At 36.5% G+C, this 72,089-nt stretch overlaps 1 long non-coding RNA gene across 1 annotated transcript; it reads left to right on the plus strand.

The window, feature by feature from the left end:
* Window positions 1-30,744: 30,744 nt before the first annotated feature.
* LOC140517842 (uncharacterized) lies at window positions 30,745-52,154 on the plus strand. The gene is made up of 2 exons (XR_011971757.1): window positions 30,745-30,895; window positions 51,934-52,154. It is a non-coding gene; the product is annotated as an uncharacterized lncRNA (long non-coding RNA).
* The last annotated feature ends 19,935 nt before the right edge of the window (window positions 52,155-72,089 follow it).

Raw genomic sequence — 72,089 nt, forward strand, 5'->3', positions numbered from 1 at the left:
GGGAGGGGAGAGAGGAGAGAGGAAAAGCAGAGCCTTGTTGTCCTGTCCGCTCCGCTCCCCTCCGCCCAAGAGAACTTTCAGGCTTTCCTGATCCTACTTAAACTCTCCAGCAGCATAGTTTGCATCTGAATACCGTGCTGTTAGATAACAATAGTGTGCCCAGATCCGGGACAATCTCGAGGGCGGGGAGAGCTCTCTCCCATCATGTTTCTCACGGGAAGAGGCGGAAATACACGAGATAGCTCGGTTCACCTCGATTCCCAGTCGTTTCCTGGGGGGTCTCGTGAGAACTCTAAGATTTAGAAGTTCCCACCTTTACCCGCCCGAGACTGTCCACATGGAGTTGAGCTTCCAACCCCAGCAGGGTGCTTGTGCTCAAGCCCCACTCTAAAACATTGTTTTATGTGCTCATTTTGTGTGATTCCCATAATATTCTTGTAGAGTTCTGTTGACAACACTTGCCTAAGACATTGTTTTATGTGCTTATTTTCTGTTATCCCTCTTAAAGTTTTGTTATTACCAATTGCCCCACCGACCCAGGTAATGAATATGAAAGATCTTGGGGCCAAAGGTAATAGTAATTTAAATAGAAAGATCTTTCTCATTCATTAATAGGCCCATATGATCTGCTTAACTCACCTGGAAGCCTAAGTCACATGTGGTGGGAGGACCTTTCTGAATAGGTGGAACAGGAAGGGTAGAGGAAAACCAAGAGGAAGTGAGTGTAATCATGGCAGAGGAGAAAAGACGCAGGCAGGCAGTCAGGCAAGTGAGGCAAGGCTCAGACTAGTGAGTGTTTGCTTGTGAGAAGGCCCTGGCTAAGGGGCTTGGGAATGGCTTTACTCCCTGAAGTGATCTTGTTTATTAACTTCTTGGTCACCATGACAGATTTACTTTCTGGTTCTGGGATTTGTCTTTCTGGTGTCTAAGTAAATGTTTTTCTTCTGCCTTCTGTATAGATAGTGTTTTATATTTTGTGATTGAGAACTGTGTTGGTATATTCATAGTCCCACCAGTGCTGTGAATATTGCCTTGGCAATACAATTTCCTGTGAAGTACTCCCAAGCAATTTCTTGTTAATCAACCAATAAGCTTTGATTATGAGCCTGCTAAGTGCTAGGGATAGAAATACAAAGAATAAAGCAGCACTTAATCTCAAAGAGTTTACATTCAGATGAGGGAAAACAACAGGAACATGTAGAGCTCTATGCAGAATAAATATCAAAAGAATAAAGAAAAGTAATTAAATGAAGATAGATAGGAAGACAAGACGCTAGCATTCGGGGGTAGACATCAGGAAGAGTTCATGCAGAAGGTGGTTCTTGACCTCTCTCTTGAATTGATAGGACTCAGTGAGGCACAGGTTAAGAAGGAGCGAATACTAGGAAGTGGTTATGGATGATATAAAAGCACAAAGCAAATGGAGAAATTTGGAATCATGTGAATAAGTTCACTTACCTTAGCAGGATACTTTCCAGGGATATAAACATTGACGAGGCTGATGCATGCATTGCCAGAGTTAGTTCAGTGTTTGAGAGACTCTGAAGGAAAGTGTGAGAGGAGGTCTTAGACTGATTATCAACCTGCAGGTCTCCAGAGCTGTAGTGCTGACCTTATTGTTGTGTGCTTGTGAAACCTGAACAGGGCACCAGAGTCATTCCAGGAAACTGAATTTCTTCCTTTTGAATTGTCTTAGGAATAGTCTGAAGATCACCTGGCAGAATAAAGGACTGGACATTGCAGTCCCTTCTTGAACTAAATTGCCCAGCATTCAAACTCTACTGTAGAGAGAACAACTCTGATGGGCTGGCTACGTTGTTTAAATGCCAAACGTTTTCCTAGGTTACTAGGCAGATTCCATTTAATTACAGAGCATCATAGAATCTGAAACTGGAAAGGACTTTGGGAGGGGAAAAAGTGATAGAATATGTAGGAAAACTGAGACCCAGAGACATGAAATGGCTTGCTCATTTTGGTCAATCCTCATCTAATTTAACTGCAAACATTTACATATTGTCACTCATGGTTATTATTATTATTAATATCATCATCATCACCAGGACCACCATCATTGTTAAGAGCCACAAGTTATTTATTTGTCTGCTAGCTTGCTGATAGATTTTTCTTTTGTTACAAGACCTCCCTCTAATGTCAAAAATGGGGAAGAACAATTTCTAAACTCATATATTTTGTTGAATGAAAATTTATGAAACTAAAATATAATAAGGAAAAATATTCTGCTATCAGTTAAATAACCATCAGAAGAAGATAAAATAATCACATGAAACTTGGTGAAATAAAAATTTCATAACTGCCCTGATATTCTAGAATCAGAGGGTAAAATAGAAATGGAAAGAATTCATCTATCACCTCCTAAAAGACACCCCCACAAGAGAAATTCCTAGGAATACTGTAGCCAAATTCCAGAATTCCCAAGTCAAGGAAGAAATATTACAAGGAGCCAGAAAGAAACAATTAAAGTATTGTGGAAATACAATCAGGATAACACAGGATTTAGCAGCTTATGAACTAAGGGACTGAAGGGCTTTGAATATGATATTCCAGAGGTCAAAGGAGAAAGGATTAAAACCAAGAATCACCTACCCAACAAAACTGAATATAATACTTCAGGGCAAAAATGCAATTTCAATGAAATAGAGAACTTCCAAGAACTTCTTGTCTTGTTGAAAAGACAAGAGCTGAATAGAAAATTTGACTTTCAAATACAAGAATCAAGAGAAACATGAAAAGATAAACAGAAAGGAGAAGCCATGAGGGACTTATTAAAGTTGGACTGTTTACATCCCCACATGGAAAGATGTTATTTGTAACTCATGAGACCTTTTTCAGTATTAGGGTAGTTAGAGGGAATATATGTATATATATATATATATAGAGAGAGAGATATAGATATAGATATATAGATATAGATATATATATGTAGATGTGTATGAGTATGTATGTGTATATTATATATGTGTAGGTATGTATATGTACACTTGTGTATGTGTGTATGTATACATACATGTATGTATATGTATTTATACATATATACACATACACACAAACATAGATGGAGGGCATAGAGTGAGCTGAATATGAAGGGAGAATACCAAAAAAATAAAATTTACTGTTGAATGGAATATACTAGGAGTAAGAGAAAGGGAAAGGTAGAATGCAATTCATCTCACATAAAGGAGGCAAGAAAGAGCTATCACAATGGAGAGGAAGGGGAGGAGATGAAAGGGAATAAGTGAGCCTTACTCTCATGGGATTGGAGAGAATAGCACATTCAATTAGATATGGAAATCTATTTTACCCTGCAGGAAGGCAAGGGAGAAGGGGATAGGAAAGGGAAGATAATACAATGGACGGAAAATTGGGGAAAGGGATAATCAGAAGCAAATATTATTGTGGGAAGACAGGTCAAGAAGAAAATGGAATAAATGGAAGACAGGATAGAACAGAGGGAAATGTGGTTAGTCTTTCCCAACATAACTATTATGGAAGTGTTTTGCTTGGCTATACATATATGACCTATATTGAATTGCTTGCTTTCTTGATGAAGGTGGGTGGGGAGGGAGGAAGGGAGGGAACATGAAACTCAAAGCTTTAATAATGAATGTTAAAAATTGTTTTTGAATGAAACTGGGAAATAAAATGTACAGATAATGGGGTATAGAAATATATTTTTTCCCTACAGGAAAATAGAGGGGAAGGGATATAGAAGAAGGGAGAAGTAATAGAAGGGAGGGTAGAGTGGAGGAAGTGGTGGATGGGGTGTACGCTGTCCTGAGGTGAGGGGTGGGGAGAGACGGGGAGAAAATTTTGAATTCAAATTCTTGTGGAAGTGAATGTTGAAAACTAATAAATAAATTTTATATATATATATATATATATATATTTAAAAAACTTCAGACCTCAAAATATATTTCCATAAAGTTATCAGTTTTCAAGATTTTAGGCCTATTAAAGCTTAATAAAATTACATTGACCAATATTGGTATTAGAAAACAGATAATCAATAATCCTTTCAGACACATAGAGTAGCAAAAAAGCAGAGTAGAAACTGTATTATCAGATTAGGTTGCAGTTATGGTTGATGTACCTTAAATGGTTTTGTTTCTTACAAATCAATCTAAAATGCAACCCTCTGACCTGAGTTACCCCAGAATCTTAGAAAGCTCAGTGCTCTGTTATTGCTGCTGCTGCTGTTGTTCATTCATCAGTCATGTCCAACGCTAATTGATCCCATGGATTTTGCGCATTGATTTTTCTTGACAAAGATACTGGAGTATTTTGCCATTTTTTTCTCCAGTGTGTCCTCATTTGACAGATGAGGAACTAAGGCAAACAAGAGATAAGTGACTTGCCCAGGGTCACATAGCTCCTAAGTGTCTGATCTGAACTCAATTTGCACTCAGATCTACCTCCCAGCACTCTAGGCACAGGCAACAGTTAGTAATACAAACAAGAGATATGAACCCAGTGAAGACATATTAAAATGAAGTAAGATTCCACCACCTATGAGTGCAAAAGTGTGAGGAAGTTGATCCTAACAAAAGTTTCAATTCAGGAATGGCTGAAAATATGACTAAACAGAAAATGACAATAAAGAAATGTTATGGAACCAGGTATGTCTAAGGCATAAGGAATAATATAATAAGACCATCGTGTCCTTAGATAAGAGAGAGAGAGAGAGAGAGAGAGAGAGAGAGAGAGAGAGAGAGAGAGAGAGAGAGAGAGAGAGAGAGAGAGAGAGAGAAGCAGAAGGAAGGAAGTAAAAGATGGAAGAAAGAAAAAAAGAAAGAAAGGAAGGAGGACTCTCTCTATACTCTGATTTCCTATGATATTGACCTCCTTATTGTTCCTCAAACAGAAAATTCCATCTCTCAGCTCCAGGAATTTTCACATTATACCTCAAGCCCAGAAATCTTCCCCCTCTTCATCTTCCCCCATTTCCTAGCTCTCCTGCCTTCCTTAAAGTCCCACCTAAAAATTCCACCTTCCACATGCATTTTGCTCTAATTTTCTTAATCCTAGCATCTTCTCTCTGATTATTTCTAGTTTATCCTGAATATAGCTTGTTTATACCTGGTTCTTATATTAATCTGACAGACAGACAGAGACAGAGAGACAGAGAGAGAGAAAGAGAGACAGGGAGACAGAGACAGAGAGAGACAGAGACAGAAACAGAGAGAGACAGAGAGAGAAGAGAAGAAAGAGAAGAGAAGAGACAAGAAGAGAAGAGAAAAATGTTTCATTTATACACCTAAACAAATGTCACTGAACAGTAGAACTTCTTCGAATCTTAGAGATCACTATTTTGTAGAGAAAGAGAGTCACATAGTAGTAGCAGAACTGGGATTCTAAACCAGTTCTCCTAAGACTAAGAATAGGTAGTATTCCTTCCTCTTTATTAGGCTGCCTCTAAATGAAGAACCATCCAAAAACAATGATTTAGTAAGGACCTCAGAGGGTATTAAGTCTAATTCCTATTTCAAGCATGAATTCCTTCAACAATATTCTTGTCAAGGGGTCATCTATACTTTACTTGAAGATTTCCAGTGGCAGAGCTCACTACCTCAAAGCTAGCCCATTCTTCTTTGGAAAGTTCTAATTGTTAAAAACTTTCTCTATATATCAACTCAAAATATCCCTCCTTGCAGCATCCTAATGCTTCTCATTGACACTAAGTAGAACACCACTTTCTGACGACAACCCTTTAAATATTTGAATTAGCTAGAAAAAAATATCTCCCCTAAAATATCTCTTCTCCAAGCAAACATTCAAATACACAGAATGTTAGCATCAAGGGATAGGGAATAAAATCTGTATGTTATCTGTTCCTGGTGACTTGAATTAATACTGTTTATTCTTCTAGTACAATCCTGGGTTAAATAATAGAATATTTTAGGTTGAATTTTAATTTTTTCTAAATAAACACATGCACATAGTACATCTGATTAACTGGTAACCTTAAAGTTGACTGGTGACTGGCCTTATCCTTAATAGGATGAGAAGTAGAGTTAACAATTTCAGTCTTTTGACCCCCTTTTTGTTTAACTCTTCTCCAAGGGGACATTTTGTTATTGCACTGTAGGCCATCCTGTTTAGAATATGAGCCATAAAATATGTTGTTTAGGTGAGTGAATTCATATTAACTATTTCTACAGTTAGAGGCAGCTATCAAATGTGTCCTAAGTATTGAAACAAAATTAACTCTGCTTTAATTTTCATTGGAAGAAAATAGTTCATTATTAATTGTTTCAGAGTACCTAGTAATGAAAACAAAGGTTATATTGGGGCTAGGATTCAAAGAATCTTAATTCTAGTGATTTTTACTAGTAAGTGAGAAGAAAAGAAGTTGTGAAACACACAGCTTCATCACTTATGGGGAGATGGACATTTAACAGAACATTTTTTCTTTTTCAATAAGAACATAGGCGAAAAACAAAACAAAACAAAACCAAGTCTGCAAGAAACTATTGTACAATATTCCATCTATAAGGGTGTGGAAAATAGGTGGAAAAAATGTCAGAGTACTTGAACTACCACTGCATTATTTTTCTGAGGTGTGTGAGAAAATGTACACCTGATTTTTGATACAATTTTCTCACATAGCCCTTTCCTTCAGCTAGCAACAGATTTTTCTGAATCTGATTGTCTTGGAAACTCATCTGCCATGCCAGAGGTAGTAGAAGACTCATGTCTAGGGTTTCCACAAAGGGAGAGTTCCATCTAGAAAAGATACTCAGTGTGAGAAGTAGTTATCAAGTATAGGATAGCTTTTGCTTTTCTCCACCAGGAAGCTAATGCTTAAAACCAACAAAATTCAAAATTAAGCATTAACAGAGAATTAAAATATGAAATGACACAGCAACTAATTTACTCCCCAGAGGATAAGGATAACTATAGAGCTGATGAACAGGCATTTCACATTCACCTCAGATATGAACTCTCTGAGAAACAAGGTTCAAAATGTTTGGCCTACCAGGTGTAGCTGTTTTGTGCCCTTCAGACATAGAATGCTCCTGGGTATAGTGCCCTGATATATCCATCCCCATAGTATCAGGTATCACTCCTCAATTTATAGTTAAACTCCTTGAGAAGACAGGCCATCTACAACCTCTTTCCCAAATTTCAGACTCAACTAACTACTGGATATCTCACATTGTCTGACCCATAGACATCTCAAACTCAACATGTCCAAAACTCTCTCTCCTAAGGCCAAAGATAAAATTAACACTATGTCACAGTATATTCAATATGATTGCATCATAAAGAATAACCAATAATATACTCTGTAGCAATTATACATACATTTCCAAATCACAAGCAGTACTTAACTACCATTTCAACAATGAAAAGAAATAAAGATACTCTCAAGGATACCACCATCTTTCTACTCATCTGTTCTGCAACCCAGGTGTCACGCTCATTTCCTAACTGTCTCTCACCTACACATCCATGTCCAACCGCATGCCACAACCTGTCAGTTCTATGTCTGAAATATTTCTCCTATATACTCCCTTCTTTCCTCTGGTACAACCACTATCCTAATCAGTCCATCTCCCAATATGTGACATTTTCACAGGTATCCCCTGCCTATAATTCTCTTCTTCTCCATTTCTGTGTCTTGTCTTTCCTGGCTTCCTTCAAGTCTTAGCTAAAATCTCTACTTCTACAGAAAGACTTTCTTAATCTCTCTTTCCTGGTGCCTCTTAATTCTAATACCCTCCCTCTGTTAATTGTTTTCATATATATCTCATTTGTACATAATGGTTGGCATAGTATCTCTTCTTCTAGACCAAAATCCCTGAGGGCAGGGACTGTTGTTTGCCTCTCTTTCTATCAGTGCTTAGTACAGTACCAAACATATATCAGGGTGCTTCACAAATGTTTGTGGACTGAATGACTACCTGAGATGTTGTAGAAATCACTTTCTACTCACCATCATCTACAGGTGGTAAGATGGCTGAAAATTCAAGTGCAGCATGGCTGGAGCCAGTCCAAATGTAGAGAGTCATTTAAACAACCACTAGTCAGCACAGTGGCTACAGCCATGAAGGGGTCAGGGTCTGTTTCCACTCTGAGTGGTGTCTACCTAGTGAAGAAAGGCCAGGGACTTCAATAAAGCATGACTAGGACCAGCCTACGGAGAACCAGACGTTGGGTTAATTACATTTTCTATCAAACTGAAACTCAATTCTCCAACAGTTTTTATTGAATAATGTTTTTGAGGGGGATTTTTTGAATGTTAGACTTTTGTGTACATTTGGTTCTAAATATTAATCATCTAATCTGTTCCTCTCACATCTTCTATTTTCAATTCAAATATCAGAACTTTTTGATAATTATTGCTTTCTTGAATTATTTGAGATCTTTCATTCCCATGTAGAATAATAATTCTACATAATTCTTCATATTTTTTCATTAATTCCTTTGATATTCTTGACATTTGTTCATATTATATAAATTTTGTTAATATTTGGCCACTTTTATAAAATATCCAATTTATATTTGGATTCATATTATGTTAACAACATATTTCAGTCTTTCCCATAGTGTCCTACCTAAGTCATTAACATTGAGCACCACTTCAATTGTTAAGATATGGCTTTATTTTTGCAAAAAAATTTTGTAATGGTATTTGTACGTCCTTTCTGTCTCTTTGCAGATTAATTTCCATATATTTAATTATATTTTATATCTTGCTACTTTGCTAGCTATTTATTGTTCCATGAGGTGTTTTTGTTGATTCTCTTGAGTTTCCCACATAAACCATCTTATCACCCGCAGAGAAATTTTAATCTCTACTTTCCCAGTGTTTATTCATGCAATTTCTTTTTCTTGTTTTATTGCTCTAGTTAGAGGTAACATTTCTAGAGTGATGGCCAATAATCATGGTGAGAGTGGACATCTTTATTTCATCCTTGATCTTTTTGGGGAAATATATAGTACTTTTTAATGATAAGCAAAACTAGCTTTCGTTTCTAGATAAATGCTTTCATCTGCTTTAAGAATCCTTCCATCTTTATACTTTTTAGCATTTTCAATGAGATTATTACAGAGATTTTTCTTTCCTGATGTAATCATATGACTGTTTCCATTATTAATATAATGAGACATAATGGCTGAAAAAGTTGTGGTATATGATGGTGATGGAATTCTACTGTGCTATGAGAAATGATGAGTTTGATGACCTTAGTAAAATGAATAATTTTTTTCAAAGGTAAAGCCTGGAAATGAGAGCTAGGCAAGGTCCTAGTGAGGGGAGGAGAACGATTCATATAGTGTGTATGAATACATAGCTACCACCATGAAAAATGTATCTGAAATCCTGCAATTCTGATTTCCCTGATCTTGAAGCAACCTTAAGAATCCTGCCCTTCTGGTCTCAGTTTCAGAAATATTTGTTTAGAAGTAGTTATGTCTATCTGACCTTTTCTCTCCTCCCCAACCCCTAAGCATTCACTTCCGTTGTAGCCTTGTTAATAGAAAGTGCTATGAGTAATGATTTTATCTCTTAACCTCAGTAATTAAAATCTATGCATCACTGCTATTCTTACATTAATTGGTTCTGGCCAATTATCTCTTTAATGTGTCAGTATTTTGGAGTTTTATTTTCATTGAAAGTGGCAGTGATATATGAACTTCAATTCTAGTGGGAAAGGTGAAGAAAATTAGGCTGTATTTTCCTATTTTTTTTCTAAACACAGGTCCTCTGGTAGAGTGAATTTGGAATAAAGAGAATATGGATTAAAGTCTTTTCTTCATACTTAACACTTGTGTAAAATGGGAAATTTTCTAAAAGTTATGGTTAGATTGAGAGTTCTTGCATAGAAAATGCACTATGTATAGTACAAAGTAAAATGAAAAATAAGTTATTACCTAGAGGCAACACAATACAGTGGAAAGAGAGAGATTTTGACTAAAAGGACCTAGATCCAAATTCCAGATCTCCTACTTGCTCCATAAGTGACTTTAGACAAGGTATTTATCTCTGAGTCAGTTTCCTCATCTAAAAAACAAGGGGGTTAATACAGAGGATATGTGAGGTTCCTTTCAGCTATGTCTATAAATCTGGCCAATGCCAATAGCTGCTTCAATTAATTTAGATTCTAGAATGCTTTGAATTTTTTTAGCCTTATGACCTTATTTGGCTAGTTACATTGGGCTGAAATTCGGCTTCATCATAATCATGTAGTTCTACACAGACAAAGCAAAATGAATGAGGCAAATATTTGTGTCTGTATATTTCAATCAAAAATCCTACTGAGATATAAAAGGATTTGTTTGCATCTCTGATCCAGATAGGTAACCAGAAGTAGCTAGTCAATTTGAATTCACTTTATCTGCTGTGTAGACACAACCTAAAGGTTGGATTGACTTTCACGTTTAAACCTTCAGATGTTGTTTTAAAAATCTTCCTAAGGAAAAGCTGTTAAATGAGAGACTCACAATACTTTAGTTTTAATTCAATTAGCGATCTAGACCAAAATTGAGGCCTCTATTACGATTATTGCTTCAGAGACTGAGGATTAGGTGCAAGTTCTCTTGAGGGAGATATTTGGGCTTGAAACAGAATTATTTCCATATCAGGTGGGGTTCTTTGGCTCCTGCTTGTAAAGAAATCTTAACTTGGTGTTCATGAACCTTTATTTCCATGGCAACAATTGTAGTAAATATGATTTCTATGAAATATTAGAAATGAAGACAGAGAAGGAAATGTTTTGGCTTTTTTTTTTTTTACCATAAACCTCTGGATTAAAATAGTGATGTAGTCTTGTGAAAACAGATGATAATCTGATGGTTTAATGTTAGAGTAAGTTTTGAAACTTTCCTAAAATTTTAATAATTCTGTGCATTCAAGTAAAGGGGAATTTAATGTATTTCTTCCACCTCTGTCACAATATTTGTTATTGGTCATGGTTATCTACCCATGTAGGAGTGACATTCCTACATATTTGTCTGACTAAGTTCAATTTTGTTTTTTTTAAATTGAAGGCTTCCAGATGACAAAAGATAAACTAGATAATTGTATTTATTTTATCGGCATTAATAACTTGCAATTCTTTTTTTGAGCAGGGTAACTAGGTGGCACAATAGATAGGGTACCCAGCCTGAAACCAGGAACACTCATCTTCCTGAGTTCAAATCTGGCCTCAGGCATTTACTAGTTGCCTGACCTTGGGTAAGCCACTTAACCCTGGTGGCCTCAGTTTGCTCATCTGTAAAATCAGTTGGAGAAGGAAATGGCAAACTGCTTCAGTATCTTTGTCAAGTAAATCCCAAATGGGGTCACAAAGAGTCAGACATGACTGAAAACAACAACTTAACAACTTCTTTTGAGAAATCCTTGTTTGTATCTTTTGACCATGTAATTATTGGGGAATGGCTGCTATTCTTATATATTTGCACTAGTTTCCTGTTTAGATTGTCTAGCATCCCTTCTGGGAAATTTCCTCAATTTACATTAGCAGGTTACATCCTCAGGGTGTGTCTGCTACTTTGGATTCTAGGAGTAATCCTATGGTACTCTTAAAATGATAACATGAACCCACACCAATGTCTTCATTAAGCCAGCAAGCAAAATTAGCTCATGACAAAGGTAATTCTTCTGATGGTATGGTAAGGACAGTAGCTACAAAACATTCTTCCCATAAACCTGGGACACATTCTTCTATGCATACACACAAATAGAAACATCTAAGACCTGAGGAGATCTAAGGGTTCCATATATCCATAAAATATTCAAAACAGTAGTATTAAAGGTTTCAAAGAACTGGAAGCAAATTATGTGCTTGTTGATTGAGGAATGGCTAAACAAATTATGATATATTAATGTGATGGAATATTACTACACTGCACAAAAAGATGAACATGAAGAATTCAGAGAAGCTTGGGAAGACTAAGATGAACTGGTACAGAGTGAGGTAAGGAGAAGCAGGAAAACATTATGTACAATGCTACCACAGTTATTTCCCCCACCATATAAAAGTACATTTAAAATAAAATCCAGGAAGAAAAGTCAGATAGAGAGATATCTAATTTGCCTGAGGACAAAAGGTACAAAAATCACAAAATTACAAGTCATTCATGAGTATGGTCTTGCTTTCCTCCCTTAGGCTCCTGGAGATGATTTCTGTGGGCTGGGCCTGTCCCAAAAGGCCAAAGACAGGATGGAAGTCTTCATTTCCTCCTTCCATTTTATTTTGAAATTAGAATTCTCAGCTTAAGTAGAGGCCAGGTTTCTGAGAAAATGAGAGGCCTCAAGAACATTTTTTAAAAATAAAATTTATTTTAGTTTTCAACATTTCCTTTTATAAGATTTTAAATTCCAAATGTTTTTCTCCCTCCCCTCCCCAAGATGACAAGCAATCTGATATAGGCTATACATGTACAATCTTATTAAACATATTTCCACATTAGTCATGTTGTAAAAGAAGAACCAGACCAAAAGGGAAAAACCAAGAGAAAGAAAAACCAAAAAAAAAAGTGAAAATAGTCCACTTCGATCTGCTTTCAGACCCATAGTCCTTTCTCTGGATGTGGATAGCATTTTTCATCATGAGTACTTTGGAATTGTCTTGGATAATGATCCAAGTAATACAATGGTATTCCTGAAAAGAGCTAAAGTCTATCAAAGTTGATCATCACACAATGTTGGTATTACTGTGTGCAATGTTCTGCTCCCTTCACTCAGCATCAGTTCATGTAAGTCTTTCCAGGTTTTTCTGAAATCCACCTTATCATTTCTTATAGTACAATAGCATTTCATTATATTCATATACCACAACTTGTTCAGCCATTCCCCAATTGATGGACATACCCTCAAATTCCAATTCTTGGCCACCACAAAAGGAACTGTTATAAATATTTTTGTACATATGGGTCTTTTTTCCTTTTTTATGATCTCTTTGGGATACAGAGCTAGTAGTGATATTACTGGATCAAAGGGTATGCACAAGTCTAATACTGAGTTATTCTTTATTTAACAAAGGATAAAAGAGGAAAAGAAGAAACCAACAAATTAATCTAGCCTAAAAATTGATAGATGAACAAACATTTACTAAGTACCTACTATGTGCTAAGCACTAGGAGTAATCCTATGGTACTCCTAAAATGGGAATAGAATAGAATAGAAGGGCAAAAGTGAAGAAGTCCCACCTTCAAAGAGCTTACAATTTAGTTAGGAAAGAAAACATATACATATATTTATGTAGTGGGGTTCAAGAAGAGGGGAAAATTGTTTCCCCCTCCCTTAGTTCAGTTGGCAGGTGATGACGTGACAGAGGTGATGAGGCATTAACATGTTAAATGAAGTATGGAGATGCATATATCTTTTGTTTTCCCTTTACAAAGTGTGAATTGTTTCTATAATTGAAGAGGAATGGCAATTATTCCTGGTTGAAGACTGGACACGCTATTATTGTTTGCCAAACTATTACTGGTGACTATTATTATTATAAACGCTAATATCAATAGCTAACATTTATATAGTACCTGCTATGTGCCAGGCACTATGCTAAGTGCTTTACAAATTTTAAGTCATTTGATCTGCACAACAGCCTTGGGAAGTAAGTGCTATTATTATTTCCACTTTACAATTATGGAAATGGGGGTAAACAAAGGTTATATGAGTTACCCAAGATCACATAGCTAGTAAGTATCTAAGGTAGAATTTGAACTCAATTCTTTCTGACTCCAGGCTCAGCATTCTAGCCACTGTATCACATTGAGACCTTATTTTTTTTTTTTTTTGGTTTGGGTTTTTTTTAGTAATTAATTTATTTTTAGTTGTCAACACACTTTTCCACAAGATTTTGAGTTCCAGATTTTCTCCCTATCTCTTCCCTCCCTCACTCCAAGACATCATGCATTCTAATTACCCCTTTGCCCAATCTGCCTTCCCTTCTATCACAACCTTCTCTTTCCCCCCTCCCTTTTTCTCTTGTAGTGCAAGATAGATATCTATATCCCATTGCCTGAATATCTTATTTCCCAGTTGTTATTTTTAACTTTCATTTTTATAACTTTAAGTTCCAACTTCTCTCCCTTCCTCCCTCCCCACCCATCCCATTGAAAAGGCAAGCAATTCAATATGGGTTATATACTTTAGTCATGCAAAACACTTCCATAACAGTTATGTTGTAAAGGACTAATTATATTTCCCTCCATCCTATCCTGTCCCCCATTTATTCTATTCTCTCTTTTGGCCCTGTCCTTCCTCAAAAGTATTTATTTACTTCTTATTACCCCATCCACCTATTTGCCATCTCTTCTGTCATCCTCCCCCTTTATTCCCTTTCCCCTATTTTCCTGTAGGGCAAGATAGATTTTCATACCCACTTGAGTGTGTTATTCCCTGCTTAAATCAAATTCAATGAGAGTAAGTTTCATTCATTCCCTCTTACCTCTCACCTCTTCCCCTCTATTGCAAAAGCTTTTTCTTGCCTCTTTTATGTGAGATAATCTACCCCATTTTATTTATCCCTTTCTCCTTCCAATATATTCCTCTCTCACCCCTTAATTTTATTTTTTAGATATCATCCCTTCATATCTGCCTCACTCTGTGCCAGCCATTCATCTCTCTATCTACCCTAATACTGAAAAAACACTCAAGAATTACAAATATGATCTTTCCATGTAGGAATGTAAACAGTTCAACTTTAGTAAGTCCTTTAAGATTTCTCTTCCCTGTTTACCTTTTCATGCTTCTCTTGATTCTTGTATTTTAAAATTAAATGTTCTATTCAGCTCTGGCCTTTTCATCAAGAATGTTTGAAAGGCCTCTATTTAATTGAATTTCCATTTTGCCCCATTAAGTATTATACTCAGTTTTCCTGGGTAGGTGATTCTTGGTTTTAATCCTAGCTCCTTTGACCTCTGGAATATCATATTCCAAGCTCTCTGATCCCTTAACGTAGAAGCTGCTAAATCTTATATTATCCCAATTGTATTTCCACGGTACTTGAATTGTTTCTTTCTGACTGCTTGCAATATTTTCTTCTTCACCGGGGAACTCTGAAATTTGGTTACAATATTTCTAGGAGTTTTCCCTTTGGGATCTCTTTCAGGAGATGATTGGTTGATTTTTTTCAACATCTATTGTACCCTCTGCTTCTAGAATGTTAGGGCTGTTTTCCTTGACAATTTCTTGATAATTGATGTCTAAGCTCTTTTTTTGATTCTGACTTTTAGGTAGTCTAATAATTTTAAAATTGTCTCCCCTGGATCTATTTTCCAGGTTAGTGTTTTTTTCAATGAGATATTTCACATTGTCTTCTATTTTCATTCTTTGGTTCTGTTTTATAATTTCTTGATTTTTCATAAAGTCATTAGCTTTCATCTGCTCTATTCTAATTTTTTAAGGAATTATTTTCTTCAGTGAGCTTTTGGACCACTTTTTCCATTTGAACAATTCTGCTTTTTAAGGTATTCTTCTCCTCACTGACTTTTTGGACCTCTTTTACCATTTGAGTTAGTACATTTTTAAAGGTGTTATTTTCTTCAGCATTTTTGGGTCTCCTTTAGCAAACAGCTGACTTGTTTATCATAGTTGTCTTGCATCACTCTAATTTCTCTTCCCAATTTTTCCTCTGTTTCTTTTACTTGATTTTCAAAATCCTTTTTGAGCTCTTCCATGGCCTGTGACTGATTCATGTATTTCTTAGTGGCTTTGGATATAGGAGCTTTGACTTTATTGGCTTCTTCTGGTTGTATATTTTGATCTTCCTCGTCACTAAAGTAAGATTCTATAGTCTGATTATTTTTTGTGGTGTTTGCTTATTTCCCCAGCCAATTACTTGACTTTTGAACTCTTTGTCAAGGTAGTTCTCTGCTTCCATTTGTTTTTGAGAGGATGGGGAGTTGTATGGTCCCAAGCTTCAGGGGTTTTGTACAGCTGTTTTCAGAAATACTTCCAGGGACCTGCAAATTTTCAGCTCTTCCAAGGCTGTATGATGAAAGGAGAGGTGTTTACTCCTCTCCTGGTCTGTACTCTGGTCTGTGAGGGACCTCAAGCCCTCTTTTCTGCCTTGGAACTCTGAGGAAGATTCCCTCTCCATTGCTGTTACAAGCTCCACTATGCCAACATTCCTTCTTTCCTGCCCTAGGACCACCACCCAGGACTGCAACCCAGATCCAAGCAGGACAAAGCAAGAGAGATCTTTGCTATCCTGGCCATGGGCTCTGCTGACCCATCTGTCACCCTGGGGCTGGGGCCAGACCATGCTACTCTCTCACACAGGTCCAACAGGCTTTTTCCACTTATCTTCCAAGTTGCCTCAGTATTTTGGGGTTGAGAAATCTGTGATAGCTTCCAGTGATTCAGTTCCCCAAGGCCTACTCATGCTGGTCTACAATGATACAGCCCATGCTGGACTGTGTTCCACTCCCAGCTTGGCATGACATATGCTTCCTGTCAACCTTCCAGGCTGTCTGGGGTGGGAGATTTGCTTCACTCTGTCATTCTATGGGTTCTGCAACTCCAGAATTTGTTTTGAGTCATTTTTACAAGTATTTGGAGGGGTTTGGTAGAGACCTCAAGCAAGTCCCTGCTTTTACTCTGCCATTTTGGCCTACAACTCACTTTTACCTATCACTTCAATTATTTACTACATAATCATGTAGGATCTAACAACATCTTTTCTAATACCATCTTGAATGATTTTAAAAAATCTTTTATTTCTATTTAATTTTTTCATGTCTTCAGATTTTATCTGCCCTGTTAGATTAACTTTTGAGGGCAAGGCTCCACTCACTATTTTTCTGCATACTACTTTCTTCTTAAGATTTGCTTTTATTTATTCTAAAGGTTCATTTTAAAGTTATCTTTTTAATAACTATGAGTTATTTCTCCATAGAAATTATGTTTTATGCAAGGGTAAGGTTCACTGCAACAAGGTAGCTTAGCTCAAACATCTAAAACTTCAAGACACTTCTCTCACCAAAGGTAATAAGAAATCTCCCAGGATCTTCCTTGAGTTTTTACAATCATCTTACTCCTGAATAATGCATAAAATCCAAATTTGATATCAATGATTGTAAATGAATCAAATATTACAGAACTACTATAAATACCTCACATTTCAGTCTTATTTTAGGTCAATTGTTCATTCAGACTCAACACTACTATCTAAGTTTACTGGCTACATTTCTTGCTCAAAGATCAAGCCTCAAACACAATTCACTCTGGAGCTCATACACTGGACAACAAGTCCCCATTCACCTAGCAAAGAATGGATTTAAATACTAAATAGTAATTGTTTCTCTTTTACCCGGGAACCCTGAGGGTCTTCTCCGCCTAGTTTGATTTTTCTTTTCATTAAAGGTGCCATCCCTTGAGCAAGTACTTAAAGAAGACTATTCATTGAATGGGTATATCTCTCTCAAAGTTAGAATGCTATAAGACCATAACCTGAAAGGGCCAGAGTCTCACATTGTATCCTGCGCCATCTCCAGCTGGCCTAAAGAATATCAGGCCACTGGATCCAGATGGCACTGGAGAAGAAAGCGAGGTCGGTGACCTTGCACAGCCCTTCCTCACTCAAATCAAAGTCAGCTGCAAGTCATGTCTTCATCTTGATGTCATGCTCTTTTTTGAGAATGAAGGACAAACACAACAACAACAATCAAGCAGCTGTTTTCTCATCTACTTGCCTGTGAAATAGAAACAGACCATTCAAGATATATATACAACACAAGATTAAGTATTATTAAAAGAGCCTAATGAATCTTATATCCATAATTCCTTGTCTAATCATAATGTATACCACTATCCTTTGTATTAGGAGAGAAAAATATCTGAGGTGAATCCATCACAGATATGTTTCCTGATAAATATGTGCAAAGCAGCCAAGCAGAAACAATGTTTTTTGCTTAATGAAAACATTGGAGGCTAACCTATCCAAACAAAGAGAGTAGAGAAGAATCAGATGGAAGCTTTTAAGCAGAGTAATGCTAAAGAAAAGTGTTATGGAAACCTAGATTTGCTCATGACATATGCTTTCTCTCTTTAACAAACTTCCCCAAATAAACCAAGAAATAATCAGTCCCTGGTCGTTCTAAGCGCAGTTCTATAACATAACTTTGATTTTCACTCAGTAACTTGTTAAAAAGTAAAACGCAAAAAAAAAAAAAATAAATAGCAGAGAGCATGTGCAGGAAATATAACCACTGGCCTTCAAATTGCCTTTCTTTCTTAGCATCCCCAAACTTTCTAGTGGAAATAATTTGCAACAAAAAGCAACAGTGACAACGTAATAGGGAAGGAAGAAAATTATGTCATATTGCACCCACTCCTAGTAAAGGCTTCACAACGAATAAGATAATGTATCTGGAAGCTGAAAGTTTGCATAGTGTGTGGTGAGGTAGTATTACAATTCTGTAAAGTATTTCAAATCAGTAGTCCTTATTTCCTGTGGGTCAAATTATTTTAATGGAGACATCATAATAGCTGTAAAATTGCCAGGTCTGGTTTGAAGCCTGGGACCTGCTCCTTCATTTGAGTAACTTGGCTCTTCAGTTTCTCTTTTACTTGCCTAGGGAGAAAAATAAATGGTTAGCCCCTTAGCAACTGACCAGAAATCACAACCCAAGAAATTAAGATGTATTTTTCTCTCTGGAATTAAAACTAAAATCATTATAGGGTGATTAGCTTCCCTATACTCTCTTTGGAATTACAAGGCAGTGGAAAATTCACACCAGAAACAGAAATGAAACACAAAGGAAAATACTGGGACTAAATTTGGGCTCTGAGCATTATTTCAAGGTTCAAGTTTCCTTGCACTGGCTTGTTAAGCAGAAAAATTGACCTTGGTTTTTTAAAAAAAATTATTTATTTTTGCACTTAAGAGTATTTTATTTTTTTCCAGTTACATGTAAAGACAGTTTTCTACATTCATTTTGTAAGATTTTGAGTTCTAAATTTTTCTCCTTCCTTTCTTTCCCTCATCCTTCCCCAAGACAGAAAGCAATTTGATATAGATTATACATATTCCATCATGTTAAAACATATTTCCACATTAGTCATGTTGTGAAAGAAAGGGAAAAACCATGAGAAAGAAAAAAAAAAGGATGAAAATAGCATACTTCAATCTTCACTCAGACTCCACAGTTCTTTCTCTGGATATGGATAGTATTTTCCATCTCAAGTCTTTTGAAATTGTCTTGGATCACTGTATTGCTGAGAAGAGCTAAGTCTATATAGTTGATCATTGCACAATGTTGCTGTTGCTGTATACAATGTTCTCCTGGTTCTGCTCACCTCACTTAGCATCAGTTCATGTAAGTCTTTCCAGGCTTTTCTGAAATCTGCCTATTCATCATTTTTTATAGCACAATACTAATCCATTACATTCATGTGCCACAGCTTGGTCAGTTATTCCCCAATTGATGGGCATTCCCTCAATTTCCAATTCTTTGCCACCACCAAAGGAACTGTTATAAAGATTTTTATAAATGTGGGAGAAAAGCCGACCTTCTTAAAACAAAGCAATTTCACAATTAAAATGGGTAGGAAAAAGGACAGTTCAAGTCCAAGGGAAAGCTTGACGGTTCAGTGGTAAAGACACTAGCAAACAGGCCATTTAATCTGCATTTCAATATCACTCATCAAGGCCCTGGGCTGCTTTGTCAATATTCCCTGGTTCCACCCTAGCAACAAGGGTTAGAAGCAGGAAACCCTTAAGAGTCTGGTTGACTGAAGACTCCATTGCACTGGCCCCAGTTGACAACTCAAACCAAAAACAATGACCATCATCAAGAGGTAATGAAAGGAAAAATTTTTGGATAGATGCTAGTACAACATAAGCATCTCACAGCACAAAGTGAAAAGAAGGCAATGAAAGAAAGAGGTAATTAAACCATCCTACCATCCTTAACCCATTAAGCACAATTAACAGTGGGGAAATTTGATAAATGTTACTTCATAAAGATGTGAAATAAAATTGTTAGCACAGATTTGGGGGAACAAAAGGTTCAACTCCTAATACCACCAGTAATTTGACTTAAGAGATTCTAAAAACATTTCTCTAGGTTGCAACAGGAAATGGATGAGTGACATTCACAATGTTACGCCAACCAATACACCAGCCCCCCAGCGCAGCACCCTGGAAAGTAATCAATATCTAAGCTAATGCTTAGGCTGCTCATACCAGATAGAGGACCCCAAGACTGAATTGAGACCTTGAACATCCTATTCTCTTACCTTTCTCAGCAAATCCCCTCCCATTCACTGATACAATACATAGACTCATTTGCCAATAGACAGCAAACTTTCTCGTGCATCCCACTCCCCATACTGATACTGAATCCTTCCATTGCTAAACATCAATAACCCCTGCTACCTCTCATTCTCATATCCCTCAACAGTAGCCCTACAATGTTTCATTCAAGATCCACCTCAACCCTATCCTACTGTCAATAAACCATTCAGATATACCTACCCCCTTTACTGTGCCCTCTGGAACTCTGGGTCAGTAATAAACAAAACTCCCTAGATTTAAGACCACTTCTGATTTTACTTTCATTTTCATGCATTCAAGGACACCTGCTTCCCCTTAGCAATTTTTCCACTATTAGCTGCATCTACTGTCATGATTCTCTGGAACTCTTCCCTCCTGAAGGAAGAGTCAGAACACTCCTTGATCCCTATTACCATTTCCAGACTTCTCCCTCTTCCACCATCACTCAACAACCTCTATTTCTTTGAGGATCACAAACCAAATACAGATACCAGAGCAACAGACTCCTATCTCTGTCCTGGGCCCTCTCTTCTCTCTACATTCTCATCCTTGATGATCTTATTAGCTCCAATTTGTTCAGTTATCATATTTGTGAAATCCTAATCTCTCTCCCGATCTCTGGCCATACATAAGCAATTGCTTACTGAGTATTTCAAACAAGATATTCCAAAATTATCTCAAACTCAGCATATCCAAAAAGAAACTAATTATTTTCTCCCCTGAACTTCCTTAATATTACTGATGGTACCACATTCTAACCATCCATGTTTGCAATCTTGGGGTTACCCTTGACTCCTCACTCCCATCTCATACATCCAGTCAGTGGATAAATCTTGTCATTTCTGTCTTTACATGTTTTGAGTATTTATCACTTTCTATCCACTCATATTGCACCAGTTGAGAACCTCATCACATCTCATCCAGACCATTTCAATAGCTCCTTAACTGTTCTCCTTGTTTCAAGTGTCTCCCACTCCAATCCATTCTCCAAAGTTTCAGTGAAATGTCACAAAGATTTGTACTCAGACTCTGCCTATTCAATATTCTATCGATCACCTAGACGCAAACATGGATGACTCATTTACCAAACTTATAGAGGCACAAAGCTATAGGAATAAGATAACATGGTGGATGACATAATCAGAATACCCAAAGTTCTCAAAAGAACAGAGATTTGCAAACTACAGCCTGAGGGCCAAATCCAGTCTGTGGTTGAGACCTAAGAATGGTTTTTACATTTTTAAATAGAATAAAACTTGGTTTGAAAAATGTCAAAATCATTCTTAGCTTGCTGACTATGCTGCCGTCTTTGCTGACCTCTGGACCAAAAGAACGATGAGCTCTGTCTAATGAGAAATTTACTTGGAGGCAAATGTAGAGTCCTACATTTTGGTTACAAAAAATTCAACTGCACAAATGTATGAATGGGCAGATAGACCAAGAAAACAATTCTGATTTCAAAAAAAAAAGAAAGAAAGAAAGAAATGGGATTTCTGTAGATACGAATCAAATGTGACACAGCAGCAAAAAAGCTAATGCAATTTTAGACTTCATCAAGAGGAAATGAGAGCTCAGAGTCAGTAAAACGGGTTCAAACTCTGGTTCTGACACATAACGTGATTGACCCTGGACAGTTAATATGAGCCCCATATTCCTCATTTGTAAATCTAGAATAATAATGCCTGAGCAATGTCACAGGATTGTCCTGAGGATAAAACTACCAAATGTAAGTATAGCACTTTGTACTACCACATCTAATAGGAGTTAGCCACAATGTAGTAATGTTGCTTGTTTAAAATATGTGGCTGAAGGGGTAGATGGGTGGTGTAGTGGATAAAGCACCTTGAGCTCACTAGCTGTGTGACCTTGGGCAAGTCACTTAACCCCATTGCCTCAAAACCCCTTCAAAAACAAAAGGTGTGGCTATGTATTGGTTCAGAAGAACCAACTGCAAGTTTCAGTGACTCCAGGTTGTTAATCAGCTCCTAAAGACCACAAAGTGATAACCGAAGTCATATTTAACTAGTTAAAACATTAATGAAGTTCCCACCATAAGACACTATAAACTCCTTGAGGGAAGGGAATGTTTTCCATTGCTTTGCATTGGCAATTAAGTGATTATTAGATTATAAAAGCACTAAAGTGTCAAATATTTACCTATTAGTTCTATTATCAATAATAATTTTTCATATACATTTATGACTCGTTATACTTTGTGACACTTTTACAAATATGTTAGAAACATTTCAGGGGTATTGAAGGTCCAGTTTTTAGTACAAGCCATTTTGGGGAAATAAAAATGAAATGGGCAAGCAGGAGGCTCAGGTTTCATTTACTTCATAACCATTCTTACTGAAAAAGGGCTTTCTGAGAGAAAAAAAGTACTCTGGGATAGTGTCTTGTAAATATATCGAAAATAAAAATTAATTTTAATTGAAACATAACACAAGTAAAGTCAGTGATATATGTTGATGACAAGCAGAGAAGAAGATGCAGGATTCCAAGCAAAGAGAAACAGAAATTTAACACACGGAAGGAGGGAAATAATCATTTATTAAGTGTCTGCAATGTGTCAGGTTCTGTGCTAAGCATTTTAAAAACATTATTTCATGGTGGTTGCTGTTATTATTCCTATCTCACTGATGAGAAAACTGAGACAGACAGAGGTTAAATAACTTGCCCTGGTGTCTGAGTCCATATCTGACCTCAGACCTACCTGACTCCAAGTCCAGCACACTAACCACTGTGCCACCTAACTACCTGTTTTGACACTAATCATAGGATCAAAGATTTAGAGTCAGGGGAAGCTTAGAAATCACCTAATCCAATCTCTCCATTTTACATATAGATGAGGAAATTGAGGTACAGTGACACTAAATGACTTACCTGTCCAAGTCACAAAAGCATCACTTCAAACTCAGAGTTGGAAGGAGCCTCAGAGACCTTACCAACTATTCATCTTAAAAAACAAACAAATAAAGGGTCCCACATGTACATAAATATCTATAGCAGCACTCTTTGTGGTGGTCAAAAACTAGAAATCAAAGGGATGTTCATCAGTTGGGGAATGGCTGAATACATTATGGTATATGAATGTAATGGAATACTATTGTGCTATAAGAAATGATGAACAGGAAGACTTCAGAGAAGCCTGGAGGGACTTTATATGAACTGATGCTGAGCAAAAGGAGCAGAAGCAGGAGAACTTTGTGCACAGCAACAACCATAGTGTGCAAGAGTTTTTTCTGCTAGACTTGGAACTTCATTGAGATGCAAGGACTTAAAAAAATTCCCAATGGTCTTTTAAGGCAAAATGCCTTCCACATCCAGAGAAAGAACTATGGAATTCAATTGCAGAATGTAGCAGATCATTTGTGTGTGTGTGTGTCTGTGTGTGTGTGTGTGTGTGTGTGTGTGTATTACGTTTTGGTTTGTTATATAATGTCTCCCATTCATTTTAATTCTTCTACACAGTATGACTATAATGAAAATTTATTTAATAGGAATGTATGTGTAGAACCTATATAAAATTGTATGCCATCTCAGGGAGGGAAGAGGGAGGGAAGGGAAAAAAATCTAAGTTATATGGTAGTGATTGTAGAACACTGGAAATACATAAAATTAATTAAAATAAAAACAAACAAATAAAAAGACCGACAGCTCAAATCAGTCTTCCAGCCACACTGCCTTTCATGAAACCAGATAAAAGTTATATTCACTGTTGCTGTACTTGAGAACTTCATTAGGGTTGGGGAATTTACAAAATCCACTGGCCACAGTCAAAATTATGTTTTAACAAGAATCCTTTCTAAAACACAACTGACCCTTGCTTGAAAACCTCCACAATGAGTTAATAACCTCCCACTTTCAACCTAAATCTGGAGTCAGACTCTTATTAGCTAGTCACTTAACCCCTATTTGCCTTAGTTTCCTCATCTGTAAAATGGGAAAAATAATAGTACCCACCTCACAGAACTATGAGGATCAAATGAAATAATATTTATAAAGCACTTGATGTGTACCTGGCCTGTAGTACATGCTCAGAAAATACTTGCACTCTTCCCCACTCTACTTGTGGATAACCTCAATTGTTAGTATCAAGTACTGAAATAAATCATAGCCAAGAGTTGAGGAATAAAGCATCTGTAACTGAAATAAAAGAGTAGCTAAATTGCCTCCCTGGGGGATGTTCCATGAGTTCAGAGCAAAATGGATTTCTCATTTAAGAGACTCACAAAAAGTTCTTTAAAATTTTAGGAAAAGAGGGGGAGGAAGTATCATAAGGGAACAAGGCTTGGTCATGAGACCACAGAAGTCCTTGGCAATTCAGGCAAAGAAGATCATTTCATTCTGTATGTTTTGCCTTTCATGCCATGAATACCAGTGGAAGTGGGCAAAAACATTAGAAGCTGAGATTAATTTTAAGCTAGGTTCCCTTGCAAGGTAAAATCTCTGAGTGTGTGGGTAGATATAGTTCAACTAAACCTAATCAAGAATAAATATTTTAAGAGTAAGAATGGGGGGTGGGGCCAAGATGAGGGAATAGACGAAGGGATCTGTAAAAGCTCTCCTCCCACAGCCTATAAAATACCTGTAAAAATGACTCTAAACAAATTCTACAGCAGCAGAAGCCACAAAACTACAGAGTGAAAGAGATTTCCAGTCCAAGGCAGCCTGGGAGGCTGACAGAAAGGTCTATCACACTGGGATCAGAGCAGAGTGCAACCCATGGAGTTCAGCCCAGACTAGGCCAGGTGGCACCAGCAGGGACAGGACTGGAGAAGGTCTCACAAGGCGGAATCTCCAACAGCAGCTGTGGTTCCCAGATTCCTCAACCAACAAATGCCAGAGACAGCTTCAAAGGTCAGTGAGAAAGGTCTTTCACCTGGGTAAGAAGGGAAGCCCTAGTTCCAGGCAGTGGCAGCATCCATTTTTGTAGCCCTTGGCCTAAAGAGCCTGGGGGAATCAAGCTGCTGATCTGGGTCTCAGCCCTGAGTGGTGGCCCTAGGAGTGAGGAGGAGCACTGGCATGCAGGAGGTAGAGATGGTTGTTGTGGAGAGGGAATTGTACTTGCAGACCCTGGACAGAAAAGCTTGTGGATGCTCCCAGACCAAAGCACAGGCCAGAAGAGGATTCTTCCTTGATTGTGCCACTTTGGAGGAACTGAGAACTTACAGGTCCCTAGAGTATATCTTCCTTTTCACAAAGGACTCAAAAGTCAAGTAACTGGCTGGGAAAATGCCCAAAAAAGGGAAAAAAATAAGACTATAGAAGGTTACTTTCTTGGTGAACAGGTATTTTCTTCCACCCTTTTGAATGAGGAAGAACAATGAATACCATCAGAGGAAGACATAAAAGTCAAGGCTTATACATCCAAAACCTCCAAAATAAATATGCAAAGGTCTCAGGGCAAGGAAGAGCTTAAAAAGAATTTTAAAAATCAAGTAAGACAGGTGGAGGAAAAATTGTGAAGTGAAAGGAGAGTGATGCAAGAAAATCATGAAAAGTGAGTCAACAGCTTGCTAGGAGACCCAAAAAAATACTGAAGAAAATAACACCTGTAAAAATAGACTAACCCAAATGGCAAAAGAGGCCCAAAAAGCCAATGAGGAGAATGCTTTAAAAAGCAGAATTAGCCAAATGGAAAAGGAGGTTCAAAAGCTCACTGAAGAAAATAGTTCTTTAAAAATTAGAATGAAGCAGATGGAAGCTAATGACTTAATGAGAGACAAAGAAATTACAAAACAAAACTAAAATAATGAGAAAATTGAAGATAATGTGAAATATCTTGTTGGAAAAACAACTGACCTGGAAAACAGATCCAGGACAGACAATTTAAAAATTATGGGATTACCTGAAAGTCATGATCAAAAAAAGAGCCTAGACATTACCTTTCATGAAATTATCAAAGAAAACTGCCCTGATATTCTAGAACCAGAGGGTAAAATAAATATTGAAAGAATCCACTGATCACCTCCTGAAAGAGATCCAAAAAGAGAAAGTCCTAGGAAAACTGCAGCCAAATTTCAGAGTTCTTAGGTAAAGGAGAAAATATTGCAAGCAGCTAGAAAGAAACAATTTGAGTATTGTGGAAAAACAACCAGGATAATACAGGATCCAGCAGCTTCCACATTAAGGGATTGAAGGGTTTAGCATATGATATTCCAGAAGTCAGAGGAACTAGGATTAAAACCAAGAATTACCTCCCCTGCAAAACTGAGTATAATATTTCTGGGGGGAAATGGTCATTCAATGAAATAGAGGACTTTCAAGTACTCTCGATGAAAAGATCAGAGATAAATAGAAAATTTGGCTTTCAAACACAAGAATGAAGAGAAGCATGAAAAGGTAAACAAGAAAGAGAAATCATAAGGAACTTACTAACTGTTTACATGCCTACATGGAAAGATAATATATGTAATTCTTGAAACTTTTCTCAGTATTTGGCAGTTGGAGGGATTATACACACACAGGGACACATAGAAGGCACAGGTTGAGTTCAATAGGAAGGGATGATATCTAAAAAAATAAAATTAAGGGGTTAGAGAGGAATATATTGGGAGGAGAAAGGGAGACATGGAATGGGGCAAATTATCGGCAAGAAAAACCTTTTCAATGGAGGAGAAAAATGGGAAGGTGATAAGGAAAAAGTGAAGATTAGTCTCACCACATTTGGCTTAAAGAGGGAATAACATGCATACTCAATTTGGTATGACAATTTCTCTTACACAACAGGAAAGTAGGGGAGAAAGAGAGAAGTTGGGTATGGGGGGAATGATAGAAGGGAGGGCTAATGGGAGGAGGGAGTAATTAGAAGTAAACACTTTAGGGGAAGGTCAAGGTCAAAAGTGAGAATAGAATAAATGGGGGGCAGAATAGGATGGAGGGAAATATAGCTAGTCTTTCACAACATGAGTATTACGGAAGTCTTTTGCAAAACTACACATACATAGCCTATACTGAATTGCTTGCCTTCTCAGTGGGGATAGGTGGGGAGGGAGGAAGGGAGAGAAGTTGGAACTCAAAGTTTTAGGAATGAATGTTGAGAATTGTTTTTGCATGCAAATGGGAAAAAAGAAATATGGGAAATGGGGTATAGACATGTATCTTGCCCTACAAGAAAAGAGAGAAGATGGGGATAAGGAAAGGGTGTGATAGAAGGGAGGGCAGATTGGGGGAAGGGGTCATCAGAATGCAGGGTATTTTGGGGTGGGGTATGGGAAAGATGGGGAGAAAATTTGGAACTCAAAATCTTGTGGAAATGAATGCTGAAAACTAAAAATAAATAAAAATTTTTAAAAAGATTAAGAATGTAAAGACATTGAAATTCTGACATTACTAGGAGTGGCAGTCCATATTACACTTCTTATTAACAACTTTCTGTCATGATACTAACAATTTTCTGTTATTAGGAAGCTTTTTCTTATATCAAGCCTTACTTAGGCTTTCTGTAACTTCTGTCCATTGCTCGTAGCACTGCTTTGTAGGGCCAAGCAGGATGAATTTATCCAGCTGATCACAACCTTTCAAATACTTGAATTCAATTCAACAAGCTTTTACGTGCCCACTAAGAGGAAAGAAAAAAATAGTCCTTTCTCTCACGTCTACTTGAAGACATCAATTCTTCAGCTACCCGATTTGTTCCCTCCACTCCCCTCACCAAGTTTTCAGTCCAAGAAACTGTAATTTCTTCACCCTAACTGGCTACCTTTAATACTGTCCGGTTTGCATTTCTCTCTGCATCTCTAAACACCAAAAGTATCGTTGGGATTAGCTAGGCTATCAGTTCCCTTCTCAGCACACTAAAAGCGGCTTCCTGGGACTGGCTCGATAACTACTATGCAGGACCCGGAATTCAGGCGTGCTCGTGTGCGGTAAATCTAGAAGAGGAAGGGGTGGAAGAGTAGGGGCGAGGAGAAAGAAGACAGAAAGAGGAGGCCGCTGGTGATTGGCTGGAGGGAGCGCGGATTTCAGAACGCATCCTTATGGTGGGAGGAGGAGGGAAAGGACTCTGCAATCTAGTTCAAGCTCACCCTCGATTCTAGCCAATCAAGAGGTGTGGGGGGGGGGGACGACAGTGAAGGGAAGTCGGGGTTGGTTGGGAGGTGGGGGTTGAACTCTTTCTATCGCGTAGGGGTGACAGGTGTGTTTTATTTACCTGCGCACAGGTGCACATGCCTACATCCGGAGGAGTAGTAAAGGAGTAATGCTACATTTTTCCTATCAAAAATAAAATAAAATAAACCAAGTACAGTGGTTCTGCAAACTATAGGACCAGAATCTAGGTTTCCCGAGTTACACACGTGCACACATGCAAACACACACACACACACAAACACACTACAGATCAGGAATTTCCCGTAGGATAAGAAAGCTGGATTTTTAGAGATAGTTATAATAACAGTGTAGGAGTTATCATCATCCCTCTTCTACAAACGGGGAAACTGAGGACTGAGGCTGAAACAGGGGATTGCAGCTTCCCTTCCTTAGAAGGAAGTCCTCCTGAACTCCAAATTGAGCATGTAATAAGTAACACTGTGCACGCAGATTTGGAGTTAGAAGATATGAAGTGGATGTAGATCTACTTGCCACCTGTGTGTATCCTTGGACAAGGTACCAGTCAGGCTTCACTTTCTCAGTATGTAAAATGAGAGAGTGTTAGAGGTGATCGTTAAAGTTCTTTCCAGATATATAAGAAAAATTCTGTGATCTAGGTTCAGAGAAAAAAGTAGAAGGGTTATGAACCTTTTAACTTTTAAGTTTTGTTATAGATTTTTTTAGTGGTAGCTGCTTTAAAAGGTACGTTCCCAAATATGATGTTGAATAAAGCTTATCATTGGTTGTCTCTTACTCTCTATGCCTCACTATGCCTTTTATGTTTCCATACTTAAGATTATCGAATTGGAATGTATTATTTCTAAAGTTATTCCAGCTAAAATTCTGTTATTTTATTGATAATAAGGTGTTGTTGGGCAGCTGGGTGGCACAGTGGAGAGAGCATTGTACCTGGAGTCAGGAAGACCTGAGTTGAAATCAGGTCTAGATACTTAACTATATGTAAGTGGCAAATCACTTAATCCTGGGCAAATCACTTAATCCTGTTTGCCTCAGTTTCCTCATCTGGAGTGGCTCTTTAAACATGAACTCCTCCATCTAGCTTTCATACATTTTCACAACCTGGCCTCAGCCTCCATTTTCATTCCCATTTGTCGGTTCAAATTGGGGAAAAGCCGTAAAATACGGTAATAAGTGAAAAGTCATAAAAACTTGAAAGATGGACGCCTGACCTGCTTACAAATAATAGCTTAGATATTAAATCATAACTTAGACACTGAGTGAAAACTTAAGATACTATGCCTTATGAAAACCAAAACAAGAATATTGTGACCAGGACATAATTAATACGCAAACTTATGTTTAGGCATAACATTTGTTTAACACCCAATCTCATTACTAATCAGAAAACCAAAAATATCCATCAATCTGGTGATGCACTCTCTAGCTCCTCCTTCTTTTATCTGTTTTCTATCATTACCAGGGGGATTTTGGGGCTCTTCAGAGGGGGTCCACAGAACTGTGCTGCTGTAAGTATTCACAATGATCAATTAAATTACTACCTATAATCAATCTTGAGCTCTTTACCTTGTTCCTTTTGTATTAAAAAGAACACCTCACCATTACGGGGAGGTACAGAGTTCCCAAACTGAGGGAATTCCAGACCTTACACCGTTGTAGATTTCTCCTACCACACTCTACAATCCAGTCAAAATGGCCCTCTAGCTGTTCCATACATGTAACATCCCATTTTCCATCTTTGTGCCTGTGGTGTTGGTGAATTGTTGTTCTTCATTCTCAAAGAGGACCAAAATTACATCATTATGTTAGAATCAAGTTGTCCAACTGTGGCTGATCAAACCAATATGAGCTCAGAATGCTCTTTCACAGGTCAGGTACAAATAGTCTATGTGAGCATTTGGGATGGATTCTCTAAATTTGCATATAACTCGCTTCTTTTGAGCTACTTCAATTCTGCTTTGCTCACAGAGCACGGCACCTTCTTTCATAAAGGCATGCATGCTAGGTGTTCCTATGTGGTCCTGTGTCAATATCTTCTGTGTCACTCATGCCATTTTATCTCGTGTCATACATTCAATTCCAAAGTTCTTCAGAGACACCTTGAGTGTCAGAGTATCCTTATATCATTTCTTCTGACTACCAGGTGAGCATTTGCCTTGTGTAAATTCTTTATAAAATAGTCTTTCAGGAAAACATGTTTGACATTTGAACAATGTAGCCAGCCCATCAGAGTTGTTCTCTCTACAGTAGAGTTTGAGTGCTGGACAATTTAGTTTTAGAAAGGACTGCAATGTCCAGTCATTATTCTGCCAGGTGATCTTCAGACTATTCCTAAGACAATTCAAAAGGAAGAGTTTCAGTTTCCTGGAATGACTCTGGTGCCCTGTTCAGGTTTCACAAGCACACAACAATAAGGTCAGCACAACAGCTCTGGAGACCTGCAGGTTGATAATCAGTCTAAGACCTCCTCTCACACTTTCCTTCAGAGTCTCAAACACTGAACTAACTCTGGCAATGCATGCATCAGCCTCGTCAATGTTTATATCCCTGGAAAGTATCCTACTAAGGTAAGTGAACTTATTCACATTATTCCAAATTTCTCCATTTTCTTTGTGCTTTTATACCACCCATAACCACTTCCTAGTATTTGCTCCTTCTTAACCTGTGCCTCACTGAGTCCTATCAATTCAAGAGAGAGGTCAGGAACCACCTTCTGCATGAACTCTTCCTGATGTCTACCCCCAAATGCTAGTGTCTTGTCTTTCTAACTATCTTTATTTAACTACTTTTCTTTATTCTTTTGATATTTATTCTGCATAGAGCTCTACATGTTCCTGTTGTTTTCCCTCATCTGAATGTAAACTCTTTGAGATTAAGTGCTGCTTTATTCTTTGTATTTCTATCCCTAGCACTTAGCAGGCTCCTAATCAAAGCTTATTGGTTGATTAACAAGAAATTGCTTGGGAGTACTTCACAGGAAATTGTATTGCCAAGGCAATATTCACAGCACTGGTGGGACTATGAATATACCAACACAGTTCTCAATCACAAAATATAAAACACTATCTATACAGAAGGCAGAAGAAAAACATTTATTTAGACAGCAGAATGCCAAATCCCAGTACCAGAAAGTAAATCTGTCATGGTGACCAAGAAGTTAATAAACATGATCACCACAGGGAACAAAGTCATTCCCAAGCCTTGCTCCCCTCAGCCAGGCTTTTCTCACAAGTAAACACCCACAAACCTGAGCCTTGCCATGCCTACCTGCATCCTCTCTCCTCTGCCTCCTACCATACTCACTCACTTCCTCTTGGTTCTGCTCCACCTTTCCTGTTCCACCTGTTCAGCAACCTCCTCCCACCATATGTGACTTAGGCTTCCAGGTGATTTAAGCAGATCATATGGGTCTATTAATGAATGAGAAAGATCTTTCCATTTAAATTACTATTACAGAAATTAAAAAAAAAAACAATGACCCTGAAGAAGGTTGAGAAGGGGGAAAAGGATGAATTATTGTGTCTTAAGTTTTGGAGATAAATTCAAGCTATCGATGATGTGGGAGGGATTTGAAGAATACTTCAAACTACAACTATTTGAAGGAAGGGACCGGAGGAGAAGTTTAGAAAAATCTCACTTGAATAAAATCAAATATCCGTGGTTAGGGTATAAAAGGAGGAAGTGGTGCAATGTATTTGTGTCAATGTGCAAAGTTGTGTCCCCAGTAAAAGTTAAATCTTAAATGGATCAGCAATCTAAACAATTTGCATGGTTATTGCAACCTAGGAATAATAAAACCTTAATATGTTTGAAAATAGTAAGGCAAATAAATTTAATAGTCATAATCCTTTATATATATGTTTCTAAAGTGGTTCTACGTGTATCATCTCATGTAAACTTCACATGAGAAGGGAGCTAAATTTTATTAGCCCCATTTTACACATGAAGAAACTGAGATTGTGACAGGTTAGGTGACCTTCTTCAGGGTTTCACAGCTTGTAAGATTCTAAGGCAAGAATTGTACACAGGTCTTCCTGATTCCCAGTGCAGTTCTCTACCCACTATACCACCAGCACTTCATCTGTGAGCTGACCAGGACAGAGTACATTAACACTACCAGGTCCTTAGTTCTGGATATTAAATTTCTCTAAATTCAATCTAAGATTTCATGAGCATTATTGGCTATAGAATCACATGATTGATTCATACTGAACTTGCTGTCCACTAGAACAGCTAAATTGCTATCTAGCCACACTTTCCCTACTTATAGTTATGAAAAAAAATTTAACTCTTCTCTCTCAGAATTGGAAAAGTCTAAGAGAAAGACAAATGAAGTTTAAGAATAGAATATTGGGGAAATAAAAACAAACTGCTTTGATATATGGAAAGAGGCTAATAGAAATATTAAACAATTTATTTTCTTCTCAAACAAACCTAGCATTTTAAACAAAAAACTGGTCATCCTTTAGGGCATATGGAATTTCCAAGTAAATACACAAAAGGAAAAATCATAAAAACTTACTTTATCAATGAAACATAATAAAATAGGAAACATGAAGGGGAAAATATAGTAAACTTAAATGGAAGCTAAATAAGGATTAGTTAAATAATGAATGGTTTAGAAATAAATCATAAAGGCAACAACATAATGACAAAGGATTTTTTACCTGTCAAAATTGATGGATTGCCACTAAAGCTTTTTTTAGGGGCAGATTTATACCTCTGAATGTTTATATTTTTAAAAGTGAAAGAGAAGATTAATTACCTGAATATACAGTTTAACAAATCAGAAAAGCAACAAGTTATCCCAAAACAAGCACAAAAATATTTAAAACTCAAGGTGATCCATAAACACAATTGAAAACAAACAAAAAACCCTGATGAGCACAACACTCGCTGAATTATCCTCCCACATTGCAGTTGCTACTTGATTTTCTACTGTTTTTCCTACATTTTGAGGTGCCAAAGAATTAGGAGAAGTGGGAGTAGAATGGCTCCAGATTAATGTGAAAGAAGCTATAATGTCACAAAACTTAGAGGTCTTTTTTTAAATAGAATAACTCTCTCTGTCTCTCTCTCTCTCTCTCTGTCTCTCTCTCTGTCTCTCTCTCTCTGTCTCTCTCTCTCTGTCTCTCTCTCTCTCTCTCTCTCTCTCTCTCTCTCTCTCTCTCTCTCTCTCTCTCTCTCATGCAATACAGTACAAAAATATTGAATAACAACACCACAAATGATAGTCCTTATTTAAGCAGCCAGTTGTGCAAGCTAAGAAAGGTGACCGCATCCCCTTTATCTTTGGGACTGAAAATGCTTGTGGAGTACTCCTCAACTCTCCTGATTTTGGAATCCACTTGTCTCTTGGACAGGTGTTCTTTCTTAAATTTTGTTTTGTCATGAACCCCTTTGGCAGTCTGGTGGGACCAGTAGAACCCTCTCTTAGAAGAATATTTTTAAATGCATAAAATACAATTCACAGTATTACAAAGGAAACCAATATTTCAATATAGTTATCAAAAGATTTTAAAAGGAACTAACAACCTTGGGTTAAGAATGTCTGCTCTATAACAATAACAAGTAGAATGTAAAAAAGTGCTCGAGGAGTTCAGATTTTAAAGCCTGAAAACAATGGTCCCACTGGAATTTTAACACTGTACCTTTTACTTTCAATCTCTCTCCTGAAAATATGCTTTAATTTAAACTTGAGTGAATAATTCTTCCTGGTCACTGAGAAGGGAAAGTGGAATTGGGACAGAAATGAGTTAAATGAGTTATGAAGTATAAGAGGAAGGTCTTTAAGCCTAGATTGTCGACAGAAACCTGGGAATAGACTAAACCATAGAGATGGAGAGGTTTGTCACAGAGTAAATGAGATCAAGGCTCAAGTTTGAGAATAGCTAAACCTGGCTTGTACATGCACTTCAGCTCAAACTAAATTTTTTGCCTGATGGCTCACCCAGGCATGTCCCTAAGACCACCTGAAGTACTGTCCCCTCTATGGAGAATAGAAGAATGGTAAGTGAAACAAATAAATAAAATAAAAAACTTTTTTTTTTAAAGAACTGATAACTATTATTCAATTTAAACAAAATAGTGAGGGAAGAAGGTGAAAGGAAAAAAACTAAAATGAGAGAAGGGGAAGACCAGAACTGATGAAGGGGAATTAAAATTAAAACCATTAGGAAAAAACTGAACATTTTAAAATGAAGTTTTTAATAAAAATATAAACCCCTAAACTGACAAAGCAAGAAACATATAATCTAAACAACCTAATTTCAAAAGAAAATTTGAGCAAAGCATATCTAAACTGCTACAGAAGAAAGGATCACTACCAGCTGGACTTGTACGTAAATGCTATCAAATATTTAAAGAAGAAATAATTCAGTTCAGGGGAATGCTAGAGTCAGCTCCAAGCAATTGTGAAAGCTTATTGTTAAACTTTTAGTGTGTTTACACCTTGGATATTGGCAAATGCTACAAATCAAGGCTTATTAGTAAATTATTATTGTTATATAGTATTGTATCATAATAGTTTTATACTATATTATACTTGTATATATTATTGTATTATTAATTAAGGATATATTATTTTGTTAATTATCTAGACTTAATAAAGTAATGTAGAAAATATTGATAAGGGAGATTAAATTCAAAAGTGTCTTCTGTGTACATTCCTCCCCAGAGAGCTGGTTGTTAAACATTTACCTTCTCAATCTCATCTGTGGTTTATGAAATGGTTTCAAAGATAGAGAAGGCGATTGTGGTAGGAGCAATGTCCCACCCATACCCTCACCACTCTATAAGTTTAGAATGTTTTTTCCCTAAAATGTATTGAAACAATTCTTGAGACATGATTGACTCAGAGGACTAAAGGCTCAGCCTCAGGTGAGCCTTCAGGTTATTGCCATCACTTCCTGGTTGTACTGAGTATAAACATTCATGAAGGTTACAGGAATGCTTTGATGCATAGCTGGAAGTCTACCTTTGACTACAAGGGGAAACTTCCTTAGCTGAATCACCTCTGGTTGACTTCACCGTTTATCTTTGTTGAATATCCTTTTCCTTTTGTGGCTGAATAAATCACCTTCTCTTAATTGTTGAGTGATTTGAGTGTCTCATTTTGTTCTAGTATTGAATAGACTTGTTTGAAGTGACTTGTTTGAATCAAGCCTAGTCCAAAACAGAACTCAACTCTTTCTATGAAATAAGTATAATCCTGAGGACCAATTCAGGGTAGATAAGGTTAATGAAGAGAATTATAGATAGTAGCACTAATGAATATTGATAACAAGCTATTAAAATAAATTATAGTAATGTCTTAAAGAGATTACTTATTTTGACATGGGTGGATTAATTCAGTAATATAAAAATAGCTAGCTTATTAGTAAATGGTCCAATAATAATGATGATATTAATAATGGAAACAGTGTCATGTGATTATGTCAATAAGAAAAATCTCAGTAAAATTCTCATTTATATTAAAAATACTAAAAAGTTTAAGAATAGATGAATTTTTCTTAAAACTGATAAAAACACTAATACAAAGATGAAAGCTAGTTTTGTTTGTCATGGAAAAATACTAGACATTTTCCCCAGAAGATCAAGACTGAATGAAGCAAAAATGGCCACTCTCATCATAATTATTGGACATCACTCTAGAAATGCTACCTCTAACTATAACAATAAAATAAGAAAAAGAATTTCCATGGATAAATACTGGGAAAGATGATATCGAAATATTTCTGCAGGTGATAGAATGTCTACGTGAAAAAACCCGGAGAATAAACAGCAAGACAAATTGAATAATAAACATGTTAAAAACAGGGTTGATGCTGAAAAGTATCAAGGAAAATTTATTAAAATTCAGAGGAATTGAATGACTTAGTCAGGTGAACTCCATGCTTCTTCAAAAGACAGAGACAGAGACAGAGAGACAGAGAGAGAGAGAGATGGAAGTGAAGGCATTTTTATAAAGTTAGTACAGGACAGATCCTCCCATCAGAGGACAAATTGGTTCGTTCTGTTTTGGGTCACAATCTTTTGACATGTCCACTGGATATCATTAAGAAGTACAGCTGGACTTTTAGGTGGCCCCTTACAGTGACTTCATGTTCTCCTTTCTTGTAGGCTTCCCCTCAGATAGTTCATCAAGCCTGAACACAAGTTTCTGACCTTTAATCTGACCATGCTAGGTTACAACTCCAAGTAACTACCACCACTGAGAGTTTTAACCCTGTGGAAACAGAATTTTTTCCTTCATTTCCCACAAACTCTCCCCTTTTTTTCTTTATAAAAATTTCTGTTTCCACACCTAAATGCAATCAATACTTTCTCACTTTATTTCCCCTATGAATTCTTCCCTTCATCTCTCTCCTGTTTATATGAATATGGGAAGGGAGCAAAGTTGACCAGTGCATTGACAAATTGCAAGGGGGGAAGTCCCCTTGTTTTAAGTACAGATACAGAGTTTCAAAAGAAAAAGATAATCAATGAATTATCCATTTAGAGGTTCTGTCTCATACAACAGTCTGGGGAGGAACATCATCTGATGCAATTTTCTGGTCTGGATGCTCATTCAAGCCATCTTACCACAGCATCTCAGTATCTTCTTCCATTTTATCATCTTGTAGAAACCCAAATGTCCACTTTCCTACAAAATTGACCTCAATACAATTTTGGATTACCATTCCTAAGCCTTATACCCTTATCGTTCAAAACAAAAACTTTGGCCAATTGTTTAAGAAATTCACACTAGAACCCAGTTTTTACATTTGTCCACTATTCATTGCCCCATCAGAAGGATGAGATTTCACTAAGGGATTAATAACAGACTCCAGTACATACATAAATACAATAAGTAATCATTTTAAACATAGTACATATCACGTTGGAAAACAATTCCAACTTCTGGTCATGTGATGCTTCTTTTAAAGCATTTACAAGATGGACCACGAAGCATTCTTCTTTTAACATTAACCAACTGAGACAACAATAATATTAACTAAGTATTCTAACCTCACAAGCCCTTGACCTGATTATTTCCCTACTATTACTAAGATTTAAACAACCCTAACTTATTGTTGTTAGTCTAAAATCCTAAACTTAATAGCTTAATTTTTGAACTTCACTTCAGATGTTCCTCTACCAACAATCTATTTTTTAATAGATCTGGTATTATGCTTACAAAACTTTTGATTATTGGAAATTGCCATTACGAGTAGGGGCATAGCTAGAGCAAGGGAACATTTCCCTAACTTCATGTCAGTTCCAGGAATGAGTAGATTGTCAACTGTTATTTAATAAGCCTTAAAGTCTGCCAAGTGTCAGTGAGGAAATTAAATCAGGAGAATCCTACCTCAGCCAGGTGGAGCCATCATTCTCCTAACTTTCCCATGAGCTCACCCTTTTGCACTTCCTACCAGCACCTCACAGGCTTACTGGCACCATGGATCAGTAGCTCAGACAGCCTATCTTACTATCCACACCTGGAATTAGACTCAGAAGAAGAGTCATTTAATAAATCCATAAAATCTTAAAATAGTAAGCTCTAATAATCAGTTTCAGATATGTCTATAATTTCACGTTGATTGAGGAATATCTTTAAAGCAAGTCTTAACTTGTTTGCATACTTTCTATACTTGTTCTAGTTCCTGATTGAAAAGCAATCCTAAAATCAAATTTACCATCAAAATCATAAGTTATTGCTCTAATAGTTTTACATCTGTTTCACAAGCTTCTAACCAACGTCAGTCTAAAAGAATGAGTTACACACATAATAAATTTGAATACTGATTTCACCTTATGTTCATGAAATGAATTCAGATCAAAACAGAAACATTTAACTTATCCATCAATATAAAATAGTAGCAGAAATTACCCGACTCTAAAAAACTACATTGAAATTCTTTTCCCCTTCCCCAATTGATAAATGGTTAAAGGATATGAACAAGCAATTTTCAGAGGAAGAAATTAAAGATATCTATAATCATATGAAAAAATGCTCTAAATCACTTTTGATTAGAGAGATGCAAATCAAAACAACTCTGAGGTACCACATCACACCAATAAGATTGTCAAACATGACAGAACAGGAAAATGATAAATGTTGGAGAGGATGTGGGAGAGTTGGAACACTAATTCGTTGTTGGTGGAGCTGTGAGCTCATCCAGCCATTCTGGAGAGCAGTTTGGAACTATGCTCAAAGGGCTACAAAAATGAGCATACCCTTTGACCCAGCAATATCACTACTAGGACTGTATCCCCAAGAGATCATAAAAATGGGAAAGGGTCCCACATGTACACAAATATTTATAGCAGCTCTCTTTGTGGTGGCCAAAAACTGGAAGTCAAGGGGATGTCCATCAATTGGGGAATGGCTGAATGAATTATGGTATATGAATGTAATGGAGTACTATTGCGTCCTAAAAATTGATGAACAAGAAGACTTCAGGGAGGCCTGGAAGGACTTATATGATCTGATGCTGAGTGAAAGGAGCAGAACCAGGAGAACTTTGTGCACAGCAAGGACCACAATGTGAGAGAGTTTTTTCTGGTGGACTTGGAACTTCGTAATAACGCAAGAACTTAAAAAAAAAATGTCCAATGGTTTTCTAAGGCAAAATGCCTTCCACACTCAGAGAAAGAACTATGTAATTCATTCACAGAACGTAGCAGATCATATTTGTGTGTGTGTGCACGCACATGTATTATGTTTTGATTTGTTATATGATTTCTTCCATTTATTTTAGTTCTTCTACATAGCATGATTATAGTGAAAACGTATTCAATAGGAAAGTACATATAGATCTATATAGAATTGTATGCCATCTTGGGGAGGGAGGGGGGTGGTGGGGGATAGGTGTAGGGGCGTAAAAATCTAAGTTTTATGGTAGGGATTGTAGAACATTAAAAAAATAAATAAAATTGTAAAAAAGAAAAAAAAAGAAATTCTTTTCCCCAAACTGAAGATGTCTCTAATTTAGTCTCATTAATTATTTCAGTCAATTATTTCAAAACCCAATTGCTCTTAAATCACTTTGAAACCTACAAAGACCTTATTCCAAGTCTGGACCTTTGCCCCTTACTCCAAAAGAATTTTTAATCCCATTTGTTTAAACGGGCCCTGGAAAACTGCACCTTGAAAGTTCCTTGGATTTCCCCACTTGATCTGGCTCTCTTGAGGCCCATAAACTTTTTCCTATCACTATGCCCAAATACTTCCCACCCTTAATCCTATCAATTCAAATCTCCAGTCTACTGGCCTATCAAGACCATCTCTGGAACCTCCAGATCACCTGGGGCCACCCCTGAAGCCCTCCTCAGTCCCTCAGTAAATAAGATCTATTAAAATTCTCAGACTCTATCCAATCTGCTTATATTAGCATTTTAAAGGCCTTTTCTAAGGAACACAACTGGGAAATTGAGCCAGGAGGCTCAACCCATCCCAGGTTGAGGATAGGATTGTCCCCTGAGGCAAACTTCTGCTTGTAACAGTCACATTCTTCTGAGTAGTAGAACACAAGTAGTAATGGTCGCAGAGATTTTTGCATTAGATGGCAGATTTCACTAATAAAAAATTTAACCAGGACTTACATCTTCAATATTAAATTTGTCATAAAAGTCAATCACTAGATATCATTTATCATCAAAACAAGTTCCTTGTTTAGAAATTCCATATACAAAAAATTTACATTTTGTATAGAGACTACAACTTTAAAAAAGCAAATTTGCACAAGTCTGAGGTGCCACAGCTTTCCAGCCTCAGATACTATAGCCACTTGGGTGATCCTTTCAGCCTTTTCCAGCCTTAAGGGCCCAAGGTGGAGCTGGCGCCCCTCCTTTCCTTCAACAATAGGAAAGAGTTAACATCTCTTTTTTTCTTTTCCCAGATTTTTCCCAGTTCTGAGTTCAGATTAGATCTTAAGAAGTCCTTCTGTAATAATGACTGGACTTTAAAAGGAAAGGGGGATGGGGCCAGGACACTGTCTTAAATTTATCACAGTTTCCTGGAGCCATAAAATTCCTGGTGTCCCTTATCTTCTCCCTTATCTTCCAACCTCCATAAAACCTCAAGTTATTATAACAAATTAGTTTACAAATATAAATTTGTTAAGCTTTCCAAAAATCATACAAAAATGATTTTACAAAGCATTTCTTCATATAACAAATATTTTTCTCTCTTAAAAACAGTTACCAATTTATCACAAAACACTCTTGAATCTAATTGACAAAAATTACAAGAAAAGATCTAAAACCAAGTACTTTCATAATCACCAAGTTTCCATTCACAAGGATACTTTTGTAAATGCTTGATTTTTAGCAAAAAACAACTGTAGTTAAAACTTCTTTCTTAAAAGGAGAAAAAGGCCTTTTAACATAGTTGATACATCCTTAGATGGAATAGACTTGAAAATCACATACACATACACATTTTTTTTGAGGATTCTCATTTTCTCAATAGGAATTCTACAACACAGAAACTCTTACACAGAATTCATAATAACTTCTTAACCAATTCATCATTAATTTAACAATGAAATTCCTAATGTGACAACATTTAGATAAATTATTTTTACAACATATATCCTTTTACATATTTAAAACTTAAGGCAACCCGTTATCCATCCAGGTGAATGCATTTCCACATCACCTTGCACAGAAATTCATCTCCTTACCACCACATGGACACATAATATCATCTGATAATCATTTAATATAACTTTTTTATTATAAAAATTTGCTATAAAAGAAAAATAGGGACAATATCATGTATTTTAACAGAGGGAAAGAACTTCCTTAGCTCTGCTTGATTCTAGGAATGGGTCAGTATCTAACAGTCAATTATGTGGTCACTAGGTGCTGAAAGTAGGGCTTAGGAATAATCAAATGGGGGAATTTTCCTTTTTAGGAAGGACATAGGAAAATTATTTGGAAATAGAGTTAAGAAGATCCTATCTAGGCCGTGTTCAAGGTCTTCAAAACTCTCCCCAAATATCCACCTTTAGCAGTTCTCAGTCTGCAGTCCATGTCAGTTGGCTTTATTATAATTTAGACAACTTATTCCTGTAATCAAAGCTTAAAACAACTGTAAATTGTAGTCCCATAAAATCTTAAATAGCACATAAATATCAACTCAGTATCCTTTCAGATAGAGTCATCTCAAATTTGATTGAGCTATTGATTATCAAATCAAGTTACATAATTTTTCTGTCTTCTTAAAATACTTCCTCACACCCTCACAACATACTAAAATCATCTGAAACTGACACAAATGTTCCCAAACCTTCTTATCTGCTTTCTCTGTTTTCAATCAGATGTTTATTTATCTTTCCAAACTTTCCTATCCCACATTATCCAGCTTTCCTTTACATTTCAACCATAAGACAAGACAGTTCATAAGTTAGTACTCTTTACTAACAACTGTCTTTACTAGAATTCTATTCCAGCTTAAGCAATGCAAGGAGGTTAATGGCTAACTTTACAAGCTGATGAATTTATGTCCTTGTTTCACAAGCTTGTTTATTCTTCCCTAATTTTTAAAATATATATTAATACATATATATGTGTATATATATATCTATAAGTGTATGTATGTATATATATAATATACACATAATATATATGTTATATATACACATATATATATATATATACATACACACACACACATATATATATATATACATACACATATTCGAAAGAACAAGATACTTAAGGAATTAAAACTTTTTTGCTAATATTTCAAATGGAAAATCTACTGTTATATAACAAACATCAGCATTATCACTGCTTATTTATAACCCGACATCAGTTTCAAATTATCAAATTTCTCTCATATCTTTTTAAAAGTCCAATCTATATATAACGAAATCCAAATTTAAAAATTGTGACAATTACATTAGATTAATGTTGCATCTAACATATGCCTATCCTTGTGTCAAGCACTTTAGAATTATAAATATGTGATATTAGCTGAGGGATGGCTGTATCAGAGCAGTATCCCCAGGAGTATTCTATTCTGAAGGAGACACAAGAGTCATACCTGGCAGAATAGATATTTTGAACTTTTTTGTTCAGAGAGTTCAGATCTGAAACATCTGTTGCTTATTTTCATATTTACCTTTATCTCCTTTGAAGTAAATTAGTTGCTGTGTCATTGTCTCCTATATTAATTACCTATATTAAATACTCAATTTTGAATCTTATTGTTTTTAAGCATTTGCTTTGTGCTGGAGGAAAGTAAAAGCTGTCTTGTATTTTATAAATACTTCTCACATTAAGTATCTTAATACCAAGGGACCCCTTCCTTTGGGGAAACCCTAGACGATGCCAAACTTAAAAGCTGAGAGATTTTCAAGGTTGAATGTGTGATGAGCCACAAAGAATGTGGAAAAGCCTAATGATTTCTCTTAGTCTCAGACCTCCCCCCAAAAAAGAACCAAAGAGCAATTACACTCTGATGCTTACTAAATAAAAGAAGAAAATACCAACAGCTTCAAAACTCCTAATTACAAGGAAGAATATTAATGCTTCTTTGTTAATCTGTGTGCTCTTCATTTCTTTTATTATGTTATAAATAATGGAATGATGAGTGCTCGTGTACAACAATTTTTAGTTTGTTACACCGAGGGTTCAGGTGTTTTGTTGTTTATATTATTTTGTTTTTTAATGGGAAAATAATTTTTAAAAGATAGAAAGATCCAAAATACAATTTTCACCTTTTCTTATATTTCAAATTTTAATCAGTTAGTTAGATGCTTTTTCTGAGAACAATTTGTTAAAATGTCTTAGGGTTTTAATTTGATTACATGAAAAGCCATTATATTTTACTAATGTTCTTCTGATCTTTCCAAATTCAAGTTCCACTTCCTCTGCAAAGACTTCCTTGATCTCCTCCAAGTTGATATAATCCCTCTATTCTTTAAACAACTGTAGCACCTTTTTAACTTTCTTTGGCACCTGTTATACTATGTGTTATAGTCATTTGTGTATTTATCTTATTTTACCTTACTTGATTGCAATTCCCTTCATGGCAAAGATAGTGAAGTAAAGAACTGGAAGCTAGAAGGTGTTTCAAGCATATTCTACTCTGTACTCCTCCTTTTACAAATGAAGAAACCTCAGATGAAAGAGAGATGCAGTAATGCATTCATGTTCACACATACAATAGTCAATCACAGTTTGAATCCAGATCCTAAGTGTTTTATTAAATTTGGTATGCCTAGCCACAGAATAGGCAATTAATAAATATTTCTTGAATTGACTTGAATTGAAATCATTACAAATTTCCTCACCATTAATCTATGTGCTATCATCATTTAGCCACCATGCCTTTAAAATACCAACATTCTACTGGCATAGTAGATGTCATTACTCAGCAACCATTTCTTTGAAATGTCAATATCTACTGCCATAGCAGTGCAGCCATTTAATAAGACAGGATCCTCCTAAGAATTGGTCTTGGATTTGTATTTTTGTCTGTTGCAGGGTAGGGTAAAATTGTTGGACTTTATCTTCTAGACAAAGCATTGTATGTCATGTATTTCTACTTATAGCTCTACATCATTTTCAAAACTACACTGGAAAAAGGTAAGAGACATATAGCCATCAAAACCACAACTGGCTGGTCTGATCTTCAAGTATCTTCATGTTTTATAGTAGTTATAATAAGTTCTATAAGTATATATGTGTGTATGTGATTGTGTGTGTTTATGTGTATGTACATGTATATGTATATCATGAATATGTGTATGTATTTTTTCTGTATGCATATACTTATGTGTATGTATATGTATATTATGAATGTTTGTATATATTTATGTATGTATGTTCATGCTTTTGTTTGTGTATACACATACACTCACAAATAATGAATCATAATTTGAGTCCAGATTCTTAGTGTTTTACTCAATTCTCTATCCCAAGCAGCATACTAGGCAATTAATAAATATCTGTTGATTTGAATTTGAGTTGAAATCAATGCAAGTAATCTGACTGTTGATACTTGTGATACCATCACTGAGAAACCATTTCTTTAAAATATCAACATTTTACAGGCAGAACAGTGATGTCATCATTCAGCAACTATTTCTTTGAAATGTCAACATTCTACTGGCATAGCGGTGCAGCCATTTAGTAAGACACAGGATCCTTCTACAGATTGGTCTTAGATTTGCATTTTTCTCTTTTACAGGATAGAGTAAAAATTTTTAACTTCTTTATCTTCTAGATAAAGTATAATACACCATATACTTCTACTTACAAGACATTATATCATTTGTAAGACTATATTGGAAAAAGGTAAGAGACATATAGCCATCAAAATCACAGCTGGGTGATCTGATCTCAAAGCATCTTTCTAGTTTATAGTTCTTATAGTAAGTCATATTACATATGTATGAATATGTGTATATATGTATATATTTACATATTTATGTAAATATTGTTACATATAGTTGTATATATACAAACATATACACATACACATGTATATGTATATGAATATATATGTATGTATATGTGTGAGTATATATACATATTATATATGTATATATATGTATATTTATCCCAAGTTAATTGTAGCCTTCTTGTGTATGAGGTGGGGAGGAATGAGGAAAAAAGGATAAAGTAAAACATGTACAGCAAAGAAGAAAAGAAAACTAAGAAGGAAACAAGGAAAAGATATACTGGTCTAAACACAATTAGTAGTATTTATTTTATGCTCTTTCTTCAAATGGAAATTTATTTCCATTTATTTTGAATGCTCTTTCATAGTGTAGAGTGCCCATGACAATACTGTTTGTCCTTTTGTTATTTGCTATTATTTTAGTTTTATTATTTAAGTTTTTTCTTTTTTCTTTTCTTATTTTGTATTTATGTTTAATTATTAAAAACAGTACAAAATGAAAATAGTCACACGTGTGTTGTAGACATTATATATCAAAGACTCCAAAAAATGCTGAGTTACAATTTGGTGAGCATTTTATAGAGATAGCACTAAAGCTTGCCATGTGGGACAATAGAGTTACACTGGGACTTTTCTGATATATTCAACATATTTTACTGGACATCTTGCTTTTTCTCTCAGAAACAAAATCAATGACATTCTCATTGTGAAAATTTTCCCTTTAGACCAGAAATATTCATAAAATGATAACATAGAATTGTTCACAATCTATAGGGTCAGAACTAAGTAGAGTCAGGTTATGATGCGTGATGTGATTAAATAATCTTGCCAAAATGTTATGACTTTTGAGCCCCAGTTTCCTAGGTCAAACAAATTGGAAGTAATAGTATTAGCTTTGATCTCTATATCATAGTAATATGATGAGGATCAAATTGAACAAGATGATAATACCTTTGAAGGGATTCTGTGAACATCAAAAGATTAAATAATAGAAAGGTATTTTTATTATTAAATCATTAGTATTTGAGGGTCAGACACCAGAAGATCACAAGTGTCTCAATCTATCACCCCACTCTTACCCTTCACTCTAGGGCAGCTAGGTGGTACCGTGGATAGAGCACCAGCACAGGAGTCAAGAGGACCTGAGTTCAAATCTCACCTCAGACACTTAACACTCACTAGCTGTGTGACTTTGGGCAAGTCACTTACCCCAATTGCCTCATCTTGGGTCATCTCCAGTCATTCTGATGCATAACTGGTCACTGGATTCAGATGGCTCTGGAGGAGAAGTGAGGCTGGTGACCTGCACAGCTGTCCCTCACTCAAAACAAAATAAAGTGCAAGTCACATCATTATTCCTCTGATGGCATGGTCGTCTTCAGCAACGAAGGACAAACACACCCTTCAGTCACTGTAGAGTACTAGAACTATCCCTGTTGGATTCATCTTGCAAATTCCTTAGGTTGAGAACAGTAATAAATTAATAGTCATTAGGATAATGTTAATCTAGTATTGCTCTAGGATACAGCAGGGATGTGTTAGAACCTATGTGCCTGAGCAAGGGTTTGAGTAAAAGTTGGAAGGGACATGAGTTGGAGAGAGTAGGACAAAGTGGGGTTTGGCAATGAGGGTGTAGGGCATTCTGGGGCAGTTGGTACTCCCTGGGAAGTATAGTAAATGGGAAATGAGAGGACACCAAAAACATACATTACTTAGTTACAGCACAAAATTTCCTAAAGGTAATCCACTCTTTTGCCCTCTTTGAAGTCAGTCCCATCAAAGGAACACAAATTTTCATACTTAACCATTATACCTTAATCAAGGATGCCCACCTAAAGGAACACTTAGAACAAAATATCTTTCTTGGGACCATCCCAAAGGGGGCAACACAAAGTCTCCTCCAGAGTTAGATTGAAATGCCCCAGTTTGAACAACGATATCCTGAAATATACATGGTACTCCCACATGTATGCACTTTAAACACGGTCCTATGCTAAACTATGAAGGAAGTAAAGTTTGTTTTCAGGAAACCTCTTTTCTCTATTCCTTCCTCCCACCTACATTTCTTTGTCACCTTCTTTCCTTTTGAAAGTGATACCCAGTTGCTCTCTACCAACCAGCTCAAGGATTTCATGCCCAAGTCCCTCCAAGGCCAAATCCCATTCTAGATTATATAATCCACATACTGTATTATGCATTTTTCACTTCTCATCCAATGTATTTTATATGACTGGCAAAATTTTGTTCTCAGCAACTGATTAATTAGAACAAAGATGTGAATGACTAATGCTATTCCTTTCAGAGATCACTTTTTCAACTATCGAGGCCTACCCTCATTTCATAGGCCCTTTCTGTTATAGTCAGACATCCTGAAGGTCTTTCCCTCCCATTTGAATTCTTTTGTGAAGGCATAGTGGGATATATTTTGCTCATTGCTTACCTAGCCTTAACTGAATGGAGGTTGCCTTTAGAGAACCTGATACCTGGGAGGACCTTAGCTTAAAAAGATCAACATCTCCCACTATATCAAGGGCCACCTCCAGTGGTCCTAAGCTATGTCTTTCCTGGGACTCTGATGACTCTCAAGCAGAGAGCGGGGCTAATGATTTTGCATAGCTGTGTCTTACTTAAATCCAATTCACTTGCAAGTCAGGACATCACACTCCTGATGTCACTGCTCCTCTTTGATAATGAAGGATGGACAACATTCAATGCTTATAGCACAATTGCATAGGTTAATATAACAATTTAATATATGAGATTCATATATTGTATAATTTATGCATTTTTACATCAATGCAGGTAGATGGCACAGTACACATATACACACATATATAGATGCACAAATGTAAATATACATATATGATATACACATATGTGTATATAAACAAAAGTTACTGCAACAGTTACAATCCAAACACTTGTGTTTTGATCATCTGTTTGAATACAAAGCCTAACTTTTTGGCTTCTAACAGCACAGGTAGCAATGTTCAACTGGGGCAGCTCCTGGGAGGACTAACTAAATAGTGAGATGACTGCAGTGGAACCTCTCTAAAGACTTTGCTGTCATCTCTATGTGGACCTTGTGGCCTTCTCCCTATTGACATATATATTGTCTCCTTGCGGAACTAGCTGTATCACCAGAAGATATGTTTCAAGCTTCTGCTACCTCTAGCATGGCAGACCAGTTTTCAAATCAATCAGATTCTGAAAAGTCTGTTGCTATCTGACCAAAAGGAATATGTCACACCTTGAAATGAAGCATCTCTTCTCTGGCAAATCACAGAGAAACAGTACAGCAGTAGGCCAGGTACTCTGACTTTTTCCCACCTACCTTCTACACTCTTACAAGAAATAACATTATGCAATAGTTTTCTGCACACTTGGCTGGGGTTTTGGCCTATGTTCTCATTGAAAAGAAAAGAAAATATTACATTGGATGTCCATCTCCCCGTAGCTGATGAGGCAGTGGGTTTCACAACTCCCTTTCTTCATGCTTACTGTAAAAGTCAGTAGAGTTAAGATTCTTTGAATCATTTTCAATATAATCCTTGATTTCCTTGCTTACAACTTGGAAGCAATTAATAATGACACATTTTTTTCCAATGAAAATTAGAGGAAATTTAGTTTTGTTTTGATACTTATGACTCATTTTATGACTGCCTCTAACTGTATAGACAGTTAATACTGATTCATTCACTTCACCAACATATTTTATAGCTCATATTATAAAGAAAATAGCCTAGAACTCAATAAAAAATATCCCCTTAGACAAGACACAAGGAAAAGGGGGTAAAAAGGCTAAAAATATAAACTCTACTCCCCACCCTACTAAGGGTAAGGTCATTGAGCATCCTACTTTAAGGTTACTGGTTAATCAGATATATTGTATGCATGTATTCATTTACAAAAATTCTCAGTCAACCTAAAATGTTCCAGTACTATTATTTAATCAAGGATTGTCTTAGAAGGAAGAATATCTAGTATTAATCCTAGTGACCAGGTCAAGGTACTATGCAGATTTTATTCCCTACCCCTGAAAAAGGATTGGATTAAGATTCAAGAAGATTGAGGTTTAAGTCATGGTACTATTAGTAACTTTCTATGTGACTTTAAATATTTTCTTCCAGAAGAGATAATATAGGATAGATTTTTTTATTGGCTAATTCAAATATTTAAGTGTTGTCATGATAAAGAGGTGCTCTACTTAGTGCTAAAGGGAAGAATTAGGCAGGTAAAAGAATGCATATTTTGACTCAAACAGATATTTCCTGATAATTAGATAATGGGCTGCCTTTAATGTAGCAAGCTCTCTGTCACTGGAAATCTTCAGGCAAAGTATAGATGACCCTTTGACAAGAATACTGTTAAAGGAATTCCTGGTTAAGATATGAATTAGATTTAATACGTTCTGAGTAATAATCCAATGATTTTGGATGGCCCTTCACTTAGAGGTAGCCTAATATAGAGGAAAGAATATCATCCCATCTTACTGGTAGGAGACCAAATTTAGAATCCCAATTCTGCTACTGTGTGACTGTTTCTTTGTCCATAGCATAGTGATCTCTTAGTTTCCCAAATCTCTATTCTTCAGTGACATTTGTTCAGGGTCATATATGAGGCATTTTTCTCCTTTCTCTTTCTTCTCTCTCTCTCTCTCTCTCTCTCTTTCTCTCTCTCTCTCTCTCACACACACACACACACACACACACACACACACACACACACACACACACACACATTAGTATGAGAACCCAGGTATAAACAAGCTAGGTTTAGGATACCTTCAAAATAATTAACAGAAGAAATGCACTAGAATTATGGGAATTACAAGAAAGTCTAGGTGAAGGTAGGATTGTAGGTGGGAATTTAAGGGGTCAAGGAAAGCCAGGAAATGGTTATGAGGGGTAAGGGATTCTAGTCAGGTGATGCAATTGATGGGGTGTTTTGTTGCATGTACTTGGGCCCCAATTTTAAAGTCGCATTTCTGTTTAAAAACCACATTTCTCCTTAGCCTCAAAATACTATCTCAGGCAGTTTCTCCCCAGCCCAAGGACACAGGCTGCCCTAACAACATCTGCTATCTCCCTTCCTGCTATAGTAGCCAGCTGCACCTATAGAACTCATTAGTTTGAACCAGCTGTGTACTGGACTGTCTGTGTACTGGGTCATAACGACATTTACTAATCACTGACCAATCATATGTATCCTAGACTTGGGCATACCTATACTCCCTTACAGTTATCTTGTCTAACAAGACTTTGATGAGAATAACCTGGTTTTTCTGAGCCAGCCCTGATGGCTGATTGACTTAGTGATGTTTCAGGCCTAAAACCACACCTCCAGGTAGCCCCACCCTGGGCTATTTCCCAATGAATTCTGGGTAAAATACCTGCACAGTAGATACCAAAAGTGTATGTTCCTTTAAGAACTGACCACTCCCTAAACCCACCTCAACACACCTAGTTAGCATATTTGGCACAAGTGATACTATAAAATATCCTATATAAACTTTCCCTGCACCCCTGTAAAGTTGCAGGTTCCCTAAGAACTGTTGCCCACTGAAAAGTGTAATAAATCTTTACCTTGACTTCAACAATGCTTGAGTTCATGAATTCTTCTAAAGATGACCTGCCCCTGGCACCCGGGTCTTTGTGGGGGTCTCACATCCCCTTTCCAGCCCTCATCAAAAGGAGTGAAATTGCCTGGAACTGAGGGATAAAATTTCTTGTTTTGGGAACAATAAGGAGGCCATTGTCATTAGAACTCAGGGCACAGGGAGAGCCTTCCATACTTCCTTCCTTTCTCCCTCCCTTCCACCCTCCTCCTCTCATCTCTAAAATGAAGATACAATGAGGAAGGAAATGGCAAACACTCCAGTGACTTTGTCAAGAAATCTTTATGGACAAAATTCATGGGGTCAAAATAGTGTGGGACATGACTGAATGGCAGCACCAAAAACAGATGACTAAGTTTTCTGAGAGCCCGGGATAACTCAGTTCGGAGTGCTGCAAAGAGTCTTTAGAATATTTCAGATTGCTTTGCCAAAAAAAAAAACTAAGGTAAATCAACCATAACTGCAACCAATCTGATAATGCAATCTGTACTCTGCTTCTGAGCTACCTTACCAGCCTGAGAGGATTATTGATTACCTGTTTTCTAGTGACAATATTTGTCTTACTATTTCATTAGGCTTTAATAGGTCTGAAATCTTGAAAACTGATAACTCTAAGGAGAGATATTTTGCAGTTTTAAATTTTTATTTCACCAAATTTCTTCTGATGAATTTATCTTCTTCTGATGGTTAATTAACTGAAAATAGAATATATTTCCTTGTTGCATTTTAGAAATTGTTCTTCCCTTTATTTGACATTAGAGGGAGCTCTTGTAAAAAAGGAAAAATAAGTATCTCAGCAACTTAGCAGAGAAATACAAAACTGTGGTTCATAACAATGGAGATGATGATGATGATGATGATAATCAAGACCGATAATAAGTAAAAGTTTCCAATTAAATTAGATGGAAATTGAACAAAATAAGCAAGCCACTTCATGTCTCTGGGACTCAGTTTTCTCACAGATTCTCTCACTTTTTCCCTTTCTACAATTCTCCCCAGTTTCTAATCCTAGCATCCTCTGGAATTAAATGGGATCTGCCCTAGGAACAAATATAATAAGAAATCTTGTATCAGTGAGCACTGTGGCTTAAAGTCACTATAAAATTTTGATGGATGTTAGACAAATTTTCCTCATATTTTTCACTGAAATTTTCATTTTCCTTGTTCCTCATAGATCTATTGACATAGACACATTCACCTGTAGGTCAGCTTAAGTAAACCACCATTCGTTAAGTGCCAACTCTGTGTCAGTTACTATGCTAAGCATGGGGAATTTAAAGAAAGGCAAGGAACTCCCATTCTAATGGGGGAGAAAACAAGCAAATAACCACTTTCACATAAGATAACTGTTCAATATTGTTTCTCAGAGAGAAGGTAAGAACTGTTTGCTCAAAGTTATGGTAGGCCTGTTTTTTGAGGACCATTAATAATGTATGCTGGGGTAGCAGGGAGGAATATTGATGTCATTTGTTTCCCATTTGAGTGACTGTGGTGGGATGGTCATTTTTAACTCTATTCAAAAGGCTTATGCTAAAGGCTGAAATACTTAGGCTGCATTTTCTCTTTTCCTTTTGACCCACCCCTTGAAGGAACTTCCTCTCCAAAACATCGGGAATACTTCAAAAGGAGAACCAACACATTCTATACCAACCATGCAGACCTGTTGGAGAAAGATAAGAAGACACTTCAGATAGAGGTCTGCGGATCATTTACAAACAGAGTTTTCAGGGGAAATTCTTCCTCAATAAATATGGAAGAAAAACATGTTGATTATTGGCTGTCCCTAACTATTACATTTATTTTTACTCTGCTGCTAATAGTGATGGTGATGATGATGATAATAATAATAGCAATAACCACAAATCCATATGGTTCAAGTCTCTCTACTCCAAAAATTTTTAATTTTGTAAATGGCAAGGTGTCCTTCAGGCAGAATGCCACATACTGGAGAATGAGCAAACTGCTTCTTGGCAGGCATGAACCAAAAATAGAACTGACAATTAGATATGGCTTTAATTTTTTAGGGTGTCCCCCAAACTATAAAAGTTAAAATGGCACTAAGTCTTTCAGGACACCCTGTATGGAACATTATGTAACTCTGTCAGAGTGAGCACTTCATTTGACAACAGAAGTCATAAAAGTATTGCTTCTGATGTCAAATGAAGTAGTTGAAACACTCCATCACCAACTAAGTCAAAAGTTGGTTTCATGCTAACAATAGCAACCCTTAGGTGCTTTTCACAAATGGAAGCAAAGATATTAACAACAAATAGTTATGGCTTAGATGGAAATAAATTTTCCTGCTACAAAGCCCTGGAGTGAGGAAGAGCGCTGGCTGGCAAGGTGGAGCTGGTGGAGGCTCTGGAAAGGGAATTCTACTTGCAGATCCTGGGCAGAAAAGCTTTGGCAACTCCCAGACCAGAGCACAGGCCAGGAGAGGAGTAAACTCCTCTCTCTTGATTGTGCCACCTTGGAGAAACTGAGAACTTACAGGTTAACTTTTGCATCTCCTTTTCCATCTGTCCAATTGTTCCTTTTAAGGAGTTATTTTCAACAGTTAGGTTTTGTACTTCCTTTTCCATTTGTCCAACTTTCCTTTTTAAGGAACTGTTCTCTTCAGTGAATTCTTTTTTCATATTTTTAAAATCATTGACCAGTTTTTCTTCTATTTCTCTAATTAGGGTTTTTAATATCCCTCCAGAGCTCTTCCAAAAAGGCACTTTATGATTCAGACCAGTTCATATTCCCTTCTGAAGTTTCAGATGGGAGTATAGTCTCAATGCTGACTTCACTGGTATTCATGTTTTGGTCCTTGTCCCCATAGAAAGATTCTGTGGTCTTTTCTTTTCTGCTTAGGTTCTTACTCATGATAATAAAACTTTTCCTGGCTTCTCAAGTAGATCTCTGCATCTCTGGCACAGGGAGCTCTGTCCCACAGTTCTTGTGCCTAAAACTTGAGGCTTTGTGTGTTGTGGTCTCTGGTTCTTTCAGCTAGAAACTAAAATGCTGCAGCTTACCTGGGGCTGAACTGGTTGGTGTTTGAAAACAAGTGTCAGGTAAGGACTTTTTGGGTTTTCCCAGAAATTATTCTGGAGGTAGTTCATTAAGTATGGGGGAGAGGTAGTCTGGATGTCAGAGGCTCCTCTACTTAGCTAGAACATAGCAAGCTCAGCTGTCTTCACTAGTGTCTTACCGATTCCAATGGGGTGCTGAGGCATGCCTGGGGTCCTGGTGTTGGCAGCTGCTGGCTTCTTCCCCCTGGGGTTCAGGATCTTCTCCCCCTTTGCTGAGGTGGGGCTGTCTGGGACTGCTCTGATCCTGCACTGATCGCCTTTAGCCACAGCAAGAGGATCTCCCCTTAGCGATCTTTCTATCCTCATGGACTGAAAGTCTGTTTACCCCTTCTGCTGCTCCCACTGTTCCAGGGTTTTTCCTGGGGAGATATTCTCTGGACTCATCAAAGTCAACAAGATGAAGGAGATAGAAATCACCAATCACCCCACCATCTGGGCTCTGATTCTTTCAATATTTATGTTGCCCTCTGGTTCTAGAATAACAGGGCAGTTTTCCATGATAATTTCGTGAAAGATGATGTCCAGGCTCTTTTTTTTTTAATCATAGCTTTCAGGTAGTCCCCTAATTTTTAATTTGTCTCTCCTGGATCTATTTTCCAGGTCAGTTGTATTTCCAATGAGATATTTCACATTGTCTTCTATTTTTTCATTCTTTTGATATTGTTTTAATCCTAATTTCTTTTATCTGGCATATCATATTCCAAGCCCTTCTATCCCTTATTGTAGAAGATGCAGATATTGTGTTATCCTGATTGTATTTCCACAATATTTGAATTTTTTCTTTTGAGCTGCTTGCAATATTTTCTCCTTGACCTGGGAACTCTGAAATTTGGCTACAATATTCCTAGGAGTTTCTCTTTTTGGATCTCTTTCAGGAGGCGATCACTGGATTCTTTCAATATTTATTTTGCCCTCTGGTTCTAGAATACCAAGGCAGTTTTCCTTGATAATTTCATGAAAGATGATGTCTAGGCTTTATTTTATTTTATTTTATTTTTAATTTTATTTATTTTTAGATTTCGACATTCATTTCCACAAAATTTTGAGTTCCAATTTTTCTCCCCATCTCTCCCGTCCTCCCATCCCATAACACCTTGCATTCTGATTGCCCCTAACCTCAATGTACCCTCCCTTCTATCACACCCCATCCTTCCCTTATCCCCATCTTCTCTCTTTTCTTGTAGGATCAGATAAATTTCTGTACCCCATTACCTGTGTTTCTTATTTCCCAGTTATATGCAATAATAATTCTCAACATTTGTTTCTGTTACTTTGAGTTCCAACTTCTTTCCCTCCCTCTCTACCCATCCCCACTGAAGAGGCAAGCAATTCAATATAAGCTATATATGTGTCTTTCTGCAAAAGACTTCCATAATAATCATGTTGTATAGTACTAACTATATTGCCCTCTATCCTACCCTGTCCCCCCCCTTTTTTATTCTCTCATTTGACCTTGTCCCTTTCCAAAAGTGTTTACTTCTAGTCACTCCCTTCTCCCATTTGTCCTCCCTTCTATCATGTCCTCCACCCCACTTGTCCCCTCCTCCCCTATTTTCCCGTAGTGTAAGATAGATTTTCATACCACATTGAGTGAGCATGTTATTCCCTCCTTAAGCCATATGTGAAGAGGGTAAGCTTCACTAATCCCCTCTCACCTCCTCCCTTTTCTCCTCCATTGAACAAGATTTTTCTTATCTCTTTTATGAGTTATAGCCTACCCCATTCTATTTCTCCCTTTCTCCTCCCAATACTTTCCTCCCTCACCCCTTAATTTTTATTTTATTTTTATGGATATCCTCTATTCTGATTCAACTCAACCTGTACTCTGTGTGTGTGTGTGTGTGTGTGTGTGTGCATGTGTGTGTGTAATCACTCTACCTGCCCAAATACTGAGAAAAGTCTCAAGAGTTACAAATATTATCTTTCCATGTAGGAATGTAAACAGTTCAGCTTTAGAAAGTCTTTTATGATTTCTGGTTTCTGTTTGTCTTTTCATGTTGTTCTTGATTTTTGTGTTTGAAAGTCAAATTTTCTATTCGGTTCTGGTCTTTTCATCATGAATGCTTGAAAGTCCTCTATATCATTGAATGACCATTTATTCCCTTGAAGTATTATACTCAGTTTTGCTGGGTAGGTGATTCTTGGTTTTAATCTCAGTTCCTTTGACTTCTGGAATACCTTATTCCAAGCCCTTCGATCTCTTAATGTAGAAGTTGGCGGAGTCTGTGTTATCTTGATTGTATTTCCACAATATTGGTATTATTTTTTTTCTAACTCCTTGCAGTATTTTCTCCTTGACCTGGGAACTCTGAAATTTGGCCACAATATTCCTAGGAGTTTCTCTTTTCAAGCCTCTTTCAGGAGGTGATCAGTGGATTCTTTCAATATTTATCTTGCCCTCTGGGGTAATATCAGGGCAGTTTTCCTTGATAATTTCATGGAAGATAATGTCTAGGCTCTTTTTTTCATCATGAGTTTCAAGAAGTCCCATAATTTTTAAATTTTCTCTCCTGCATTTATTCTCCAGGTCTGTTGTTTTTCCAATGAGATGTTTCACATAATCTATTTTTTCAAACTTTTGGTTTTGTTTTCTAACTTCTTGGTTTATCTCATAGTCATTAGCTTCCCTCAACTCGATTCTCTCTTTTAGAGAACTATTTTGTTCAGTGAGCTTTTGAAACTTCTCTTCCATTTGGCTAATTCTGCTTTTTAAAACCTCCTTCCCCTCATTGGCTTTTTGGACCTCTTTTTCCAATTGAGTTAGCCTCTTTTTGAAGGTGTTATTTTCCTCAGTAGTTTTTTAGTTCTCCTTTAGCAGGCTGCTGACATGCTTTTCAAACTCTTCTTTGGCCTGAGCCCATTTCATATTCATTTTGGAGGTACTGGAGACAGAGGCCTTGACTTACTTTGACAGAATGCCTTGTTCTTCCTCATCCAAAAGGATGGAAGGAGACAGCTGTTCCCCAAGAAAGTAACCTACTATGGTCTTATTTCTTTTCCCGGGGGCATTTTCCTAGTCAGTTACTTGACTTCTGAATCTTTTGTCAAGAGGAGGGTCCTAGTGCTCCTCCTCTCCCCAGTACCATGTTCAAGGCTGAGATTCAGATCAGCTGCTCAGCTCTCCCAGAGGCTTTAGGTGGAGACAGGGCCACCACTGATGGCTGAGATTCAGATCAGCTGCTCATTTCCACCAGGAACTCTAAGCTGAGTTGCCTGGGCAATGGACCCAGGCTGCTTCCACATAGCAGCCCACTGCCTACTGCTGCCACTGCCTAGGACCACTGCTGAGGGAACCCCCTTTCCCCTCTCTCCCAGCTAGAAAAGCCCTCCCACACTGACCTTTGAAGTTTTTTTTTGTCACATGTGGGTTGAGAGATCTGGGACCCTCCCTGCTGGGAATTCTTCCCTGGAGGTCTGTTCAGGTCCTGTTCCTCCCAGTGCTGCATGGCCAGGGCTGGATTCCACTCCACTCAGCATCCCATGAGATAGACCTTTCCTGTCAGCCTTCCAGATTACATTTGGCTGGAAACCTCTTTCATTCCGCTGTTCTGTGGATTCTGCTGCTCTAGAATTTGTTGAGAGTCATTTGTTACAGGTGTTTTGTGGGCTATGGAGGAAGCACTAGAGTATATGTGTCTTTCTACTCCACCATCTTGACTCCACTCCCCCATGCTCTTTTTTTGATCATGGCTTTCAGGTAGTCCTACAATTTTTAAGTTGTCTCTCCTGCATCATTTTTCAGGTCAGTTGTGTTTCCAGTGAGATATTTCACATTATCTTCTATTTTTTTCATTCTTTTGGTTTTGTTTTGTAATTTCTTGGTTTCACATAAGGTCATTAGCTTCTATCTGCTCCATTCTAATTTTTAAAGAACTATTTTCTTTAAAGCATTCTTCTCCTCAATGGCTTTTGGGATCTTTTTTGCCATTTGAGTTAGCCTGAGGGGTGGAGCCAAGATGGTGGAGTAGAAAGACAAAAAAATGCAGGCTCTCCCCACATAGCCCATAAAACACCTGTAGAGAGGGACTCTCAACAAATTTTGGAGCAGCAGAAGTGGAGAAAAACAGAGAGGAAGAGATTTCCAGCCCAGGGTGACCTGAAAGGTCCATGGGAAATGTCAGTTGCACTAGATTCAGAGTGATTAGCCCAGCCCAGCCTTGGCCACATGGCACACAGCTCGTGAACAGCCCTTGGGGGCAGAATCTCCAGTCTTGGAATCCCCAGTCTCAGCAGCAGTGGGTCTGCAGATCCCTCAACCCACAAGTGCCAAAGGTCAGTGACAGGGTTTTTTCAGCTGGCCAGGAAGGGAGAGAAGCATTCCCATAGCTCTGGCCTCAGGCAGTGGCCCACAGAGGCCACATTGGGCAGGTGGCAGGACTTCTCACAGTAGCCCCTACAGCAGCCTGAGACCATTGCTGGATCATAAAAACCCCTGGGGGTGCTGAGGGAGCTGGTCTTTGTCTCACACTGAATGGTGGCCCTGCCCCCACAGCTTGACTGAATCCCACCCCCCCAACCCCCTCCCCAGTTCTAGCTTGGTGGAACTGGAGGTCAGGTGCCTGTGGAGAGGAAACTCTGCTAAGATTCTGGGCACAAAAATCCTTCCCTGCACCCAGACCAGTACACTCTTGATTGTGCCACCTTGGAAGAACTGATATCTTACAGGTCCCCAGAGTATACCCTACTCTTGACAAAGGACCCAAAAGTCAAGTAACTGGTTGGGAAAATGCCCAAAAAAGGGGAAAAAAATAAGACCATAGAAGGTTACTTTCTTGGTGAACAGATATCTCCTCCCATCCTTTCGGGTGAGGAATAACAATGCTTACCATCAGGGAAAGACATAAAAGTCAAGGCTTCTGTATACCAAACATCCAAAATAAATATTCAATGGGCTCAGGCCATGGAAGAGCTCAAAAAGGATTTTGAAAATTGAGTTAGCCTGTTTTTGAAGGTGTTATTTTCTTCAGCACTTTTTGGGTCTCCTTTAGCAATCTGTTAACTTGCTTTTTATGATTTCCTTGCATCATTCTCATTTCTCTTCCCAATTTTTCTTCTACTTCTCTTACTTGATTTTCAAAATTCTTTTTGAGCTCTTCCATGGCCTGAGACCATTGCATATTTATTTTGGAGGTTTTGAATGCAGAAGCCTTGACTTTGATGTCTTTCTCTGATGATATGCATTGTTCTTCCTCATCAGAAAGGATGGAAGAAAATACCTGTTGACTAAGAAAGTAGCCTTCTATAGTCTTATTTTTTCCCTTTTTTGGGGGCATTTTCCTAAGTAATTACTTGACTTTTGAGTCCTTTGTCAAGAGGAACGTATATTCTGGGGACCTGTAAGTTCTCAGTTTCTCCAAGATGGCACAACCAAGGGAGAGGAGTTTATCCTCTCCTGGCCTCTGCTCTGTTCTGTGAGCAGGATTTTTTCTCCAGAGCCTCCATTAGCAGCACTTGTCCTCACACCAGGGTGTCTCTCAGGGCTGAGATCCATATCAGTTGCTCAATTCCCCCAGAGTTTTTGAGTCGAGGGCTCCAAAATTGGACACTGCTGCTAGTAGGGTCAGACCATTTTCCCTTCTCACCCAAGTGAAAGAGTTTTCTTACTTACCTTTGAAGCTGTCTTTGACATTTGTGGGTTGAGAATCTGGGAACTGCTGCTACTGGTGGCACCCTGAAAGCTGTTCCAGTCCTGACCCTGATGGTGCCATCCACACTGGGCTGCACTCCACTCTGTGTCTGATGTGATAATCTTTCCTGTTGGCCTTCTAGACTTTCTTCGGCTGGAAATACCTTTCATTCTGTCGTTTTGTGGCTTCTGCTGCTCTAGAATTTGTTTAGGGCCATTTTTACAGGTATTTTATAGGCTATGGGGGGAGCTTCTACAGGTGCATCCTTCAACTCCACCATCTTGGCTCCATCCCCCTCCATATATATCAACTTACAAGTCTTTATATTACTTGCAAGACTTGTGGTATCATCACTCAGCAACCATTTCTTCAAAATATCATCATTCTACAGGCAGAGTAGTGATGTCATCACCAATATTTTTTTTTTGAAATATCAACATTCTACTAACATAACAGTGCAGCCATTTTATAAGACATAGAAAACTTCTACAGATTCATTTTGGATTTTTGCTTTTCCATTTTACCAGATAGGGCAATACCTTTGCATTTCTTTAACTGCTAGAAAAATCATAGTACAATATATATTTCTACTTACAAGTCTCTATATAATTTATGATTACTTTGAGAAATATTAACAACTATGTAGCCATCAAGATAACAGTTGGGTGGTCTGATCTCCAAGCAGAGTACCTGTAAGTATTTTATGCATGTGTGTGTATGTATGTGATTGGGTGTATATATGTGTGTATTCACATGTGTCTATATGTTATAAATACATATGTGTACTCCTATGTGTTCATATGTGTATATACTTATATGTATTGTGGTTGTATATGTACTTGTACACAATAAATGAAACATACTTTGAATCCAGATTATTAGTGTTTCACTCAATTGCTTATTCCCAGCCACATACTATATAATTACTATACATTTGTTGATTTGAATTGAGTTGAAATCAGTGTACATTTCCTGAATGTTGATACTTGTGATATCATCCCTTAGCAACCATTTCTTTAAGATGTCTACATTCTACAGGCAGAGCGGTGATGTCATCACTCAGCATCCATTTTTTTGAAAACTGAACATTCTAGTGGCATAGCAGTGCAGCCATTTTATAAAAGACTGGATCTTTCTATGGACTGGTCTTGGAGTTGTGTTTTTCTACTCTATGGGACAGGGTAAAACATTTCCACTTCTTAACCTTCTAGAATAATCAAAATTCACCATGTGTTTCTACTTACAAGACTTTATATAATTTGTAAGACTACTTGGGAAAAAAGTAAGAGATATACAGCTGTCAAAAAATCAGCTGGGTGATCCGATCTCCAAGCAGTTCCCTGTTTTAGAGTACATGTAATTATGTGTGTGTGATTGAGTGTATTTGTGTGTAAGTACATGTACATGTATGTTATAAATATGTATATTTAAATATATGTGCATAGCTATATATATGTACAAGTATGTGAGTTGGTATACATATCTGAACGCTCACAGAATAAAACATAATTTAAATACAGATCCTTAATATATTACTCAATTCTTTATCCCTAGCCACATAATAGGTAAGTACAATATATCTGTTAATTTGAATTGAGTTGAAATCAGTGCACATTCACTGACTGTTGATACTTATGATATCATCACTCAGCAAACATTTCAGTAAAATGTCAGCATTCTACAGGCAGAGCAGTGCAGCCATTTTATAACACACAGTATCCTTCCATGGACTGGTCTTGGGTTTGTGCTTTTCTATTTTACCAGTTAGAGTCAAACCTTTGCACTTCCTGTTCCTCGAAAAAAATCAAAGTGCACCATATATTTCTACTTACAAGTCTTTAAATAATTTGTACAACTGCTTTGGGAAAAGGTAAGAGACATATAGCCCACAAAGTAACAGCTGGGTGATCTGGTCTGCCAGGAAGTCCCTGTTTTAGAATACCTGTAATTATTTTTTCAGTTTGTGTGTGTGTGTGTGTGTGTGATTGGATGTATTTATGTGTGTGTGTACATGTACCTGTATATATCTGTATATTATGTATATATTATAAATATATATAGGTAAACATATATGTACCTACATGTATGTACTTAAGTATACGTGTGGTTCTATATTGACCTGTACTCTCACACAATTAATGAAACATAATTTGAATCCAGATCCTTAGGGTTTTACTCAATTCTGTATCCCCAGCCACATACTAGGTAATTATAATATATATGTATATATACATATATATATGTCGATTTAAGTTGAGTTTTAATCAATGTACATTTCCTGACTGTTGATAGTTGTAATATCATCGGTCAGTAACCATTTCTTTAAGGTGTCAACATTCTACAGGCAGAGCAGTGATGTCATCACTCAGCAACCCTTTTTTTGAAATGTTAACATTCTACTGGCATAGCAGTGCAGCCATTTTATGAGAGACCGGATCCTTCTAAAGACTGCTCTTGTATTTGTATTTTCCTATTTTACAGGACAGAGTAAAATATTTGCCATTCTTAAGCTTCTAGAATAATCAAAGTTCACCATATAGTTCTACTTATAAGCCTTTATATATTTTGTAAGACTACTTTGGAAAAAGGTAAGAGACATATAGCCACAGAAGAAACAGATGGGTGATCTGATCTCCAAGCAGCTCTCTATTTTACAGTACCTGCAATTATTTTTGCTTGTGTGTGTATGCGTGCGTGCGTGCGTGAGATTAAGTGTTTTGATGTGTGTATGTACGTGTATATTATAAATGTGTGTATATATAAGCATATATGTATTTATATGTATGTCCACATATGTATGTGTGTATGTATGCATCAACATATACATAACGTATGAAACAGAAATTTAACTCAGATCATCAGTGTATTTCTCAATTCTGTATCCCCAGCCACATAGTAGGTAACTACTATATACACACTGATTTGAATTGAGTTGAAATCAATCCATATTTCCTGACTTTTCGTCCTTGTGATATCATCCCTCAGAAACCACTTCCTTAAGATGTCCACATGCTGTAGGTCGAGTAGTTATGTCACCACCCAGCAACCATTTTTTCGAAATAACAACACTCCACTCTCATAGCAGTGCAGCCTTTTAATAAGGCACAGGATCCTACTATGGACCGGTGTTGGATGTGCGTTTTTCTCTTTTATTGGACAGGGTAAAAACTTTGCACTTTTATCTCCTAGATAAATCATAGTACACCATATGTTTCTACTTATAAGGCTTTACGTAATTTGTAAGAACAATTTGGAAAAAGGGAAGAGATATATAGTCATCAAAATAACAGCTGGGTGATCTGTTCTGCAAGCAGTTCAGTGATTTAGAAGACTGGTAATTATTTATTCATGTGTATACATGTGTGTGTGCTTGTGTATATTTATGTGTGTATGCACATGTATAGGTACATTATAAATATGCATATATACGAATATATGCATATATTTGTATAAGTATGTGTGTATATATTCCTGAACACTCACAAAATTATTGAAACATACTTTGAATTCATACATTTATGTTTTACTCACTTCTGGATCTCCAGCCACGTACTTGGTAATTACCATATATCTGTTCATTTGAATTGTTTAGAAATCAGTACACTTTTCCTGACTTTTGGTAATTATGATATCTTCACTCAGCAACTATTTCTTTAAAATGTCAAAATTGAAATGGAAGAGAAGTGATGTCATGACTCAGCTACCATTTTTTTGAAATGTCAACAAGCCACTGTCACAGCAGTGTGGCCATTTCATAAGACATACAATCCTTCTGCAAACCAGGCTTGGATTTGCAATTTTCAGTTTTACAGGATAGGGTAAAATATTTGCACGTCTTTATCTGCTAGAAAAATCATAGTACAAAATATATTTCTGCTTACATGTCTTTTATATACTTTGTAAAACTACTTTGGAAAAAGGTAAGGGAAATATATCCATTACAATAACAACTGGGTCATCTGATCTCCAAGCAGCTCCCTGTATTAGAATACCTGTAATTATTTATACATATGTGTCTATGTATGTATGTGTGTGTCTATGTATGTGAGTGTGATTGGTTATATTTATGTGTGTATGTACATGTATAGGTATATTATAAGTATATATACATGTATTTATAGGTATATGTGCTTGAATATATACCTGAACACTCACACAATTAATTAATCATAATTTGAATCCAGATCCTGAGTGTTTTACTCAGTTCTATAGGCCCAGCCACATACTAGGTAATTACTATATAGCTATTGAAATGAGCTGAAATCATCGCACATTTCCTGTCTGTTGATATTTGTGATATTGTCATTCAGCAACCATTTCTTTAAGATGTCAACATTCTACAGGCAGAGTGGTGATATCATCACTCAACAACCATTTTTTGGAAATCTGAACATTCTAATAGAATAGCGGTGCAGCCATTTTATAAAACACCAGATCCTTCCACTTCTTTACCTTCTAGAATAATCAAAGTGCACCATATATTTCTACTTACAAGTCTTTAAATAATTTGTACAACTGCTTTGGGAAAAGGTAAGAGACATATAGCCCACAAAGTAACAGCTGGGTGATCTGGTCTGCCAGGAAGTCCCTGTTTTAGAATACCTGTAATTATTTTTTCAGTTTGTGTGTGTGTGTGTGTGTGTGATTGGATGTATTTATGTGTGTGTGTACATGTACCTGTATATATCTGTATATTATGTATATATTATAAATATATATAGGTAAACATATATGTACCTACATGTATGTACTTAAGTATACGTGTGGTTCTATATTGACCTGTACTCTCACACAATTAATGAAACATAATTTGAATCCAGATCCTTAGGGTTTTACTCAATTCTGTATCCCCAGCCACATACTAGGTAATTATAATATATATGTATATATACATATATATATGTCGATTTAAGTTGAGTTTTAATCAATGTACATTTCCTGACTGTTGATAGTTGTAATATCATCGGTCAGTAACCATTTCTTTAAGGTGTCAACATTCTACAGGCAGAGCAGTGATGTCATCACTCAGCAACCCTTTTTTTGAAATGTTAACATTCTACTGGCATAGCAGTGCAGCCATTTTATGAGAGACCGGATCCTTCTAAAGACTGCTCTTGTATTTGTATTTTCCTATTTTACAGGACAGAGTAAAATATTTGCCATTCTTAAGCTTCTAGAATAATCAAAGTTCACCATATAGTTCTACTTATAAGCCTTTATATATTTTGTAAGACTACTTTGGAAAAAGGTAAGAGACATATAGCCACAGAAGAAACAGATGGGTGATCTGATCTCCAAGCAGCTCTCTATTTTACAGTACCTGCAATTATTTTTGCTTGTGTGTGTATGCGTGCGTGCGTGCGTGAGATTAAGTGTTTTGATGTGTGTATGTACGTGTATATTATAAATGTGTGTATATATAAGCATATATGTATTTATATGTATGTCCACATATGTATGTGTGTATGTATGCATCAACATATACATAACGTATGAAACAGAAATTTAACTCAGATCATCAGTGTATTTCTCAATTCTGTATCCCCAGCCACATAGTAGGTAACTACTATATACACACTGATTTGAATTGAGTTGAAATCAATCCATATTTCCTGACTTTTCGTCCTTGTGATATCATCCCTCAGAAACCACTTCCTTAAGATGTCCACATGCTGTAGGTCGAGTAGTTATGTCACCACCCAGCAACCATTTTTTCGAAATAACAACACTCCACTCTCATAGCAGTGCAGCCTTTTAATAAGGCACAGGATCCTACTATGGACCGGTGTTGGATGTGCGTTTTTCTCTTTTATTGGACAGGGTAAAAACTTTGCACTTTTATCTCCTAGATAAATCATAGTACACCATATGTTTCTACTTATAAGGCTTTACGTAATTTGTAAGAACAATTTGGAAAAAGGGAAGAGATATATAGTCATCAAAATAACAGCTGGGTGATCTGTTCTGCAAGCAGTTCAGTGATTTAGAAGACTGGTAATTATTTATTCATGTGTATACATGTGTGTGTGCTTGTGTATATTTATGTGTGTATGCACATGTATAGGTACATTATAAATATGCATATATACGAATATATGCATATATTTGTATAAGTATGTGTGTATATATTCCTGAACACTCACAAAATTATTGAAACATACTTTGAATTCATACATTTATGTTTTACTCACTTCTGGATCTCCAGCCACGTACTTGGTAATTACCATATATCTGTTCATTTGAATTGTTTAGAAATCAGTACACTTTTCCTGACTTTTGGTAATTATGATATCTTCACTCAGCAACTATTTCTTTAAAATGTCAAAATTGAAATGGAAGAGAAGTGATGTCATGACTCAGCTACCATTTTTTTGAAATGTCAACAAGCCACTGTCACAGCAGTGTGGCCATTTCATAAGACATACAATCCTTCTGCAAACCAGGCTTGGATTTGCAATTTTCAGTTTTACAGGATAGGGTAAAATATTTGCACGTCTTTATCTGCTAGAAAAATCATAGTACAAAATATATTTCTGCTTACATGTCTTTTATATACTTTGTAAAACTACTTTGGAAAAAGGTAAGGGAAATATATCCATTACAATAACAACTGGGTCATCTGATCTCCAAGCAGCTCCCTGTATTAGAATACCTGTAATTATTTATACATATGTGTCTATGTATGTATGTGTGTGTCTATGTATGTGAGTGTGATTGGTTATATTTATGTGTGTATGTACATGTATAGGTATATTATAAGTATATATACATGTATTTATAGGTATATGTGCTTGAATATATACCTGAACACTCACACAATTAATTAATCATAATTTGAATCCAGATCCTGAGTGTTTTACTCAGTTCTATAGGCCCAGCCACATACTAGGTAATTACTATATAGCTATTGAAATGAGCTGAAATCATCGCACATTTCCTGTCTGTTGATATTTGTGATATTGTCATTCAGCAACCATTTCTTTAAGATGTCAACATTCTACAGGCAGAGTGGTGATATCATCACTCAACAACCATTTTTTGGAAATCTGAACATTCTAATAGAATAGCGGTGCAGCCATTTTATAAAACACCAGATCCTTCCACTTCTTTACCTTCTAGAATAATCAAAGTACACCATATATTTCTACTTAGAAGATCTGACATAATTTTTAAGACCCATTTGGAAAAACGTAAGAGACAAGTAGCCATCAAAATAATAACTGGGTGATCTGATCTGAAAGCAGCTTGCTGTTTTAAAATACCTGTAATTATTTGTATATGTGTATATATGTGTGTGCTTGCGTGTACGTACCTGAATACGTATATTATCAATATGTATATGTAAATATATGCATAGACATATATTTACATGTGTGAGTTTGTAAACATACTTGAACATTCACACAACCAATGAAACATAAGTTCAGTACAGATCTGTAGTGTATTACTCAATTCTGTATCCCCAGCCACATACTAGGTAATTTCTATATATCTGTTGATTCTAACTGAGTTGAAATCAGTGCACATTTTCTGCCAGTTCATACTTATGATATCATCTTTCAGTCACCACTTCTGTAAAATGTCAATATTCTGCAGGCAGAGCAGGGCAACCATTTTATAAGACACAGTAACCTTCCACAGATTGGTCTTGGATTTCTGTTTTTCTATTTTTTCAGATAGGCTAAACCTTTTGCACTTCTTTGTCATCAACAAAAATCAAAGTACACCATATATTTCTACTTACAAGTCTATGTAATTTGTAAGACTACTCTGAAAAAGACAAGAGAGTTATAACCATCAATATAACAGCCTGGTGATCTGACCCCCAAGCAGCTCCGTGTTTCAGAACACCTGTAATTATTTTTCTTGTGTGTGTGTGATTGAGTGTATTTATGTGTATATGTCAATGTAGCTGTATATTATAAATATATGTGTAACATATATGTACCTATATATATGTACCGATATGTATTCATATGTATGTGTGGTTATGTATTTATCTGTACACTAACAATTAATGAATCATAATTTGAATCCAGATCCTTAGTGTTTCACTGAATTCTGTATACCCAGCCACATACTAGGTATTTAGTATATATCTGTTGTATTGAATTGATTTGAAATCAGTGTACATTTCCTGACTGTTGATATTTGTGATGTCATCACTCAGCAACCATTTCTTTTAAATGTCAACATTCAACAGGGAGAGCAGTGATGTCACCATTGCGGAAACATTTTTGTGAAATTTCAACATTCCACGCTCAAAGCAGTGCAGCAATCCCTCTACGCATTAGTGTTGGATTTGCATTTTTCTGTTTTACTGGATAGGGTAAAAACTTTGCACTTCTTTATTTCCTACATAAATCATATTACTTCTTCTATTTCTACCTACAAGTCTTTATATAATATGGAAGACTACTTTGCAAAAAGGGAAGAGACATATAGACATCAAAATAACAACTGGGTGATCAGATTTCGAAGCAGCTCCCTTGTGAGTACCTGTAATTATTTGTGTCTATGTATATGTGTGTGTGTATTTGTGTGATTGGGTGTATTTATGTGTGTATGTACATATATATTATGTATATAAAAACATATATTTGTGTATATATGTATATGTGTGTGTTTGTATATATAACAGGACACTCACACAGTTAATGAAACATAACTTGAATTCAGATCCTTAGTCTTTCAACTCAATTTTGTATCCATCACTATGTACCAGGTATTACTATGTATTTATATATATGCACATATATATTATATCTATACTATATATACACATATATATATACATAAACATATACATACGTATATACAAGCATATATATATATATTGAAATGAAGTGAGTTGAAATCAGTGCAGTTTTCATGACTGTTAATATGTGTAATATCATCACACTGGAACCATTTCTTTTAAATGTTCACATTCTACAGGCAGAACAGTGATGTCACCACTCAGCAGCAATTTTTTTGAAATGACAACATTCTACTCTCATAGCAGTGCGGTCACTTAATAAGACTCAGGATCCTTCTAAAAATTAGCCTTGTATTTGCATTTTTCTTTATTACTGGATAGGATAAAACTTTTGCACTTTTTTATCTTCTAGATAAATCATAGTACGCCATATATTTCTATTGACAAGTCTGTATATAATTTGTAAGGCTACTTTTGAAAAAGGTAGAAATATAGCCATCAAAAGAACAGGTGGGTGATCTGATCTCCAGTCATCTCCCTGTTTTAGAGTACCTCTAAGTGGTTTACGTATGTGTGTGTGATTGTGTGTATGGATGTGTATGTGCATGTATATGTATATACACATATATGTACTTATGTAGTTATATTTAGGCGCTTTTATGTATGTTTTTGTATATATGCCTGTACACTCACACAACTAATGAAACATAATTCGAATCAGTTCCTTAATGTTTTACTCAGTCCTGTATCCCCAGCCACATACTGGGTACTGACTAGATATACATTTAATTGAATTGACTTGAAATCAGTGCACATTTCCTGAGTGTTGATGCATGTCCTATCATCACTCAGCAATCATTTCTTTAAAATATCAATATTCCACAGGCAGAACAGCAACAATTTTTTTGGAAATGACAACATTCTACTCTCATAATGGTGCCTCCATGGAGTAAGGCGTAGGATCCTTCTACAGATTGGTGTCACATTTGCATTTTTGTCTTTTACTGGATGGGGTTAAAACTTTACACTTCTTTATCTCCTAGATAAACCATAGTACACCATATATTTCTACTCACAAGTTTTTATATAAATTCTAAGACTACTTTGGAAAAAGGTAAGAAATATATAGCCAGTTGGGTGATCTGATCTCCCATCAGCTCTGTGTTTTAGAGTACCTGTGATTATTTTGTGTTTGTGTGTGTGTGTGTGTGTGTGTGTGTGTGTGAGATTGGGTGTATTTATGTGTGCGTGTACATCTATATGTATATTTTAATTCAATAAGTACATACATGTACTTATATGTGTGTACTTTTATGTATGTTTTGGTATATATAACAGTACACCCAAACACTTAAAGGAACAATTTCAATCCAGATCCTTAGTGTTTACTCTGTACTGTATCCCTAGCCACATACTAGGTAATTACTATCTATCTATTAAATTGAATTGAGTTGAAATCAGTGCACATTTACTGACAGTTGATACTAGTGATACTATCACTCAGCAGTCATTTCTTTTAAATGTCAACATTGAACAAGGAGAGCAATGATGTCACCACTCAGGAAACATTTTTGTGAAATGTCAACATTCCATTCTCAAAACAGTGCAGCCATTTCATTAGGCACAGGATCCTTCTAAGGATTAGTGTTAGATTTGCATTTTTCTGTTTTACTGGACAGAGTAAAAACTTTCCACTTTTTATCTCCTACATAAATCATATTGCTACTTATATTTCTACTTACAAGACTTTATATAATTTGGAAGACTAATTTGCAAAAAGGGAAAAGACATGCAACCATAAAAATAACTACTGGGTGATCAGATCTCGAAGCAGCTCCCTGGTTTAGAGCACCTGTAATTTTGTGTATGTGTGTATATGTGTGTGTGATTGGGTGTATTTATTTATGTACATTCATATATGTTATACACATGCACATATGTGTGTGTACATGTTGTGCATGTATGTATGTGTGTGTTTGTATATCTACCTGGACACTCACACAATTAATGAAACATAATTTGAATACAGATCCTTAGTGGTTTACTCAATTCTGTATGCTGAGCCATATACTATGTAATTACTATATTTCTATTCAAATGAATTGAGTTCAACTCAGTGCACATTTCCTGAAAGTTGCTACTTACACCATCACTCAGTAACCATTTCTTGAAAATGTCAACATTCTACAGGCAGAGCAGTGATCCCATCACTCAGCAACCACTATTTTGAAATGACAACTTTCTACTCTTATGCTACCATTTAATAAGGCAAAGGATCCTTCAACAGAATGGTGTTGGATTTGCATTTTTCTGTTTTACTGGATAGGGTAAAAAACTTTTTACTTCTTTATCTCCTACATAAGTCGTAGAACACCTTATATTTCTACTTAAAATCTTTATATAATTGGTAAGGCTACTTTGCAAAACTGTAAAAGATGTATAGCCATCAAAAATACAGCTGGGTGATTAGATCTCCAAGCAGCTCCATTTAGAGTACATGTAATTGTGTGTGTTTATGTGTGTACGTGTGTGTGATTGGGTGTATTTATGTCTGTATGTCTATGTATGTTTATGTACATGTGTTTGTATATGTACCTGGGCACTCACACAATTAATGAAACATAATATGAATCTTTATGCCCAGCCATAGACTAGGTAATTATTATACATCTATTGAGTTGAATGGAGTTGAAATCAGTGCATATTTGTTGTTGACTGTTGATGCTAATGATATCACCACTCAGCAACCATTTCTTCAAAATGTCAACATTCTACAGGCAGATCACTTATGTCACCATTCAGCAACTATGTTTTTGTAATGGCAGCAGTCTTCTCTCATAACAGTGCAGCCTTTAAGCAAGGCACAGCGTCCTTCTACGGATTGGTGTTGAATCTGCATTCTTTTACTGCATAGGGTAAAAACTTTGGACTCCTTTATCTTCTAGATAAATCATATATTCTTATATTTCTACTTACAAGTTTTTATATAAATTGTAAGACTACTTTGGAAAAAGGTAAGAATTATATAGCCATCAAAATTACAATCGGGTGATCTGATCTCCCATCAGCCCCGTGTTTTAGAGGACCTGGATTATTTTGTGTTTGTGTGTGTGTTGTGTGTGATTGGGTGTATTTATGTGTGTATTTACATTTATATGTATAATTATATACATACATATTTGCACTTAAACGTATGGACTTTACATATATTTTTGTATGCATGCCTGTACACATAAACATTTAATGAAACATAATTTAAATCCAAAGCCTGGTGTTTTACTCTATACTGTATCTCCAGCCACATACTAGGTAATTATTATTTATCAATTAAATTGAATTGAGTTGAAATCAGTGCACATATCCTGTTTGTTGATTCATGTGATATCACCACTCAGCAACCATTTCCTTAAAATGTCAGCATTCCTCAGGCATAGCAATGAAGACATCCCTCTGCAACCATATTTTTGAAATGTCAACATTTTAATAGCATAGCGGTGCAGCCATTTAATATGACACATGATCCTTCTACAGACTGGTTTTGTGTTTGAAATTTTCATTTTTCCAGATTGGGTAATACTTTTGTACTTCTTTATCTTCTAGATAAATCATATTACGCTATATATTTCTATTTAGAAGTCTTTGTATAATTTATAAGACTACGTTGGAAAAAGGTAATAGAAATATATAGCCACCAAAAGAACAGTTGGGTGATCTGATCTCCAAGCAGCTCCCTGTTTTAGACTACCTGTAATTATTTTGTGTGAGTATATGAGTATGTATTTTGTGTGATTGGGTGTATTTATGTGTGTATACAAATGTATATGTATATTATAAGTATATATAGACATATGTACTTACATGTATGTACATTTGTATATGTTTTTGTATTTATACCTATACATTCACACAATTAATGAAACAAAATTTGAATGTTTCCTTAGTGTTTTATTCTTTACTGTATCCCCAGTCACATACTTGGTAATCACTATATTTCTATTTAATTGAATTGAGTTGAAATCAGTGCATATTCCCTGACTGTTGTTACTAGTGGCATCATCACTCAGCAACCATTTCTTTAAAATGTCAGCCTTCTACAGGCAGAGCAGTGATGTCACCACTCAGCAACCATTTCTTTTAAATGCTAACATTCTACTCTCATAGCAGTGCACATTTTTAATAAGGCGTAGGATCCTCCTATGGACTGGTGGTGGATTTGCATTTTTCTCTTTTGCTGAATTGGTTAAAAACCTTGTACTTTCTATCTCCTAGATAAATCACAGTACACCATACATTTCTACTCACAAATCTTTATATAATTTGTAAGACTACTTTGGAAATACATAGGA

This window comes from Notamacropus eugenii, chromosome 1 (genome assembly GCF_028372415.1).
Source record: "Notamacropus eugenii isolate mMacEug1 chromosome 1, mMacEug1.pri_v2, whole genome shotgun sequence".
In the NCBI taxonomy this organism is placed as follows: Eukaryota; Metazoa; Chordata; class Mammalia; order Diprotodontia; family Macropodidae; genus Notamacropus; species Notamacropus eugenii.